We start from the raw sequence: 70,935 nt of genomic DNA, 5'->3' as shown, positions 1-70,935 counted from the left end.
TCACATGCATTCCATCCCTTCACATTCACACACATGCAATTACACACACCATTCACCCCTTTTCCAACATTGTGCCGTGCATCCTCTCACCAAGAAATCAAACAAGCCACATGCATTACACCCCACATGTCCCTTTAATCATTCAACCACATTCCCATTCACACACACTTCACACAAACAACATTCACATGCTTTCACAAGCTTTAACCAACAAACAAATCTGCCATCATTCACAAAACACATTCTCCCTTTTCTTTGCCGTGGGTTTCCCTTGCCTTTCCATTTCAGATTGCATTCCATTCACTCCCACCCTTTAATCACATGCACTCCCATTCTTTAATTCAACCACATTCCAATTCATCACATGCATTTCCAACACTTCCCATTTTGGTGCCGTGCCTTCCCTTCCACTTTCCAGCCACATTCTTCCACCCCCTTTAATCATTTAACCCACCTACATTCCACCTAATCCACATGCCTTCCCAACAATATAATTGAGCCAACACATGCACTCCCATTTCTATTCCCATTCACTCTTTGCCGTGCCTTTCAAAGCAATTCCAGCATCTTCACATGCTTTCCAGCTTTCCACCTTGCATTTCTAGATTATTCCTTCATCATTGCATCCATTCCTTATGCATTCTTCATCATTGCACCACAAATCACTCAACCCACACTCAATGCCGTGCAAACACACCCCAATTCCAGCACATACACATGCCAACACATGCAATTCCAGCACCCACAACCCTTTGCCGTGCAAATCACCACACAATTCCAGCTTTCCAAATCAGCCACATCCACATGCATTCACTCATAATCATTCACTCACCTTGCAGCCACATTTCCACCCACCTCCTAGCTGTCATGTTCCCTCCACTCCTCCTATAAATACCCTTGCATTCATTTCACTCCCCATTCCATCTCTCAATTTCTCACACCACAACTAACACAAACACTTCCCCTTAGAATCCAAAACCGTGAGTCCCCCTTCCACTTCTCCTCCATTGCTTCCATTTCCACCACTCCCCAAACCATCCACACCATCAAACTATCCTTAGACCTTATGCTACAACGAAGAGGAAGAGAAGAGGGCCTAAACGTTCATACAATTCAAGTTTAAGTTGTTGGAATGCTTAGGCGTTTCTTTGATTTCAATGTTTAATTTCAATTCTCTTTGTTTTGTACGTATGAGGAACTAAACCCCCCTTGGTTAGGGGGGGATTCGAAATATATGTTTATGTTTGCAATATGATTTGAGTACTTCGAATTACGTTTCATAAGTTGTGAATTCAATTTGTTTAACTGTTTAATTGATAACCTATTTATGTATGTTTATTGAGAGTTGACGCTTAATTTTCATGCATGAATTTGACGCTAGAATATAAGTGAGTTTCACGTAATAGTTATGAACTTATATTCACAAGTAGTGGAGGTTTCTTATAAACAATCGCGTTAAACAAATTCTTGGCATAAGTTTCATGCAATCATAGTAACGAATGCCTCGTCAACACTTATAAGTTTTCATGATGCTTAATGATTCTTGCTTGTATCTCTATTATGCAATTCATGTAGGGAACTTGTGAGGAATGCTTTGGGTTGTCGTATGCAATCATCCAATTCATTAACTTAAGGAAAACTTGACGGTTAATTTAAGCGGACCTAATTAACCTGGGGTGTTGAGAATTCATGTCGTATTGAAAAGCAATTAGAAATCATTTTGTATGCAAGTATAACATGTGTGGAGATGAACCCCTTAGCTAGCTTCCCATCCATTAAATTCCATCACATTCATATTTACATTCTGCTTTAATTTACAATCTGTGCATTTAGTTTAATTTCGTCCAAAACTCAATCCCCCTTTACTTTATTAGTTAGAAATCAATTTAGTTTGTGTTTTTAAAGCATTTTGAGTCTTTGGTTTGTCTTAGTGTTTTAAAGTTTAGTTTTGCATTCTTTGAGTCTAGTATAGTGTTTTATATTGTGTTTTTACGTTTTTGAGTCAAATCCAAGTGATTAACAATCCCTCCTAATCCCCGGTCCAGAATGATCCCTACTTATACTTATACTACAATTGTCAAAAAGAGGGTTTAATTTGTGTGCGTATAATTCTCGCATCACAAAGATCTAGCAGTTCCAACCTGGAGAACTTGTTATGAGAAAAGCCTTCATCACTGCCCGCATAGAAGGCTTTTATCTCATCTAGGAAGGTCAGTACAAGATCAGCAAAGTAGGCGACAAGGGTAGTTACACCCTTACCACTATGAATGACAAAGTTATCAAAAAACAGTTTTAACGCCTAAAATCTAAGAAAGTACCATGCATGACCTTCCACTACACCCTGAGCACTGCTCAGACCGAATCGAAGACTCAAGTAGCTCGACGAGCACTACCTTGCAAGTTGAGGACTATCCAGTTGTTCTTCAATTTCTACCTTATAATAAAGTTTCATTCGTTTTGCTCATTTTTCAATGAGGAATTCAAAAGTTATTCACAAGTTAGCTTGATTGTATGCCTACAACAACTGATCACTCATGCTTCTTATTGAAGATCGTGCCATTTCTAGGATTTATTGCAGGAATTGCACCCCCTTGGGGCCAACCATGCTTTTTCCCTAGGAAAGGGTAAACTAGCACTTTAAATATCCATACGTGAATGGGTCGGGCTGCCCTAGTGTAACTGGGCTCACAATGGCTTGTGTCGGCATACCTAAATTAGCCATAATGGTTTGTTTCAAGACTTAGCTTACTTAAGGATCTTTGGCCTTTGGCCTAATCCATGGGGACCTAGGACTCAGAGACAGAGGAAGCACGCAACGCAGTTCGTCCGTTGGATGGCTATGCATGAAGATGGACCCTAGTTACGCATCCTTAATTTGACCAGTCTAACATTTATAGTTGAGCTTCCTGTAAGTGAGCATCCAGCAATCTTTGTGTTACGTAATAATGTTCCCACTACCTATAGAGGGACATCCTGGTTAAGTGTCCTTGATGTGACCAACTAGCATTTACATCTGAGCATCTTCAGCCTGACACATAGACGATTTCTAAGTGGATATGGAACCTAGCTCCAGCTGCACGTAGGGGTTAAATGCAGTTAAGCATCCTTGATGTGACTAGTCAGTAATCGCGGTTGAGCATCTTGTATGTAACCAACTTGCGATCTCTGTGTATCCTAGAACCCTAAAACATTCTGCCAGTTCACTGAGTAGTCTATGGATTCCGGAAGATTGCCTACAGCTTACTCTTTGACTAGTTAGCCGCCCAAACTCATACAACCGCACATTATTATGAGAGGTTAACAGTTAGTGAGCACGTATAAAGCTCTATCTGTTGTCACATGCTACGCAGCCTACACGTTTTATCCCTACCAAGTGCACAGCAGCCCATTGGGTTAACACTGATTCCTAAAGTGTTATGCTACGCAACCAATGAAATTGGTTATATAAAGTGCAAAGTGTTCTTTCAAACCATTGCTCACAAAATTCCATATTTTTATTGCTAAAAATTAGCGAATTTCGTGTCCCAGTAATCTTTATTATGTTGTGATGCAGACCATGTAGCTCAAAGGATTGAAGAATCAGTGCCCCAAAAAGCCAAAGCTAACATCTAAGTGGTCACATGGACTCATCTTCTTCTACAAGTGAGACATCTGGCTAACGACCCAATGGCTAACAGCTTTGCAAAGGTTCTATACCAAACATGTGCCCATATAGGCCACGCATGCCCATTTGATTATCAAAAAGTAGTGCGCCTGCGGATGATTTAATGGTCAAAAGTTTAGTGAATCACTGATATGAAACGTACAACTATAGTGGTTACACGGACTCGTTTGCTTGAAAAGCAACGTTTCCGGTTGCCGGCCTTATAAGTTAAAAGTTTCAAAAGACACCTCAAGCAAGTGAAATTCACCCAACTCCCACAAAGCTAGCGTATAAAATGATGAAGTAGGCATGCTTGCCCTATCTGAAGCAACCTGCCCAGCCACTCGTCCTATGACTAAATGCTTATTGAGGTAAAGGAACAAAAATGGAGTAAAGCAAAGAAAATAGTTTATTAAATTACTAGCTAATTGATAAACAAGCCCGAAGGCTAACAAAGTTTAAGCAAAAGAAAGCAAAAAAGGAAAAGAAAGAAAATTCCTAAGTTTAAGCAACAAGACTACTCATCGGCAAACTCACACCTTCAACAACCGCATCGTTTTGAGCAGTGCACCTTTCAACACTTCATCTTCAACAGTCATAGCCTGGGCAACGCCATCCATAGCTACCTCAGTCTGGGCGTCATCCTTATCAAATATCTTGCCAAGAGCGGCCTTGAAAAAGAAAGTAAGCAGATCCTCTAGAGAAATGAAGAAAGTCTTGAAGTCTTTCCTAGCAAATTCATAGTCAAACGGCCTACCAAAGAGAGAATGTACATAGCCTAACTTGTAGAAGTCAGCTTAACCCTGAGCAAGCGAAACCTCGAGACCAGCCTACTCGCCCTTCAGTTATTCGTTTTCTTCAAGCAGACTAGCACGAACATGCTGCAGCTTATCCACTTCCTTCTTTAAGCCCTCATTGATCTTCAACACACCTTAAAGCTCTAACTCCTTGGGTTTAATCCTATTGACGATCTTTTGAACGTGGATTACCTTATAATAAACAGCGATTAACTTTTCATGCTTTACATAGCAGGCAGACTGAAGCTCAAAAATGGCACCCTTGAGACTTTGAATCTGAGGTACTTAATGGTCAATCTTTTTCTTTGTAGCATCATACTTCTTCTGGATCGCGTCAAGCTTAGCCTTCAAGTCATCAATCTCCTAGCGAACGGTCTCAAGCTGTAGAGAATGGGGGCAGAAACATTAAAACCCTTCAAAATGGCAAGTTTAGACCGCAACTCTTTGATCTGCTCAGCAGTTGAATGAGCTTCAGTTACCATGAGCAACTTCATCTCTCTAGTAGCCTTGGCTTCATCTTAATTAACATGCATAGACTCGGCTGCCAAGATCATAGTTTTTTGCATCGTAGTGAGTGTAAACACGAAAATTTCGTAATGAATGAAATAAGAACACATGTACAAAGTATATTTGTATTGATGAATTTGTATGTTACAATCTCTGTTTACAACTTTCTTCTGATTCAGTCTTCAAATTTGGGTCGCGATGACTTGATCTTGGATGAACAATTGAACGATTGCTTCAAGTTTTGAGCTTGAAACGATGTTTAGATGGTTTTCACCTCAAGGTTGTGGCAAAGGTGATGTTGATATAAGACTTTGTTGACTCAAAGGTCTTGGCGACTTGATCTTGAATCGAACATCATTACAAGTTTTGGGCTTGCAACAAAGTCTTGAATCAATCAGCACAAGTGCTTGTTGATTCTTCAAGGGAGTACTTTGGCTTTGGTTGAAAGAAAGCTCCGACTTTGGTTGTGCATTCTTCAAAGAGAGCTTTGACACCGTATTAGTCTTCAAAGATTTGACAGAGATTCTCCTTTTGTGAGAATTTCGGCCTTTCAATGTAGAAATTGTCGACCTTATGCTTGTCTTGGGACCTTGTATTTATAGACTTTCGAAGCCATGCCTTTGGGTGGATTTGGCTTTGATTTGTGTCTTGATTCGTCCATGGGAGAATTTAGGCATGTTTTGTGTCTTAATTTCAGCCACTTTCCCTTGCTTGGACGAATTATAGGGCTTTCTTGCCTATTTTGTAAGCAATCTTCAATTCTTGGTTGTTTGGTGAAGATGCTTTAACTTTCTTTCCGGTTTTGGGAGCAATTTTGGCTCCTTGCCGATTTTAAGAGATAGTTTCTCCCTTTTGCCAAATTTTGGGAAGGTTTTGTACTTCCTTTGCTTGATTTGTGTCATATGTCATTGATGACTTGTCCATTTGTGATGAGTCATATGCCATGTGGAGCTTTGTATGCATTATTTGCATGCAATGAAATTTACATGTCTACAAATGCCCTCACCTCAAGGTGTGTTGTGGGCATGTGCTTGTCACATGTAGGAAACATGTTTTGAAGTCCTACAATGTGAATGTTCTAACTCAAGGATCGTCGAGACTTGATCTTGAATTAGTTTGCTTCTTCAAGGGCCGTAGAGGTGTATTTCTTGAATTGACATGATGAATTTTGTCAAGGACCGTTGAGGCGTATTTCTTGAACGAAACATTTCTTCAAGGGTTGTTGAGGCTTGGTCTTGAATTGAACAAATTGTTTCTTCAAGGGCCGTAGAGGCTTGATCTTGAATGAAATGAAAATTTCTTTTTCAAGGGCTGTAAAGGCTTGATCTTGAAAGAAATGAATTTTTTTCTTCATGGGCCGTAAAGGCTTGATCTTGAATGAAATGAAAATTTTTTTCAAGGGCTGTTGATCTTGAGAGAAATGAAATTTTTCTTCAAGGGTCGTAGAGGCTTGATCTTGAGTGAAAATGAAATTTTTTTCTTCATGGGCCATAGACGCTTGATCTTGAAAGAAGTTTTTGGAAATGGATAAATAGGCACATACTTATTGTGCGTATTGATTTTCCATAATTTTTTTTGACAAAATACATTTGGTGTATTTGGCAAAAATGCTTTTTCCTTCCTTAGGTAGGAATCTCCTTCAATTTTGGTAATGAGGGTGGTTTCCTTCCTTCAAGGTTTTGGAAAGATTTAATGCTTGTCCTTGGGTGAGTAGGATTTGCATTATTTTTTCCTTTCCCTTTTTCTTTTCCATGACAAAGAGGGTATTTTCCCTTTTGGTTTGGGAAACACGTCATCTGACTTGCATGCCAAGTGATGCGAAAATTAACTTCACACACAAATTAACCCTCTTTTGACAATTGTAGTAAAGATGCAAGTAGGGATCGTTCTAGACCGGGGATTAGGAGGGATTACTAAATCACTTGGACACTGACTCAAAAACGTAAAACAAACGTTAAAAACACTAAACTAGACTCAAAGAATGCAAAACTAAACAATAAAACACTAAAACAAACCAAAAGAGTCAAAGAATACAAAACACTTATAAACACAAATTAAGACACTTTCTAACTAAATTAGACACTAAGGTAAAGGGGGATTGAGGTTTTGACGAAAATAAATTAAATGCACAGATTGTAATTTAAAGGCAGAATTTAAATATGAATGTGATGAAATATGGAATGAATGCTAGCTAGAAGGTTCTTCTCCACACATGTCACACTTGCATACACTTTGATTTTCAGTTGGTCTTTCAATAAATTATAAATACTCAACGCCCCAAGTTAACTGTGAATTGCACTAATTAACCATCAGTTTTTCCACAAGTTATTAAGTTGGATGATTGCATACGACAACCCAAAACATTCCCTACAAGTTCCCTACATGAATTGCATAATAGAGATACAAGCAAGAATCATTAAGTTCTATGAAAAACATAAGCATTGATGAAGCATTCGTTACTATGAATTGCATGAAACTTATGCTAAGAATTCATTCAACGCGATCGTTTTCAAGCGACCTTCACTACTTGTGATTATAAGATTGTAACTATTAGGTGAAACTCCCTCATAATCTAGCATCATATTCATGCATGAAAACTAAGCGTGCACTCTCAATCAACATACACAAATAAGTTATCAATCAATTAGATGAACGAATTGAATCCACAACTTATGAAATTCCAACCAAAAGTAATCAATTCATATTGCAAGCATAAACATGGTTTCGAATCACCCCCTAGCTAACTAGGGGGATTTAGCCTCTCATGGTCACAAAAAGAGAATTACAAATGAGTTTAAACATAAAGCATAAAGGATTGATTACACCTAGAACGCCCAACGAATCCACTTGAATTTCTGCACGTCTGAGTTCCTCTTTCCTCTTCTCTTTATTGCGGCATAGATGGTCTAGGGAATTTCTGGAGGTTTTTCTGATTTGGGAATGGATTTAGGGAGGTTGGGTGGTGCGGCAAGGGTGTGTGGAGGTGTGTGGAGGTGTGGAATGGAAGGAGAATGGATGGTGGTGCTGCGGCAGGTTGGGAAAATCTGGTGTGAAGTTGCGGCTGGAATCATTTTTTAGTTTATTAGGGTGAATGATAAATGGGGGGGGCCACGGCTTGAATGGAAATTAGGGTTATGTGGCTGAATGTGTATGCACGGTTTTGGGGAGTGAATTAGGTTGAATGGCTTATGGGGAGGAATGGGAATGAATGGGAAAGTGACGGCTAGAGAGGGAATTAGGGTAGAATGGGTGCGGCTTGGTTTAATTTAAGAAAGAAATAGGTTAAAATTCAGAAATAAAAGGGAAAGTGGCTGCAGGGTTAAAGGCTAGGGTTTAGAAGCATGGAATGGGCCTAAAATGCCCCCCCTTGCACGGCAAGGGAAGAGAATTGGGCTAAAGCCCACGGCAAAGGATGTTAAGGGCCCTAGGGCCTTCGTTTTGTGTCCTAAAACGCCTACAAGGACTTCAAAGTGGCTAGAAAATACGGACGTTTAAGATTAGGAAAGGTTACCAAAACGGGAACCTTAGGGTTAACTTTCCTAAAATAGGAAACCTTGTTTGAGTAGGATTCCTCGTTTTGGTAAGAATTCATCGTTGGAGTTGGAATTCGTCGTTTCTTCACGTCTTCAACTCATTCATTCCTCTCTCGCTCCAAAAAGGCACCAATTTGCATCTTCTTGCACACTTTGGCCTTATAATCTGAAAATACACAAAAGTGGCCTTAAACACTAAAATAGATAAGTAAACACAACATAAATGCACGAGAACAAGCTAATTAAGTCGCATGAATATGCTCCTATCACCAAGTTTGAGGTCGATTTCTATTTAGACAATTCTGTACAAATATGGGAAACGTAGTTTTATCTCTTATCTTTTTAGGCATATATTGCACACCACTAGGAAAAATCGGGAAAGCCTTCAACTCGTTAAATTCCCAAAGTTGTGCAATTCTAATGGGAAAACAACATCTGTGGGATTAACTTTGAAAGCTGGAACATTTTGTTGAGGACGTTCATCGAGGATGTGACTGTACTTGAAGTTTTTGAAGTTTCAAGTTGCCTACGTACCTTCGGTTGAGAAGGGATCAAGTCATGATGTAGTTCAAATGAGTGATTGGATTTTTTATGGTGATTTTGATTTTTACACAGTTTATGCTCTTGGGGGCCAAGAATGTTTGGTGTCGCCTTTTAAGCTCGTAAAAACAAATAGCATTGGGTGTCGCCTTTTAAGCTCGTGCAAACAAAGAGCATTGTGTTATATGCAGTTTAGGCTCCTGCAGGCGAGAAGCATTGTGATGTGTGTAGTTTAGGCTCGTTCAGTCGAAAAGCATTGTGCCGAGTGCAGTTTAGGCTCGTGCAGGCGAGAAGCATTGGGTGTCACCTTTTAAGGTCGTGCAAACAAGGAGCATTGTACCATGTACAGTTTAGGCTCATGCTGGTGATGAGCTTTATGCGGTGTGCAATTTAAGCTCATGCAGGTGAGAAGCATTGTGCCATATGCAGTTTAGGCTCGTGCAGCCAAGAAGCATTGTGTCGTGTGCATTTTAGGCTCATGTAAACGAGAAGCTTTGTTTGTTTGGTTTAGGGGTAGTAACACTTCAAGAATCTGCCAATGATGGGGCCGATCTTTAAGTCGTCTTCCACCATGATTAAGTATGAGCCATTGGTGTAGAACTTTTGTACCACGTAAGGTCCGTCCCACTTTGATATGAACTTACTTTTTGTCTTGTTAGTTGTGATGATTGGACTTTGTAATGCTAAGACAAGATCTCCAGTTTGGAAAGACCTTGGGCGGACCTTCTTGTTGAATGCCTTGGATAACCGTGCTTGGTAGCATTCCAAGTGTTGTTGAGCTTTAAGCTTTCTTTCGTTGAGTGCTTCCAACTCTTAAAGTCATAGCTTCGCATTTTCCTCTTTTGTTAAGCCTTCTTGTCTAACCATCTTTAGTGAGGGGATTTGACTTTCGAGTGGCAGAACAGCTTCCACGCCATATACGAGAGAATAAGGCATAACTTGGGTATAAGTTCTATGTGTCGTCTTATAAGCCCAAAATGCTTCACTTATTCTTTCATGCCAGTCTCTCTTTGTTCTGCCAATCACCTTCTTCAGGAGGTTGCACAACATTTTGTTGAATACTTCTATAAGATCGTTGGCCAGAGCGTGATACATGGAAAACTTATACTGCTTGAATTTGTATTTCTCGTAGAGCTCGTGTTACATCACACATCGCCCAGGGGAGTGGATCATGTAAGCCTTATATGTATATTCCCATCCCTACCTAGCACGAGGCCTTTTGGGAGCTCACTAGCTTCGGGTTCCGTAGGAACTTCAAAGTTAGCGAGAAAAAGGCCAGAGCATCCCTAGGATGGGTGACCTACTTGATAGGCGCATATTCATGCGACTTAATTAGCTTGTTCTCGTGCATTTATGTTGTGTTTACTTAGTTGTTTTAGTGTTTAAGGCCACTTTTGTGTATTTTCAGATTATAAGGTCAAAGTGTGCAAGAAGATGCAAATTGGAGTCTTTTGGAGCGAAAGAGGAATGAATGAGTTGAAGACTTGAAGAAACGACGAATTCCTACGCCAACGATGAATTCTTACCAAAACGAAGAATCCTACTCAAACAAGGCTTCCTATTTTAGGAAAGTTGACCCTAAGTTTCCCGTTTTGGTAACCTTTCCTAATTCTAAACGTCCATATTTTCTAGCCACTTTATAGGCCTCGTATGCACTTTAGGACACAAAACCAAGGCCCTAGCCCTATTTCCCTTCCTAGCCGCACCTTTATATTTATGTTTTAATTTCCTATTTTCGTAAGCCTTTGATTTAATTTTAAATAAGCTAGGGTTAGTTTTCTGAAACCCTACACATTTTTTACAACCTAGCCGCACCTAATATTCACCCTAATTCTTCCCCCCTAAGCCGCAAGCCAACTTCCCTAAATTCTCCCATAAAACCGTGCATCCATTTACAACCCTAATACACATTAAGCCATATATAATATTCAGCCACCATTTTTCTTATTTTATTCTTCTTAGCCGATTATTCATTCAATCCTTTTTCTCCATTTTTTTTTATTAAGCCGTCATACACATTTCCTTGCCATAACCCGTGGATACCATAACCTAAACATTGCAGCCATCTCCCATTTTATAAATTCCAGCCGCAATTCCCATTTACTTTTGACTCCATTCTCCCATTATTCCAATCAGCCGCAAAAGCCATAATTCCATAACCCTTCCATTCCACCAAAATCCGTGTATTCCATCACCAAATAAAAACCTAGCCGAAAATCCCATTATTCCCCATTCATTCTTCAGCCGTGACATTCCTTTCTCCCCAAAAACATTCCAGCCGCAACACCATAATTCCAGATTCTCTCCATTTGCCGTGCCATCCCCCTTCCATTCAAAACTTGCCGTGCCATCTCCACACCATTCCACACCATTCCACACCATTCTACACCTTCCACCACCATTGCCGCACCATTAAACCACCATAAAACCATCCCTAAATGCATCCCCAAATCAGAAAAACCTCTAGAAATTCCCTAGACCATCTCTGCCGCAATAAAGAGAAGAGGAAAGAGGAGCTTCGACGCGCACCAATTCACGTGGATTCGTTGGGCGTTCTAGGTGTAATCAATCCTTTGTGCTTTATGTTTAAATTCATTTGTAATTCTCTTTTTGTGAACATGAGAGGCTAAATCCCCCTAGTTAGCTAGGGGGTGATTCGAAACCATGTTTATGCTTGCAATATGAATTGATTATATTTGGTTGGAATTTCATGAATGTTGGATTCAATTCATTTAACTGTTTGATTGATAACTTGTTTGTGTATGTTTATTGAGAGTGCACGCTTAATGTTCATGCATAAATTTGACGCTAGAATATAAGTGAGTTTCACCTAATAGTTATGAACTTATATTCACAAGTAGTGGAGGTTGCTTATAAACAATCGCGTTAATTGAATTCCTGGCAAAAGTATCATGCTTTTCATAGTTACAAATGCCTTGTCGATGCTTATAATTTCCAAAGAACGTAATGATTCTAACTTGTATCTTTATCATGCTGTTCATATAGAGAACTTGTTAGGAATAATTTGTTTGCGATGCATATTCATCCAATTCAATGATTCTAGGGAAATTTGAAGGTTAATTTAAGCGGACCTAATTAACTTGGAGTGTCGAGTTCCATAATTCATCAAAAGACCAACTGAAAATCATTTTGTATGCAAGTGTAACATGTGTGGAGAAGAACCTTCTAGCTAGCATTCATTCCATATTTCATCACATTCATATTTAAATTCTGCCTTTAAATTACAATCGTTGCATTTAGTTTATTTTCGTAAAAACCACAATCCCCCTTTACCTTAGTGTCTAATTTAGTTAGAAAGTGTCTTAATTTGTGTTTATAAGTGTTTTGTATTCTTTGAGTCTTTTGATTTGTTTGAGTGTTTTTATTGTTAATTTTGCATTCTTTGAGTCTAGTTTAGTGTTTCAAACTTTATTTTACGTTTTTGAGTCAGTTTCCAAGTGATTTTGCAATCCCTCCTAATCCCCGGTTAAGAACGATCCCTACTTATTTATATACTACAATTGTCACAAGAGGGTTTTAATTTGTGTGCTTACTTAGTTTGCATCAAATTTTTGGCGCCGTTGCCGGGGATTAGCAACTTTGCTAATCCCTTGGTTCTTTTCTTTTTGGTTTAGTTGTTTCCGTTTTAGTTTCTAATTTAGTGTTGTTTTCTTTGTTTGTTGTTACTTTTGATATTTGATTTAGTTCTCTTTCTTTGATTTTAGGTACTAGAGAAGTAAGATATGGATTTTGATAGCATTCAAGCTCAATTGGCAAATCTTACTTCTCAATTGTCGCCGTATGCCGAAAGGACCACAATGCAGAGTGTCCCTACATTTGGTGCTTCATATAGGCAAGGATTTCAAGCCAATCAATGTCCACAAAGAGATTGGAGGGATCATTCGAACTCTATGTGGTGGGAAGCTCAACAAGTTCAACGTGAAGCATATTGGCAACCATATGAGGAGCTCTATTCAAGACCTATGCAGCCATCACAACTTCATATGCAATATGCTCAATTAAATTCAAGTTCATCAATAGATTATAATCAAATTCTTAATGAATTAAATTCTTTGGTGCAGGGGTCACAAAATCAAGCCAAGGAGGCTCAACAAGAAGCATATTGGCAACCATATGAGGAGTTCTATACGACACCTATCCAGCCACCACAACCTCCCCCACAACAATTCCAATCAAGTTCAAGTATGTCCATGGATAATGATAAAAATTTTCAATTACTAACCTCTTTGACGCAGGACGAACAAAATCAAGATAAGAAGTTGGGTAAATTGGAGGAGCAAATTGGGCAGATTATGGATTTCATGAAACAAATTCAAGAGCAAAGTGAACTCTCCAACTCAACTATTGAAAATTCGAAGGAAGATTTTGAAATCCATAATGCTATCACTTTGGGAAGTGCTATGGAGGTTGGAGATGACCTAAAAATGTCCAAATATAGCCTCGAAGTGGATGAGGAGCTGCTAATTGAGGAGGAGGAAGAAGACATGCACACGGCAAGGGTAGAACAACCCTTGCCACAGCCCCCTAAGCCCTCGAAACCACCCACCACAAGTAAGGACGTCCCAATTCCATGTTATTCTGATGTTATTCCACCCAAAGTCCCTTTTTCCTAGCAGGTTTTTGATTCCCAACCAAGAAGAGAGTAAAAAGGACATTGTGGAAGCCTTCCCAAAGGTGCAAAATGCTATTCCAATTCTTGGTGCAACACAACAAGTTTTAGATGGTGTTGAATTCTTCAAAGGACTTTGTACACCAAGAAGAATGATTCAAGAGAAGTTAGTGGCTGGAGAAGATGTAGAAGGCATCAAAGAGGACATATTTGAAACCACAAAATCCAAAGAAGTAGAATTTGATGACATTGGACAAGTCATAACCATCACATGCAATTTGGCCAAGTCCAATATCCCTGAAACTTTCAAAGGAGTGGTGTTTGTCATTGAGTTCTTGTCGGACAAAACAAGTAAGTCATCTTCTCCAAATTCCATTACATTTTATACTAACTGGCTGATTTTGATGAATCAGGCACCTACACTAGAATTCAAACCAATGCCGGTTCACTTCAAGTATCACCTTCCATTCAAGGATCAATTCCATGCCGTGGGACCTAGGGAAGTTTGAATGGAGGTCTCGTCCGGCTGGAAGACGTTAAAGCAAACGCTTCTTGGGAGGCAACCCATGCAATCAACAAAGGAAGAACTTGGGAATCGCTCCACACTCAGATTTGCGTCCCTAAACCCTTCCCTTTGTTGCTTACTTTATGTTTTGTGTAATGTTTTTAATTGTGTTTAAAACATTGAGGACAATGTTTAGTTTAAGTGTGGGGGGGTAACATTCTGTTTTGAGACTTTGTGCATGAAATTCGTAAGGTTTTACCACCTAGCATGTCTAAACTTGTTCTTTGCTGTTTTAAGTGTTTTTTAAGCTATTTTAGAGTGTTTTAGAGTGTGTTGTTTTAAAAATCCGAAAATACCATAAAAATTTGAAAAATTGTTTTGAAAAACCCAAAAAGAGTTGTTTTTGTGTGTTTGTTTGTGTCGTAGGGTACCTTCCAACACAATGATGAGGATTTGGTTTTTAATTGCATGATGGTTAAAGAAAGTTACAAACATGGATGGACGTTTGATTTACTCTCTGGTTTATGCTTGGTTGTAGTTATAGTTCACGAATTCACATGTAATCACAAAGGAAAAAATTAGTTTTTGTAACATGCTTGAAGGAAGGAACTTAAACAAACGCTACATCCCTGTGAGACTTGAGCCTAAACGTTATTTGGAGAGTTAAAATCTGTACATTAATGTTTTCTAAAGTCGTTGCATGATCTCATTATTCTTTGCTTGGTTACTACTTAGAAGGCGTTTCATCACTTAGTTCCACATGCTAGAACTCATGCCCATTTCATTCAAAGCATGTTATTGATTTGCATAACACATTTTCAAGATAAAGTTGTGTAGTGACCACCACAAAAGCCAAATAGCCGTGCGCCCTTCACTCATTTTGTGTTTAAGTTTAACCCCCTTTGAGCCTTGTGTAGCCTACTTTCTTTGTTAACCCACATTATCCTCACCTAGCCTAGATTAGGACCATCCGTACCCTTGTTCTTGAAGCATAGTAAGCAATGAATTCCTTTTGATTAATGTGTTGCAGAAAATAAGTGTGGGGGAAGGATTATGGATGTGAGTTTATGTGCCATAGGCACGGTTAAAAAAAAAAAAAAAAAAAAAAAAAAAAAAAAAAAAGAAAAGAAAAGAAAAAAAAAATTGAAAAGTATTGGTTGTTGAAGTAAGGGCCCAAAACAATGAATTAGGCCCTAAGAGTTGTTTGAATCTTCCCTATTTGTTTAAAAGTTGATTTCTGCATTCTAAGGGAATTCTAGGTCTTAATTTCTTTACTTTACTCACTATTGCTTAAAGAACTTTTGTTTATCCCTACCTTTCCTTGTTAGCCAATACCCCAAGCCCCGTTACAACCCTTGACCTCTATCTTGAGTGTTGTGCATTTCAATTGTGGAGTTTGAATTTGGTATGAGCATATGGTGTCACTGGTTCTCGCATTTAAGTAGTAGCATTCCATTCATGAGATCATATCTAAACACATTTAATTATTCCAGAAATTGCGTTCTTTGTTATAACATATGTGAGTACTAGTCTTTCATGTTTACATCAATCTTCTCACATATAACTAGTGTAGGGTGTGTAGTCAGAAAATTTGAGTGAAAATTGAGTGCATAACGAGTGAGGAATTGAGGGAATTCTCTAAGGCATGTTACTACATTCAAAATGTGTTTTATTTGACTAAATGCGAACTAGTGAATGGTGACTATGATTAAGTATGTGCTCGAGGGGAAGGAAGACTAAAAGCTATGTGAGTAATGATCTTTGATATGTCATGTTTCATTGGAAATCCCTGAGGCAAACGTTGGAAGGTTTAAATTATGTTTTGTTTGTTTTGTTTCGTATTGTTTACTTTAGTTGTTTTGTTTTGCTCGAGGACTAGCAAAAGTTAAGTGTGGGGGAATTTGATAGGCGCATATTCATGCGACTTAATTAGCTTGTTCTCGTGCATTTATGTTGTGTTTACTTAGTTGTTTTAGTGTTTAAGGCCACTTTTGTGTATTTTCAGATTATAAGGTCAAAGTGTGCAAGAAGATGCAAATTGGAGTCTTTTGGAGCGAAAGAGGAATGAATGAGTTGAAGACTTGAAGAAACGACGAATTCCTACACCAACGATGAATTCTTACCAAAACGAAGAATCCTACTCAAACAAGGCTTCCTATTTTAGGAAAGTTGACCCTAAGTTTCCCGTTTTGGTAACCTTTCCTAATTCTAAACGTCCATATTTTCTAGCCACTTTATAGGCCTCGTATGCACTTTAGGACACAAAACCAAGGCCCTAGCCCTATTTCCCTTCCTAGCCGCACCTTTATATTTATGTTTTAATTTCCTATTTTCGTAAGCCTTTGATTTAATTTTAAATAAGCTAGGGTTAGTTTTCTGAAACCCTACACATTTTTTACAACCTAGCCGCACCTAATATTCACCCTAATTCTTCCCCCCTAAGCCGCAAGCCAACTTCCCTAAATTCTCCCATAAAACCGTGCATCCATTTACAACCCTAATACACATTAAGCCATATATAATATTCAGCCACCATTTTTCTTATTTTATTCTTCTTAGCCGATTATTCATTCAATCCTTTTTCTCCATTTTTTTTATTAAGCCGTCATACACATTTCCTTGCCATAACCCGTGGATACCATAACCTAAACATTGCAGCCATCTCCCATTTTATAAATTCCAGCCGCAATTCCCATTTACTTTTGACTCCATTCTCCCATTATTCCAATCAGCCGCAAAAGCCATAATTCCATAACCCTTCCATTCCACCAAAATCCGTGTATTCCATCACCAAATAAAAACCTAGCCGAAAATCCCATTATTCCCCATTCATTCTTCAGCCGTGACATTCCTTTCTCCCCAAAAACATTCCAGCCGCAACACCATAATTCCAGATTCTCTCCATTTGCCGTGCCATCCCCCTTCCATTCAAAACTTGTCGTGCCATCTCCACACCATTCCACACCATTCCACACCATTCTACACCTTCCACCACCATTGCCGCACCATTAAACCACCATAAAACCATCCCTAAATCCATCCCCAAATCAGAAAAACCTCTAGAAATTCCCTAGACCATCTCTGCCGCAATAAAGAGAAGAGGAAAGAAGAGCTTCGACGCGCACCAATTCACGTGGATTCGTTGGGCGTTCTAGGTGTAATCAATCCTTTGTGCTTTATGTTTAAATTCATTTGTAATTCTCTTTTTGTGAACATGAGAGGCTAAATCCCCCTAGTTAGCTAGGGGGTGATTCGAAACCATGTTTATGCTTGCAATATGAATTGATTATATTTGGTTGGAATTTCATGAATGTTGGATTCAATTCATTTAACTGTTTGATTGATAACTTGTTTGTGTATGTTTATTGAGAGTGCACGCTTAATGTTCATGCATAAATTTGACGCTAGAATATAAGTGAGTTTCACCTAATAGTTATGAACTTATATTCACAAGTAGTGGAGGTTGCTTATAAACAATCGCGTTAATTGAATTCCTGGCAAAAGTATCATGCTTTTCATAGTTACAAATGCCTTGTCGATGCTTATAATTTCCAAAGAACGTAATGATTCTAACTTGTATCTTTATCATGCTGTTCATATAGAGAACTTGTTAGGAATAATTTGTTTGCGATGCATATTCATCCAATTCAATGATTCTAGGGAAATTTGAAGGTTAATTTAAGCGGACCTAATTAACTTGGAGTGTCGAGTTCCATAATTCATCGAAAGACCAACTGAAAATCATTTTGTATGCAAGTGTAACATGTGTGGAGAAGAACCTTCTAGCTAGCATTCATTCCATATTTCATCACATTCATATTTAAATTCTGCCTTTAAATTACAATCGTTGCATTTAGTTTATTTTCGTAAAAACCACAATCCCCCTTTACCTTAGTGTCTAATTTAGTTAGAAAGTGTCTTAATTTGTGTTTATAAGTGTTTTGTATTCTTTGAGTCTTTTGATTTGTTTGAGTGTTTTTATTGTTAATTTTGCATTCTTTGAGTCTAGTTTAGTGTTTCAAACTTTATTTTACGTTTTTGAGTCAGTTTCCAAGTGATTTTGCAATCCCTCCTAATCCCCGGTTAAGAACGATCCCTACTTATTTATATACTACAATTGTCACAAGAGGGTTTTAATTTGTGTGCTTACTTAGTTTGCATCACTACTGGGAAGTTCTGCTTGCGTGAGTTCCCAGAAACAAAACCGTGAGGGTGAGGTCGGGCCCCAAAGCGGACAATATCGTGCTACGGTGGAGTCAAGCCCAGGATGTGGTGGGGGCCCGAGCCGAGATGTGACAATTTGGTATCAGAGCCAATCCCTAACCGCATCGCCCAGGGGAGTGGATCCTGTAAGCTTTATATATATATTCCATCTCTACCTAGCACGAGGCCTTTTAAGAACTCACTGGTTTTACAGGTCATCGAAACTCTGAAGTTAAGCGAGTTCAGGCGAGAGCATTCCCAGGATGGGTGACACATTGGGAAGTTCTCGTGTGAGTTCCCAGAAACAAAACCGTGAGGGTGTGGTAAGGGCTCAAAGCAAACAATATCGTGTTACGGTGGAGTCGAGTCCAGGATAGGCCTAGGCTGGGATGTGACAATTTGGTATCAGAGCCAATCCTTGGGCGGAAATGTGCTGATAAGGACATCGAACCCCTAAGGGGGTTGGATTGTTACATCACACATCACCCAGGGGAGTGGATCCTGTAAGCCTTATATGTATATTCTCATCTCTATCTAGCATGAGGCCTTTTAGGAACTCACTGGCTTCGGAGTTCATTGGAACTCTGAAGTTAAGCGAGTTCAGGCGAAAGCAATCCCAGGATGGGTGACCCACTGGGAAGTTCTCGTGTGAGTTCCCAGAAACAAAATCGTGAAGGTGTGGTAGAGGCCCAAAACGGACAATATCGTGCTACAGTGGAGTCGAGCTTAGGATGTGGTAGGGGCCCGGGCCAGGATGTTTTTCTGTTGGAGAACTGTTTTTCTGTTGTCGGTGATGATGTAGTGAGGTACACCATATCGATGGATGATATACTCCTTGATGCAACAAACAACAGTTTCCTTCTTGACTTCCCAGCCCATTTGGAAAAGTAATCAGTTATGGCTTGGATGTAAGCTTCTTTAGCAGATGATTTTGGTGAGATTGGTCCCTCAACGTCCAATCCCCATGCATTAAATGGCCATGAAGTAACCGTAGGGTGTAATGGCTCAGACGGTTGATGTATGAAGTTAGCATGGAATTGGTAGGTTTGGTACCTTTTGGTGTATTCCAGGCAACCCTTCACCATGCTTGGCTAGTAGTAGCCCATTATTTTGAGCTGGAAGTGTAACTTTGGTCCAGACTGTTACATTCCACATACACCTAAGTGTGTTTTCTCCTTGGCTTGATTGGCTTCTTCCTCACCTAGGCATCTTAGAAGTACTCCTTCAAAAGAGTGTCGGTAGATTTTTTTTCTTTGTAATAAAGGAAGCGAGGTGCTCGTCGACATATTTCAGAGCGGTGTCTAGGATCATCTGAAAGCTTTCCATGCTCCAAGTAATCGATCAGTGGCTGTCTTCACTCTTCAGTGTCGATTAGAAGTACTGAGATGACGTTTGTATCATTCAATATCATTTCAGTGACGAGTGAGATCACCTATCTTTGGCAAACTGGCAAGTCTGCAAATCCTTAGAGGAAACTTTTTTTTTTTCTTTCTTTCAGCGAAAAGAAATGAGAAATGGTTAGAGAGTCATGCTAATAACGTATTATAAATAGGCAAAAGTTAGAGAGATAGCCTTTATTAGTGACAGGAGCGAAACAGGTGTAAAATATTACACTGTAACTAAACACACAAGGGAATGATAAATAAAAGAGGGAGGGTAGATAATAATGTCATTGATCTTTCTTGTTCTTTTTTTGTATTTTGATAGTACACAGAGCGCTCTATTTATAGAGCAACTCCAGCTCACACCTTTTGAAAATACGATCTCCTTCATTTCCAAAGTCCACATTAGTGTGTGGGTATTGAAAATTTGTGTGGGCATTCATTAATCTGCCAAATATTTTCAACACTGCCAATGTTTTCAACAAATTATATAAAGGAAAAAGTAACAAATAAAAAGAAGTTCGTAGAATATCGACAAAGAAGAACGTGGAAGCTTCTAGAAATAGAACTACCAAGTGAGGTTAGGGTTTTTCTTCTTACGAGAAATAGAAATACAACTCTAAAAGGTAAACCTCCTGCAGTAGTCTCCCACCGCCACCCTTCCTTATATAACCACAAACATATCGTTCGTATAACAAGAAGAAGAAAAGAAGAGAAGACGAAGAATCTGGATTGTCTTGTTTTGCGTATAATACAATATTTATTGCTGGTGCATATCAACGCTTAACACAAAGTTGACATATCAAGTATGGAGCCTCCAATGTGTGCAAGCGGCTGTGGGTTCTATGGCTCTGTGGAAAACAAGAACCTGTGCTCCAAATGCTATGAATGTTAAAGATTACAAGAATCAAGGATGAAGATTTGGTCACATAGCAGCTATATAGGAAAGTATCATTGTAATATTTAGTTTCTGTTCTTATAAGTCAACTTATTCTTACCTATTTTAGCATGCACTCATGTATATAAGTGTGCGTTGTAAACCTCATTAAGAAATAAACATAGAAAACCTAATTGGTTTTTCTACATGGTACCGGAGCACTAATCTTGGGACCAAAGAAAATAACAAACCCTAGCCGCCTATCATGGCAGAGAACGATGACAAACTCAAGCCCTCTGGTTCAATGGAGGGAACCACGTTTGACGTTAATCATTCTTATTACCTGCATCATTCCGATCAGCCGGGAATGATGCTCGTTTCTCAGCCGCTCACTCCAGACAACTACAACACTTGGAGCAGGGCGATGATCGGTGCATTAAAAGCCAAAAACAAACTTAGTTTTGTTGATGGAACCTTCAAGAAACCAGAACAAAAGGTTGCTGCAGCAGACTTGCATTAGTGGGTTCGATGTAACAGCCTGGTTAAAACATGGTTGGTAAATTCAATATCACCAGGACTTCAATCAAGCGTCATTTACTATGACCTCGCATACCAAGTTTGGGAAGACTTGAAAGAACGGTTTTCTCAAACAAACAATATGCAGTTATACCATATTGAAAGTGCAATTCATGATTGTGTTCAAGGAGCAATAACCGTAAGTTCCTACTTCACCAAACTCAAGGTGTTGTGGGATGAGAGAGATGCTGCGATTAGCCTACCCGATTGCGACTACAACACTTTGCAACATGTGTTGGCATTCCAGCAAAATCAAAAGGCAATTAAATTTCTTATGGGACTTAATGAAACATTCAGTGCAACAAAGGATCAAATTCTGTTGATGGATCCACTTCCTCCCGTCAACAAAGTATACTCCCTTGTGCTACGACATGAGAAGCAGCACAACACCACCACAGGAAAATCGCCAGTTCAGGAAGCTGCTGCCTTTGCTGCAAGAGGACCAGATTCTAGCAAGAAGGGTGCTGATATGAAATGTACTCGTTGCAACAAAGATAATCACACCTCTGAAGATTGTCGTGCCCATTTAAAGTGTGATTATTGTGGATGGAAGGGTCATACGATAGATTATTGTCGAAGGCTTAAAAGGACAGATCCGGAGCAACAAAGAAGTCATTCTAAACAGCAGCGACCGAGAGGAAATAACATTTCAAGCAACCTTGAAAGGCAAGATTTGGGAAATTCTTTCCCTTTTACACCTGACCAATGCAAGCAGATCTTGACCATGCTCAATGGCAATAAAGCCAAGGCAAACAACATTGGTAAAATTTCCTCTCTAAATGATCTCTCAGGTAAAGCTTTCCTTTCACTTCTCATGATCAGAAGTCATCATGGATCTTGGATAACGGTGCCACAGACCACATAATTTCCTCACACACTTTGCTGACATCTTTTGTGCCTGTTAACAATAAAACCGTAAAACTACCAGATGGTTCTTATGCTACTGTGACACATATAGGAACCATGCAGTTTTCCCCAGATTTTATCTTACATGATGTCCTTTGTGTCCCCACGTTCCAACTCAACCTCATCTCTATCAGTAAACTTGCCTATCAGTCCTCATGCATCACCATTTTTCTAAGTTACTTTTGTGTGATTCAGGACCTTCGTTCAGGGAAGATGATTGGGACGGGGACTGAGCGAGAAGGCCTATACTTCTTGGATGACACCAACGGGAGACCCACTTTGTCCACTTGTCATGTTGTTACGAAAGCTTCATCCCAACTCTGGCATCAACGCCTAGGGCATCTCTCTGACAAAGCCCTTCATCATACTTCACTTCCTAAAAATATTATTGGTTCTTTTGTTTCGAATAATTGTCTTGTGTGTCCTTTAGCCAAACAAACAAGATCTCAGTTTTCATTAAGTTCCATTTCAACTAGTAAACCTTTTGAACTATTACATATGGATATTTGGGGGGGGGTTTCGTGTTGCTTCACTCACTGGAGCACATTATTTCCTCACCATTGTTGATGACTACACTCGTTCCACTTGGATTTACTTAATGAAACACAAATCTGACACACGACATTATTTGACAAGTTTTATCAATCTCGTTGAAAACCAGTTTTCTCACAAAGTGAAGACCATTAGGAGTGACAATGGTCCCAAATTTAATCTTGCTGCATTCTACTCGACCAAGGGTATTATCCATCAAACCACTTGTGTTGCCACTCCACAACAAAATGGCGTGGTTGAACGTAAACATTGTCACCTCCTCAACGTTGCCCGGGCATTACTTATTCAAGCAAACTTACCTACCAATTTCTGGGGAGAAGCCATACTCACTGCAGTTTATCTCATCAATCGTATGCCCACCATCGTCTTGTATGGTAAAACACCTCACGACCTTTTGTTCCATAAACCACCTAAATACTCACATTTGAAAGTTTTTGGATGTTTATGTTTTGCATCCACGCACCCATATCATCCGTCCAAATTTGATGCGAGGTCTACCCCATGCATATTTCTTGGTTACCCCTATGGCAAGAAAGGGTACAAAGTCTATGATCTTAACACACGTCAAATTTTTGTCTCACGTGATGTACTTTTTTGTGAACATACCTTTCCCTATACTCCTTCTTCCACACCACACTCTGATACCAACCCTCAACCAACCTTACCCTATCTATCTCACATGGATAATCTCTCTTTTGATCCGCCCAGTACCACACCTCCCCCTCCCATCGTCGACGACACTTCTTCTCCCAGAGACACCATTCCCGACCCTCTTGTACCCACACCTGCTACCATACCTCCACCTCCAAACCCCATTCCTTCTCCAGTTGACATACAACCAACCCTACCACCCCAACTCTCCCGACGTTCATCTTTCCGCATCACTCGGCCACCTTCTTACCTTCAACAATTTCATGTTGGTGTCCCACTGCCTTCTCGTCCTCACCAATCATCGGCCTCTACCGTTGGCTCACATAAAGGTAGTACCTCTCACTCTCTTTCTCACTCTTTAACTTATGCTCGCTTGTCTCCCACTCACTATGCCTTCACCACATCTCTTTCCCTTGTCAAAGAGCCCCACACTTACCTGCAGGCTATCCAGGATCCCAAATGGTGCCAAGCCATGCGCGATGAGGTTACTGCTCTTGAAGCCAACCACACCTGGACCCTTCAACCACTTCCTTCTGGGAAGAAACCCATCGGCTGCAAATGGGTCTACAAAGTCAAACTCAATCCTGATGGCTTAGTGGAACGCTACAAAGCACGCTTGGTTGCCAAAGGTTATACACAGGTCGAAGGCCTCGATTACATCGAGACATTTGCTCCTGTTGCTAAATTAGTCACAGTTCGATTATTGCTTGCTGTTGCTGCTGCCAAAGGTTGGCATTTGTATCAACTTGACGTCAATAATGCTTTCCTCCATGGCGATTTACTTGAGGATGTTTACATGCGACTTCCACCAGGATACGGACGAAAGGGGGAGACACGAGTATGCAAACTTCAGAAGTCTTTCTATGGGCTTAAATAGGCCTCGAGACAATGGTTCCTTAAGCTTTCTTCTGCACTCAAGGCCGCAGGTTATCGCCAATCCAATGCGGATTATTCTTTGTTCGTCCGATCCAAAGGTACCAGCCTTACTACTATTCTAGTGTATGTGGATGATGTGATATTGGCAGGCAACGATTTACCATTTATTGAGAAGACAAAGGAGTTCTTGGCTAACAAATTCAAACTCAAAGACCTAGGAAAATTGAAGTATTTTCTGGGCATCGAAGTTGCAAGGTCATCTCAAGGTATCTCATTATCACAACGAAAGTATGCCTTAGATATGTTGGAGGATACTGGCTTTCTTGGAGCAAGGCCGGCACGGTTTCCCATGGATCAAAACTTGACACTCACACAAACAGATGGAGAGTTACTGGAAGACCCATCCGCATATAGAAGACTTGTTGGACGTCTAATTTATTTGACAATAACACGGCCAGATCTTGTTTACTCTGTCCACATTTTAAGTCAATTCATGGACAAGCCTAGACTGCCGCATTTAGATGCAGCGCACCAAGTTTTGAGGTACATAAAAGGGTCACCAGGGCAAGGCATCATGCTTCACTCAACAAGCTCACTTCAGTTGAAAGCATATTGTGACGCAGATTGGGCAAAATGCAAAGACACAAGAAGGTCAGTTTCGGGGTATTGCATCATGCTTGGAGATTCACTCATATCTTGGAAAACAAAGAAACAAACCACAGTAGCGAGATCAACAGCGGAGGCAGAATATAGAGCCATAGCATCTACATGTTGCGAGATAACTTGGTTGAAGTATGTGTTTAGTGATTTATGTGTCGATCATTCACAGCCAGTTATTTTGTTTTGTGATAACCAAGCTGCACTTCATATTGCATCCAACCCTGTGTTCCATGAAAGGACAAAACATATCGAAATCGATTGTCATTTGGTTCGAGAAAAGATACAAGAAGGAGTTGTCCAAACTGCTCATGTACGAACTCTACAACAATTGGCAGACTTATTCACCAAGGCACTGAGTACCTCCCAGTTTGAAAGTCTTCTTAGCAAGTTGAGTGTAATCAACATACACTCCAACTTGAGGGGGAGTGTTAAAGATTGCAAGAATCAAGGATGAAGATTTGGTCACATAGCAGCTGTATAGGAAAGTATCATTGTAATATTTAGTTTCTGTTCTTGTAAGTCAACTTATTCTTACCTATTTTAGCATGCACTCATGTATATAAGTGTGCGTTGTAAACCTCATTAAGAAATAAACATAGAAAACCTAATTGGTTTTTCTACAATGAAGATCATCTAAATCAAGAAAATATGAACACTGCAGCATCAGCCGACGTGACCTCGAAGGAAAAACTTAATCTGGGTTCCTTCGTTAGCGGAATTTCTCCTCGCCTTTTTTTCAAACTTCATCAGTTACTTCACTAGTTTCTAATGATCATAATATGGGAACAATGATATCGAATCAAGTGTCGGTGTGACAGACAAAAATAGGTGCCAAAGCTACAACGAAAAGGTTGGAGTGTTGGGATTTCAGTGCCGCTAGTGGTGGTGTGTTTTGTGGGATGCACAGACCCAGAAGAACATTCATGCATTTTGGATCTCAAGCAGGCTGGGAGAGATGTTTTAGCCAAGAAAATCCACTATGCAAGGGTGACAAGTTAGAATAGAGTTTTAGGGAAGATGAAGTTGTACTAGAGATTGACTATTGTCTCTTTGCATGTTATAGTTTAGCTTTATTAGGTTTCAAGACTACTTGTTTTTGTTAATTAACTTTATTTTAATCATTTGTAAACCAACTTATGAGGTTGTTCATGATCGGATTATTAAATTAAGTTCGATTTACGTGCTTATTTCTTATTAGTGACACATCATCTAGTTTGAAAATTTGGTTGAAAAATTTGGTCTTCCTAAAATTATGCAATACCAATATGTAGCGTATCTACTAGCCATTGGAAGAAAATCAAAGAACAATCCTTCACCATTGATCACCACCTTTAATCTTGGGGTTGGCAACAATTCTTCTTTACCTATTCTCTCGTTTCGCCCATGTTTACCCTGTCTTCTATAATTGTCTCCATCTCTTGGTTATGGGTGTCACTCTTTTGCTAGTGAAGAGAGTATTCTTGGTTGTGATCCTTCTCTTGCTCTCTTGTGGAGAGGCTTTATAGCGGCTATAAGAGAGAAAGAGAGAGACGTAAAAAGGGAGAGAGAAGACAGAGAGAGAAAAGAGAGTGAGAGAGCCTGTAAAAAGGGACAGAGAAGATAGAGAGATGAATGTGATGGGTGAAAGATGAGAGATGTATGATGGTGATGGGTAAAAGAGGAGAGAGATAATACAAATATGTTGCGTCTACCATTTTGTTACAAATATAATAGCTGTCTTTTGGTGCTTTCATACATGTGATAGCCACATAAGGATTTACTATAGTTGTTTGTTGAGCAAATTCACTCTAGAACATTTTCTTGATTACTGGAGTATTATACCTAATTGGCACCTTTGTACTTTTATTTTATACAATAATATGTTTACACTAAAAGTGAGGAATAAAATAGTATCAAACTTGCCATTTATAGGATTCGAACTTAAAATATTTTACTTGCAAGTGAAGAAAATGCAATCTTAAAATGGCAGCCAAACTGTGTTATAATAATAATAGGTTTAAAACAAAGGCCATAAATGGAGCATGAAGTAAAAGGAAAACAAGCTATCGGTATTGTGACCATAGGTTTTTTTTTTCACATAGTTGTAGCCATTTTTTCTTTGGAACGTGATTTTTATACTCTTTTTAGCTTCTTTCAAACCTTTTTTTTTTTTTTTTTTGAACAAACAATAATACGGTTCAAATTCATCTTTGGCAACAATCAAACCTAAGACTTCTCACTTACAAGTGAAGAGAATTACAACTAGACTGTAGTACTGAGTGACACAAACACCTTTTTTTATTTTTAACTATTAAATTGAATAAATTAAATGAAATCAATGCACATGATAAAATGGGTTGTGCGCTCTCACTTTTATTTTATTTATATCAACGATATTTCACTTTCTATTTTTATAAAAACACAATAGACAATGCATAACAATTTAGATATCACACTCACCATTCAAGCAAGTCAAACTTTGACAACCCACCTAACCAGTATGTAAGAATTAATACCACTAGATTGTAGTGCCAGTGGAAACAATATTCTACTTTAGACTAATATAAATTGTGAAGAAGGGGATTGTAGTGCCAGTGGAAACAATATTCTACTTTAGACTAATATTCTACTTTCCTCATCTTCACTATAAAAGTTGTCAACTTTACAAAGGTGACAAGCTAGAATGCAGGAGTTAGAGAGAGACTGAAGTTGTACTAAAGAATGGGATGGTTGAATTTGTTTGTATGTTTAGGTATTTTGTTTGATTTTGAAAAGGATAATGCTAGGGAGACCAAATTTTTAAACCAAATTTGTAAACAAATGATGTGGTTGTTGATAATTGGATTATTACTTAAGCATTGATTAACATGCTTACTTCCTATTGATGACACATCATTTAATTTGCAAATTTGGCCTAAATTTTGGTCTCCCTAGAATTAACCTTTCGGAAATAGATATTTACGTTCTTTCAGTTCATACCAATACATTTGATCATACGAAGAATTCAAGTGATGGTCTCTTACAAAGAAATAGAAACAATTGACATATCATTGTTACACAAACGACCAGCACAACCACGATCGACCGATGCAATTGTTACAAATGTAAGACTAAACTTATCAAAAATAAGAGTGAAGAGATCATGCTCATGAACCACAAATTTATACAAGTACTAAAATCACAATTCGATAAACATAATGACAAACTAACCCGTAAAAAGCAGTAGAAGAAGAAGCCAAATCAAACTTCAAACAGTGTACCTTTTCCTTTCTTGCAAAACCAAAAGTACTCAAAATAACAATAGATCTTAGTTCAATATTGAGCGTATATTTTATCAGAGCAGTGGCTTATGTTTTTATACTAAACATAGATTGCCCTATTACAATCCTACAAGGAATACAAGATTGCATTCCTTATATCAGTATGAGTCCTATAAACGAGCAAACACAAGAGTCCTCAATATACCAATATGATTGGATTAACTCTTGTTAACATGATTTAGACTTCTTTATAATATCAATTTTCCCAAGACTTGTAAGAATCATACTCATACTCTTACATTCTCCCACTTGAGTATGATTCATCACAATCAAAAATCATCTCAAATTATTATAAAGGTGATCGCATAAGTCATTCATCAACACACTTACATATACCAAAACAATGAATTTATAATTGCCTCTGCAACACAAAATACAGATTTAACTTACAAATCACAATGTCCAGTTCATGTTCATAGCAATGTATCTAAGCTCAAAAGTAAACCAAGACGTCTACTCTCACTCATATAGCCCAAAATTTATATCAAAAATACCAAACATTCTTGACAGTAGGCTGTTAACTTAAAATTATTCATAATTGTATGAATAGCACAGTTATGATCCAATCAACAGCTTCATCATATTCATAGAAGTGATCACCAAATCTTTTGGATAACAAAAGTTTAACCTCACATACAACTTACCTATGCATTTTAAAGTATTGAACTTAAGAATCATTTCTGTTACATCACAGAATTAACTCAAAAGTCACAACATACTTATTTTGCACTTTGTAATTATGTGAACCAATATAGCAAAACCAAACCAATTTGCTCCCACTTATCGAGGCCATACTTAACACAACCAAGTTAAGTAAAAGATGTGGTATAGCAACTATATTAACTAAAAAATCATTCCAATACAATGAATGACGAATCAAAATTCATATGGAAACCAAATTCGTTTCCTTTTGAATGCTAACCGATATATAGGATCCTTCTCATTACTTAAACAAATTAAGTAACACAAATAATTCAACCAAATGAATTATAATGGCCGGCCTAACTCTTAGCCTTATGCTTACATTCTAACATATGATTCTCCCACTTAAGCATAAGCAGAATGTACTACACAACCAATAAAGAAACCAGAGATATGAACCAATTGGTTCCCGATTCCTCACCAATTGCATAATCTCAGTTTAGTCATATACACCTAAACCATTATGCAAATTGTCTATGTATCAAAAGATAGTCACAATCCATTCGGAAAAACTTATCTCACATAAACCCAAAATTACCAATTTCAACGACGATCAAAATCAGAATAGCAAGCACAATATTTTTGCATTCAATTTGATCCTAACTAGTTCAATATCCATCGAGCAAGATCAACCAAATTTTGATAATGTCTAGATATATATCACAACAATATGTCTTGATTAAAACGAGATAATCAAGACCACTATATCTTCTAGACAACTCAAAGTTCATCTTCCTCCCTATTTGTGATTTCAACCAAAACATAATAGCGGAAGCATGCATCATAAATGAAATCACAAATATACATATACAATAAGCATGCATCTTAAACTCCATAATTTTCACAATACAAGAAGCACAGGCTTTCTTATGAATTCAAAATTAAATCAATATGCATTCGGCAATGTCAATTTGTGTTGTACAAAAATATAGACAACAGCTCACATAAGCTAATTTGTTTATCATCCCTATATATAGATGGCACAAGCTAAGTCTCAAAATTTATAACTTGACCTATATAATCATACAAGTAAAATATTAAGGCTAAGATCAATATATATCACCACAAAATCTAATTTGGGTCAACTAATGAAAATAATATCACTACAAAATAAAACCCAAAATACACCATTGTATACAGATCCGCCATATATGCACCATAACGATTCCAGCCAAAAACATATTTCACATACATATGTTCATTCATCTGTTCATATATTTTCTTGTATGCATGCATCAATATGCAAAGAAACTTATGCAAGTTCTGTTTGATATAGAGATAAAACCGCATGCCCATAATTACAATGTCTATGCACAAATCGATAAAGCAATATGTCACATACTTAAAACTGTAATAATACCGTAAGCCTCAAATTCCATCCCAAACTAATGTTAGCATAAAACCCAAAAACCAATTGACGTATTCACAGTAATTGATATTCGAAAAATTTATGGATGCTCACATATTTATCTTTGCTTTATTACAAGAAAATTAAGCAATGCAAAACTCTTATTGATCTTGTAATTAATCAAATGCCAAAGTTGTATGCCGAATCAAACATGGAGATATCATGAGAATTTTATTTTTTTTAAACAATTAATGCACAAATGCTATCTCCATATGCATACAGATTTCATTCATATATGCTATTATATATAAATCACAAAGCAATTGGTATCCACTTTATATATGCATTTGTATTTGTTGCTTTATAATACCTGCCGACTGGCATATGATATGTAGTCAAATCCATTCCAACCTAAACTTGATATAAATCAAACCAATTGAAAATCAAAAATTGACAATAAGATGTGCATGTGCCACTCCCCGCAATTTATATCAAGATTCATACATGAAACAATGCATAACCATAGACTCTTTAATAAAAGAGAATATATAGACCTACACTATTTTATTTATGCAACAAAAGATGATTCCATAAATCACAAGTTGGCATCTATAGGGATTTTGAGTTTAATCATGCCTTCACAATATATATAAATAAACAAGCATACTCGAAATAGCAAAAGCCCTAATTCATTATGCTCCAACTCATCACACTATAATCATGCATATGGAGAACATTTAATCATGCATGAAACAGTGAACTGAGTTACCCGGATGTATCACTGGACCTATATTCGTCAACCCAACTGAGATTCCTCGACTCCGCATCAACAAAACAAACTATCCATCAATGCTTGAGAACTATCTATGCGGATTGCCATCATTCTAGATTCACGTGGATCCCCCGCTATTGCAGATTATCGAAGTATATCTCCATTGTTATAAGTTCGCCGAACCAATATCATCATCAAAGTTATCGGCCAGAATCCCGTCAACACAAATTCTCATAAATAAATAAAAGACAAATTATGAACGTTAATATCTCTTGCACAAACAAACAACTTAATAATGTCTCCAAATCAAGATTTCATCTTCCTTTTATCGTACTTATATTTGGTCTGTACAAGGCATATTTTATATGCACATCTTTAGTATCACATTCATTAATTCAAACCGATTAGACCCACGAAAAGCCACGGATAATTGACAACAACAATAGCTCATGTGCTCACATTCCATAACCACCTTATGAATCCTTGATTAATATTATAAAAATTGATTATCATGGAACCAAATTCACAGAAGAAAAATTAATAGCCGTACAAAATTAATAGATCAATTCTATCAAATTGAATTCAACACTTAGCCATCATTCGTTTGGCAACAACTGCAAAAATTACAAAACTGTAACGTGGCAAAAATGATATGTTTACAACAAACTTAATTCAAGCCCTATAGATTTTCTCACAAACTAAGCTTGACCCATGCTAAATTACCATCACGTCTTTCGCTCTTTAAATTTAATACTTTCAATTTGAATTCAAGAACAAAATCTTAGGCTCTGATACCACATGTAAGATTAAACTTATCAAAAATAAAAGTTAAGAGATTATGCTCATGAACCACAAATTTATACAAGTACTAAAATCACAATTCGATAAACATAATGACAAACTAACCCGTAAAAAGCAGTAGAAGAAGAAGCCAAATCAGACTTCAAACAATGCACCTTCTCCTCTCTTGCAAAACCAAAAGTTCTCAAACTAACAATAGATCTTAGTTCAATATTGAGTGTATATTTTGTCAGAGCAGTGGCTTATGTTTTTATACTAAACATAGATTGCCCTATTACAATCCTACAAGGAATACAAGATTGCATTCCTTATATTAGTATGAGTCCTATAAATGAGCAAACACAAGAGTCCTCAATATACCAATATGATTGGATTAACTCTTGTCAACATGATTTAGACTTCTTTATAATATCAATTATCCCAATACTTGTAAGAATTATACTCATACTCTTACGACAGAAGCAACCAATGTTTCAAGTTTGATTTTATTTTGGTATGATAACACAAATGCCAGTATAGATAAAGCAATAAATATCAACCTGCTGCTAGTAATATGGCGGTGAAGTTCAAGACTTAATGCACAGCATCAGGTTGCCTTTCTGGTAATGAAGCTTCGAATTCTGGTAAAATCTTGTGTGATTCATGCAGCCTACTTAAAGTGGGGAACTTGGACTGTACCAAAAAAAATAATGTTGCAAACGTTATGGACCCAAATAAGTATAATGTTGGCTGATACTGAAGAAAGTGGTGCGAAACGATTCTTTTAGAGGGGGGAAATAACTATAGAAACAGTTAAGAGTTGCCCCAAAAGTTGTGTTTCTAACAGACATATACGCACATATACAACGAACAAAGAGCGGAGTGAAACTACTGGTACTCAAATGTACAAAATATAAAGCTGGCAAATAAATAAGTGGAAAGATTTTACCATGTTAATATTAAACCTTGTGGTAGCTACAACTATCTGTGGGGCTAAGAACACGTCAGCCTGCAATTAAACCCCTTTAATTGGTTAGTTATACTCTAAAGAGGTCAAATGGGTGATAAAACGAGTTCCATTGGGCGACAAAACGATTTTGTGAAGAGAAAAAAAAAGGAAAAGAAAGCTCTATTCCATGTACATAGACATCCAAGCATCGTGGAGATATCAAATTGACACTATTGATGTCATCCAACAAAGTCTTGGGTTAGAAGCAGTTTGCTGGTTCAGATTTGTTCAAACTAAAAGAATTAAGATAAGATTGCAGTTAAAGAAATGTAAATAAGAATCACTGAGTGTTCAGATTAGAGACCATATACACGACATCTCCTGTGGCGTATCTGCTATCAAAATCGTTTCAGCAACGCCTCGAGGGCTACATATGAGAAAAGAAATAACGAGTGTGAGCATCAATAACTAGCAATCTTTGGTAGTTGCACCCAACGGGCTATTAATGAAGGAAGTTGGAAGTCCCACAAAAACTAATTAGAAATATGGGGAGTAGCACAACTCCTTATAAGCACATTGTACCCAAATAACAGAACAATTAGAGGCACAAGTAAACCTTTAAAAACTGGAAACAGATGATCCATTTCCCAACAAACTACACTAACCAGCAATATTGCAAAGGAGTCTGAAACCACTGTATCCCCATCGACCAACACCGGAACAAAATGAAGATGATTCAAACACTTGAACTCTGCAACTCAATCATTAAAAATAGGCTTAATTTATTGAACCTTGGAAACATAGGCAGCATTTTTAAAGGGGTTATATCTGGCATGTTACATTGCCTGGCTGTGAATTTGTACCGCACATTCGATAAGTATCCAGTACCCACCAAAGTAAGGATTTATACTAACAATTTGACAACATTAACGTGCCGGATTGTTTGGCAAGAGAATGTGGCTTGTAATGAGCATAATATCGCTTCAAACTCACCTGGAATGAACTGCTCTCCAGCTGGTAGGTTCACCGGTTTGTCCTCGCACGGGAGTCCTACATATTCAATTGAACTAACAAGAAGTCAAAACCAAGTAAAATCCAACTCTACATAAATTGCACCAAACATTTGGTAATTGATTCATGAATGTTGTTTTACTGCAGTGGCGGAAAGCAATCATACCTATGCAACTTGTTACGGGTTCAATACCCACGGATTCCTCTCCAGCCTACAACTAACTATCTATAGCGCTACCTAAAAAAAAATTGAATTATTAATTCAACCAAAATTTTACACAAAATTGAAATCGAGTGACATTTTTTTTGAATAAACGATAGTATCAACACTAAGAGTTGGGATGGGAGGTGGGCTAAACCTTACAATAGATTTACCATAATAATATGGTAACTTCGCCTTTCGTGAGAATTAAACCTAAGACCCTTCATTTACAAGTGAAAAAGAATATCACTAAATCGTAATACTAAGTGGCAAAATCGAGTGACATTTAAATTCGAATGAATCATAAAACATTCAGGAGCAAAATAAAATGCAAAAATTACACTAAAAGTAATCTTTTCTAAAAAAAATGCAAAGATGACGGCAAGGAAAGAGTGGTTATAAATTCAGGTCCTACGGCTGAGCGTGATAAATTTTAGGACTTGAGTGTTTAATTTCTAGTTTAGTTTTGAAATATGAAGGAAAGAAGGGAAAAAACTTGATGCTTTCTTCAAGAGAAACTTTTGCAAATATTGATGATTGCGGCTGCTCTGATCATTGCACAGCATATAGCCAACATTCCCTTACATTCCCTTAGGCACTGAATCCAATCTTAACCATACATAGTAGGTCATCAATACGTCTCTAATACAAGGACATACGAGACCTACAAAAGTAAATGGATCTAGACCTTACACTTGTCATATAAGACAATACAATGACAGCCAAGGAAATTTGAAAACAACTTAACTATCAACAGAGCCACCGCAAATAGCAACTCGGTAATCCTGCAGATCGATCGTGAGAAGCTCCTCCGGTCGAACTCGGATTTGGTGACGTTCTGCTGACCTTGATCTCGTCCGAGTAACCGGAGATTCGATCATCTGGCGGCTCTGAATCTTGGACTGCTTGCTCTATGTGAACGTTTTTACGAATGCATGCATGTTCTGCATGTTAATAGAATTATTAATAAATATATAAATCAATTAATAAAATCTGATTAATTTGTCAGAAAGATTCAATGTTCATCAACTTACGATTTTACGAAGGATTTTTTTATACAAGATATAGTTTACATTAAATTACGGTAAGAGATATTCGAACTTTTGTACGTTAATAGAAATTACCAAAATCGATGTAGCCTTTAGAAAGAGTCAATGCCATTGAGAAGAAGAAGAATATGACGGCAATTTTTACGAAAGCCATGGATTCGATGATCAAAAACTTAAAAAATCTGAACTGAGCGAAAGAAAGGGTAGATGAAGGATGGTTAAACAATGTTGTGTGTGTGTGTGTATAGGTGAAGGATGTGAGTCTCTAGCCTATAGAGTTTTCCCCATGACTCTAAGGGAAACAAAACTCAAACTTTCCTACAAATTTAGGCGAAAGAAACGATTCTCTAAGGTTGAAATTTTCTTTAAGTTCCAATTTTCCCTTCTTTAAAGAAAAGAGGAAAGTTATGATTAATGAGTTGCGATTCCATTGGGTTTATAAATTAAAGAAGGAAAACGATTTTCACTCTTTATTTATAGTCTTCAAATTCAATAAATTAAAAGAGAATCAAGGAACAAAAATAAACGAGATATGCAGAACAAGAAAAGGGTATGAAACTTAATAGGCAGCCAAACTTTGTATTGCAAGTTATTTTACAGATCAATCCCTTTGTCTTAAACAAAATTAGGGATTTAGGGTTTATGTTCATTTATGTATTTCTTATCAAATATCTCAAATACAGCACAAGACACCAATTACATCACTCAATCATTGCTTCCAATTTTGCCTCTGATTTGACCAGAAAACTTTTAGCTTCGTCATCCGTAACTTCACTATTTTGTGAAACATGTAGAAACAAAGATCAAATTAGTGGCTGCCAAAGTAACGAAAACGATACAAAAACTGTTAATGACTTGAAACCATGCACTGCGAAAACTGGAAAGAGCACAGGAATTTGTAACCTGTCTATAGCTTCTCTCTTGGAAATCAACGTGAGCTCCTTGGATGCAAGAAATCCACAGAAACTGCCAAGGGCTTTCTCCTCGCAGAATTTACATAGATTGCGCAGGAAATCGTTGAACTCTTTTGGTTCCTGCAGAGGACAAACTTTCGGAAGTTAAATATGCAATTGTTAGGTATAAACCACAGTTGTCAAACCTGTAAAACAAAACTAACTAGACAATTGGCGTAAATTTGAAACAACATTAGTTTCAATTGGCCTTTAAATATAAAGTGAAAGAACTCTGCGAAGGTTTGCCCCTATGTACTGACATCCATTGTGAAATATGTGTCTGACTAGTGACTCCTTGAGCATTAGGAGCCATTCCTCCTTACAAGCTGAGGTGGGGTAAATCACAATTTAACATGTCTTCCTTTACATTTCTTTATAATTTACCATTCTACTCAGAAGTAGACATGCACCAATCTGTGACTCGTTATTGTCAATAAGACAGGTATGAAGAGATGTAACCACGTACTATTTTCTTTTAGGGGAAGAGGAAAGTCCTTTTCCACAAGAAAAAGGTTAAGAGGGAAATCATGGCAGCAAAGATAAGACGAGCTCCACTTTGTATGAGAGAGAAAGGGGCATACCTGCTCTAGGATACAACCCTTGCGGAGGACAATTAAACATTCCAGTGCCTTTGAATAATTATCCCCTTCAAAAGAGTCCTCTACTAAGTCGTGTATTTTGTTTTTCATATCCTTAATTGCTTTACCAACCCATTTTGGGCTATCTCTACGACTGATCATAGCTTCAAAATCCTGGACAGGATTAGCGTCCCCAATTTTCTCAACCTTACTAGGTCCATCGGTAATGCTAAGATGATCCTCTACCTCCTTTGACCCAGATGGTTTATCTCGCAAAAATCGCCTACTTGATTTCTTCAGCTGAAAACCAGTTACACATAAAACTTGATTTCTGTGGTAGGATTGCCAAAAATATATAAACTGACTGGATGATAATGAGTAATGACCTTTGGGTTCTCTTTGAGCTCAAAACGGCTATGAAAGACATCAATAATAGACTTGTTTTGAGAAACAAGCTCTTTATCAGGTTCAGTAATCGTCCTAAGAGTTTCATCAAGTGGAGGTACAACTGCATCTGGTTGCCTTGACTTCAACTCAAGGTGACGATAAAAGCGCTGAAAAAAAAGGGCAAAATCTGCAATGGTTTTCATCTGAAAAACCATAATGTATAACAAGGGAAATAACACCAGGAAGCCCGAAATCAGTGTGAAGAAGAGTCATGCAAGGGACTAATCAAGCAAAATAGTAGTCATGACTCTATTGGTCATAGTTTCCAGCCGTTGTGGCCGGTGCTCGTTTGTGTGCGCGAGACACATTATCATCTTTAAACAATTTCTCTTTTAGAAATCATACTGTATAGCCCCTAAAGCTCTTCAAAAATTTCCACAAAGGGAAAGGAGCACCTGAAATGGACAAAATTGCATTACTAAGTACCTCAAGGACAGGATTTGGGGTTAAGCTAGGCAGGAGAGCCTCCTCTTTGCCAGGTGGTGCAAGGTCAAGCATCTTGACAAGGTCATCTGCAGCCTCTTGCTGTTGTTCACTTGGCTGCCACGATTCTGGGAAGTTACTGAAAGATGGGAATTGAAACTCCCTAACATCCTCAGCAAAAGGGAGTACATTGAAGTAAAATGAATCAGGCTGCCCATAAATACAATTAACCATTCAGAATTAATAGGAAACCATGAAACGAAAAGGTATTTTAAGCAGTCTGAAAATGGATACTGAGACTTGAGACTCACGATATTGTCATTGTCCGAGACATTAGGTGTTAAGACCCCCACAACAACATTTCCTTGTCCTTGTCTCCAAACACAGCGCAGAATTGCCACCTTATTCATATCTTTCATAGCTCTTGCTAGGGCAGAAACAGCAAGAATGGCCCTTCTATTACCCGGCTCAGGGATGAAAATATTGACATCTTTCATGTAATAATGTCTTTTGATTTATGTTTATGCATAGGGCAGGAACCCCAAAAAAATGGAAAAGAAAATATCAAAAATATTGTCATTTCAATTGATATTCAAGGACAAATTAAAACAGATAAAAATTTACCGCATTATATTTTTAGCATCAGAAAATCCCAGAAGTTTCACACTCTTTTCTGGCTTGAACTTGACAGCATCCCATTCAGCAGATGATATGGGAATAACCTGAGGGCCATAACGATAACCTTTAATCCTCTGGTCAGGAGGCACAACTTTACTAGGATCTTCAACACTTTTATACTCAAAGTCCACCTTGACTTCATGTGTAGCAAATCTATCTGTTGGAGGCGCTTTCTCAGAATATTTCTTCAGAGTGGGAAACTTCTCTTCCGATGTTTTCTTGTAAACCCATACCTGTTTACCATTAAATGTGTAAACAATACACATAAAAAAATTCTCAAACATATTATAATTTCTTGGAAAAATAAATTCTAAACTTATAATACACTATCCTCCGGTCTATATGATATTAATTGAAAACCAACATACAAGAAATATATAATTGGTTAACTTAAGACACGCAAGAATCAACATCAAGCTTTAAGATGAGAAAAGTTACAATTGTATGTTCATTCAATTCTGTCATCCAGAACATATACTCAAAAAGTACCCATAGTCCCAATGTAACATGTGAAATGAGTCGCTGAAGCTCAACATTCAAATTTTGGTGCTGTCATTTTCATGTGCAATACAGGGTACCCAAGCACAGGCTTACGAGTACCAGCTAGTAGATTGACTCTCATGCCAATGGAACATAACATGCTCCACCACCAGAAACTAGGCCCTTGTGTAGATCAACATATAGGCCTACTTAGGTCTGACTGTTCTGCCGTAGACAGTGGTTCAACAATCCACTTCTAACTCATGCAATTACTTAGGTGTGAAGGTCACAAAACTTTATTGGCATGCACAATAGCAGTGTGACAATAATTCTGCACAACGGGATAAAAAGACTTCATTGAATTACTTTGATAAAACATAAAAGCTCTCACCTTAATCTTCATTTTGGGGCTAAGCTCAAGATCACCCCTGAATATTGTAACTGGAGATATCTTTCGAGTTCTAAGAGCACCTAGCAATGAAGTTGGACTCTCAACATGTACCAACTTTGCACATGTTTTCTTTGAAAATATACCCAATAGATTATCATTCTCATCCATTATGTTTTTATCAGCTTCCCCAGTAAGCTTTCCTCTCACAACTATACTTTCCATTCTCATACCATGTTTATTCATGTGACCGGCAATGGTGGTGACTTGTTCTTCTTTAGTACCCTCTTGTGGAAATTTAGTAGGAAATTGAGCATTTGTAATCAGACAAAGGCGTTTCTTTCCTTTGTATGTTTCTCCATATTTCTTAATTAGCATATCCAACCCAACAATTATGGCGTCAAGAACTATCCAGAAAGTCAAGGCACCAGGGACGTGAAAATGATCACATAATTAAGCACTTCCAAACTTTCCATCTCTCAGTAGGCCATTATACAGATTATGCAGTTATACTAAAAGGCATCTCCCTTTAGATTCGAATGAAAATGACAAGAAATTCATCAAACTAAAGAGAGAATGTATCCTGAAAATGTATGCTTTCTGACAGAATATAATTAGTGTGCGAGTATGTAAAAAGTTCAGCAAAACTCTTATTGAAAAAATTCAACTAGAGAAAAGAAATTGCAAATGGAAGGAATGTGAAAAAAAGATTATGAGAAAATTATAAATATTTTAAATCACAGCAGGACAAAAGTAGGAATAGAAAATTTTTCAGCAGAAGGTTCAGGCCAAGAAGAAATTGCAGCTAATAAAGTTTTCACACACTAAGGCTATTTCCAACAACCAAAAAAAACTAGAAGTTAAAAGGATACAATCACCCGCATGAGTTCCTCGTGGGAGTTGTTGAAGAGTTTCAACAAGATGCCCATCAACAACTTTGATATTTTGTAAAACCACTACATGCTCGTATCCACCCACTTCCGTTGTCAGTTCGTTTTCAGTGTCTGTGAGATGAAACAGCACCACTAATAAGTAATGCTACTAGAATAGTTACTGTAAAAGCTAAATTTAGAGCCAAATAACAACTAGAGATCACAGAAAAATTAAGCACAATGATGTAATTGCTGCAACTAATTATTAGAAAGCTAAAAGGGTACCTTCGGTTCCGAACAATACAACTCCTACTTCATCATATTTATTGTAAATCAACTGCCAAATACAGAAAATTCGATCAGCTTTGTAAAAGCACCATTACTCTAAATTTCTAAAACCAATAAAAATTAACCATTTACCTTCTTCTCTATTAGCATAGAGCAAACTTTTTCAATCTCCGGAAGAGCTTTGTGCATCGACGGGCTAACATCAATCAACAAAACCATAGCATCCTATCCCCAAATACATAAAAATAAAAACTGTTAGATTAAAATCTGACAAAAATTACCCAAATTTAAGCATCCTCAAAACCCTAATCCATATGCAGAAAATAACAACTTGGGTATCATATGAAACTGGAAAATTGAGTGTTTTTTCCGAGTTTTGGAGTATAAAAAAGGGACCAAATCAAATGGAACCCCAAGAAGAAGAAAAACGAAACGAAAAATGGAATGAGAAATTTGGAGAGTGGAAACAAAGCCAGTAGCTTTTTAGTTGGAGAATTTTTCAGAACGAAGAAGAATTGAGGAGGTTTTGTTACCTTGTTTCGAGCCATTGGAGGGGGATTTTGGTAAAGCTTGTCGCAGAAGTCGGGTTTTTATTTTTCAAATGGTAGAGGTGGTGTCTTTCTTCTTCCCGCTTTGGGTTTATAAAATGGCCAATTTACTTGATCGTCCCACAAATAATATGTTTATTATAATCAAACGCTTACTCTTTCGCGATCAACTAGGGCTAACTACATTTTGTACTCTGTAGATTTGCGGTGATTTTCAAAATCGGTCATCAAATTCTATTTTCTCACGTTGTACTATTCTAAAATTGTATTAATTTACATTTTTTTATCTTTTTGAACCTCTAAAAGCATCTACAAATATAGAGTCAAAAAATTCACATTAGCAATAACAATAAAAAAGCTAATATTTGTGTTTTCCAACCGAAATGTCAATTTTTATACGACATGATGTGGATTGACATCAAAGAGGGTTACTGTCAAATTTGAAAGCCACTTCAAATTTATTTTTAATGATTAATAAATGTTTTTCATCATTTTTTTAACATTTTTTGTTTTTAAAATACTTATTACAATTATGAATGGTAAATAATGTATAATAAATAATAGTTTATATTTCAGTGAAGAATAAAATTTAAAGAAAAGATTAAAGTGTCACATAAGCCTTCATATCTAAATTTTATATTTCAAACACCTTCTTGGAAATGGTCCAATCATTTTTTTTTTTTTTAAACAATCAATATTATCTAGGAAACTTTAACGAAAAGCTCCTGGTATTGTTCACTTTAACGAAAAACTACATTTTTACATTAAAAAATCAATCCTAGTACTATTCACTTTACCCTTTATTTTTGTCCTTATCGTTAAAACTCAAAGTTTTCTTTTCAAACATTTTTCATTAGTTTTCCTTATTATCTAACTAAGAGAGAGCGGTTGGGCTTAGTCTCTCAATAGACTAAGAATAATGTGGTTCAAATTCACCTTTGACACCTCATTTGGAGATTATCCAATCATCTATTAAATTGATAAGTTTTTTGCCAATGTAGTGCAAGTGTGGCTTACACGTTACCACGTGCATTAGGGTCCCAAGCTCACGAAGTTATCAATTTATTGAATATTATACAATGAATCATACCAAGGGTAGAGATTGATAAAATTTTAGTACCTTAAGATGCAATATGATAATACTGAAAATTCATGACCCATATTAAAAATCACATCAAACATGAAGAGTGTAAAATGTAGTTAACGCTATCAATTACAAGGATTTTTATCCTTGGATCAAAATTTAAGAGTTGTCTCTAAATTGTAAAATACATTATTTGAATCGAATTTAACCGACTAGTCTTTGATCTAGTGATATTTATTTATATTTTTTGAATGAGCAAGGAAGATATATAACAATGATGAGTTTGGTACTTAATTGTAGGGAGGCATGGTCTGAATTAAATTGGTTTTACGTCAAAAACTGCAATCAAGACTAAAATGGTCAAAGAAGCTCTAGTGCATCAGTACATACTCCTTTCAAGGACTACAATCTTGCGTCCTTGTCTGATTCATTCTCATAGTTCATCATGAATTAAAGCATGAAAAAGACATACGACACTCCCAGTGAGCTACTAAACATGTTTGTTTGCTAAGGATAAAAAAAAAAAAAGACTAAGGCTTCGTTCGGTATACATAATTAGATTGGAATAGAACGGAAACCATTTTTAAGGTATGTTGCAAGAACAAACTAGAAATTGAGACCAACTTAAGGATAGGAAAATGATTACTCAAAAAACTCATCCCTTCCACTCCTCTCAAAAAATGAGAGAATTAGAAGGAGAAATTATCTTATTCTAATTAAAAGCGAAGACTTGTCATTCTTATCTACCTTCAATATGTCTTGAATTAAGAACGTGATTTACAATCCAATCTTTTATACTAAATGAGCCCTAAGGAAACATGTTTGCATTATATGAAAGAAGAACATTACAAGAGAAACTGCAAGACTTACCTTACATCTCTCAAGGAAATACTTGAAAGTGCAAGTTTGTTCTTAATCAAATTTAAAAGTTAAATATTCTACTTACGTAACATATTTGAAAGTACAAGTTTGCAATTGTCTACTTACGTAACATATTTGAAAGTACCAAGTCTGCAATTGCTTGCTCACAATGGATAGTAGAAAGCAAAAGTGAAAAATTCTTATAGAGATGCGCCATGTGATGTTGAGACCCAAAAGCTAATATGACTTGTATTAGTGATTGACTTAATCACTATTAGTGGGTTAATTAAGTAATAAGTTACTATTTTCATTAATTTGTTAAGAAGGCCATCTGGCAGTTAATGGTTACTTGAGTTGTATAAGGGGTTGCTCACACTAAGGGGGTGGCCAACGGTTATTTTGAATTAAAAATATTATTACAAAAAAAAAAAAATATATCCTTGAAGCTCAGCTTCTTTTCCACCATAGCCATTCCTCCTTTGTTGCTACTTGTAGGTTTTGAGATAAAGATTTGGTAGTTAAATCCTAACATTGGTATTAGCCAATCGATCCTGGTTTCCCTCTTGCATGCCCCACCACACCAACAATTACTAACTCTCTGCCATGAATGCTCGTATGAGTCATGTTGAAGCCCTTATTTCCAAATTGCCTCAAACCATTCAGACAACCATTTCAGCTAACAATGCTTCCTCCTTGGCATCTTGGGATCTCCGACTTCAATCTTTTCTTGAACAATTTCGTCACAAGCAGTATTTTTTTGGTGATGGCGACCAAACTTCAGATCTAGTCGTGCAACCACTAAATCCCATTGCCCTACCACACATCCTCACTGATGATACTGACTATCACAACCTAGAAACGCCACGCCATGCTCGCCGTGATCATTACAATGGTGGTGGTTTCACTCCTCACCCTCAATGGCAGCAAAGGCTAGATTTCCTTCGCTTCAACGAAGGGGATGATTCATTAGCGTGGATCTATAAGGCTAAACAATATTTCTCATACTACTCCAGTCTTGAGCATTAGAAGGTGGTCACTATTTCCTTCCATTTTGACAATGAGGCCTTACAATGGTTCCGTTGGCGAAATTACTTGCAGACTACCCCTTCTTGGCCAGAGTTTACACAGGCATTTTGCCAAGAATTTGGCCCTACTGAATTTAAAGATAGTATAGAGGCCCTTTTCAAACTTCTCAATCAGTTATTCTAAATGACTCCATTGTTTTCATAAGCTTGCTACTAGATATGGTGATGTTGGTCCAGTTATGTTGAAAAGTTGTTTTCTAGGCGGTTTAAAACGAGAATTGAAATATGATGTTAAACTATTAAGACCTACTACTGTGCATGAGGCCATATCCATTGCTCTTCAATTAGATGCTAAATTGAATGATTTGAAGCCTCTTAATGGTAAGCATGTAGCCTTCCACAAACCACAGCTCCAATTATTGCCTCAGTTAACTGCACCTAGGCCTAAAGTCCTTCCTTACAAGAAGCTCACACCTGAAAAGGTTCAGAGAAAGAGAGAACGGGGAGAGTGTTGGTTTTGTGAAGATAAATGGGTTCGAGGTCACAAATATCCACATAAACAACTCCTTATGCTTGACATAGTGCAGGAAGATGTAAGTGAGAAAAATGAGCAACTTGATCTAGACCTTGAATTATTACAGATGGAGTAGTAAGGAATCACCTTGTGAGAATCTTGCTAGACTCTAGAGTGATCAACAATTTGAAGTGATAATAGCTAATGGAGGTAAAATCAAGGGCAGTTGTTGTCACAAGGAGGTACCCTTGTCACTTGGGGGCTATGATTATGTTACTAATGTGTTCTCTATACCCTTGGGAGGGTGTGACATTTTATTAGGAGTTCAATGCCTATCAACTGTGAGTCCAATGCTTGGGGACTTCCAATTGCTTACCTTGGAGTTAAAGAAAGGGTCCAATTTATATAAACTACATCACAGTGCTCCTCCTAAACCTCTGGTAAAGAATAAGGTTTACAACAGCTTGATAAGGAAATTTCTGATTCCAATTTGGGTATGTTGTATTCATTACCTGAATGTAATATGGAAGCCTCTAATCTAACTAACCATTAGTTATCAGAATTGTAAACAATATTGGGCAAGTTTGAAGACATTTTTTCTGATCTTACTACCTTGCTTCCAGCTCAAATTCATGGTCATCACATACCATTGCTCCTTGGTTCAAAACCACCCAATATCAGGCCTTATCACTATGGGCCTTCGTAGAAATCTAAGATTGAGAAAACAGCTTAAGACTTGCTTCAAGCTGGATTTATAAGACTAAGCCACAGTCCCTTTTCATTTCTAGTCGTCTTGATTAAAAAGAAAGATGGTACTTGGAGGATGTGTATAGGTGGTACTTAGAGGATGTGTATAGACTATAGAGAGCTAAGGGCCCGTTTGTTTGATAGGATTAAGGAGGACTGGACTGGACTGGACTATAGTCCTTTGTTTGGTCTGCTGCAGGATTTGGTTTAATGAGATTAGGTGGGATTCGCTCGGATTAAACACCTCCTTACGAGGTCTTAACCAGGATCCCCAAAATTGGGCGGACTCGTAAGCCCAGAGAAAATCGCGAGGGTGACTTCCTGCTCGTCCTCCTTGTCGTCGCTCATCGTCGTCTTCCCTCATCGTCGTCTTGCCCTCGCTCATCGTCGTCTTCCTCACCCCTCATCTCTGCGTCTTCCTCATCTGCATCTGCTCGCCCTCATCTGCTCCGAGTTGTCTGGTAAACTTCGAATCTTCGATTTATTTCGTCATTTGTTTTGCAGATCGTGATATTACTGAACTTTATTTGATTTTGTTGTTTTGGGTTTGAGAAATTTTGAATCCTAGACCTCTGCACTTGAACAAATTAGGGTTTTGATTTTTAGGTCAAATTGAGATTGATTAGAGCATCTGAACTTCACTAAAATTCACTGTCAATCTGCAACCTTGGTAGAAGTAGCCTGCTTAGCATGTTGGGTATGTTGATTATGATGTTGTTAGGATTCGAAAGTACATTGGCTTTTGTGGGTTTTATTTGGCTTAAGAAATGGTTATCGGCTTGGTAAATGGTTATCTGCAACCTTGGTAAATGGATGTCGGCTTAAGAAATCATATGTGGGTTTTATTTGGATTAAATCCTATTTTAGGAGTTTGCTGCTGCAAAAGCAGATGTAAGTGAGATGAAACATGAAACTGGGTTTGGCAGTTGAGAATTGAGCTGAGAAAATGGGGTAGTGTTTCACTTTATCATCCTTTTGTGTTCAATCTGATGTTGTTAGGATTCGGAAGTACATTGGCTTTTGTGTTTTGGTAGTTATAATGCTTTGATTTGTTCGCTTTAATTTTGGATTTCCATATGAATGTTCATCTGTTGAATGCAAATTATGTTACTTTTGGTAAATGGTTATCGGCTTAAGAAATCAAAGTGGCTTAAGGATCAACTTTGTTGTTATAAAATTGCCTTTGCTAGGTAACTCGTGTATACAACTTACAAGTACTCCTATATTAATTTGTTTAGTGAATATGATAAATTGTTGTATATTTACCAAAACCAGCAAAAAATGCCCAATTAGATTCAAAGAAATCCAGCCTTTTTTCAAGACGAACTTCAGAAAAATTCCATTTGTACCTAAAAGAGTTCAAAAGGAGCATTAGCACACACTTATCTAGGAAATTAGATTAAGCCAAAAAGGTATATGCACCACGTACTCGAAACAGTAATAGGCATACATCCAGGACAGAAGCAGAAAATTTACTGCCTTCCCCACATATGGTATATATCCAGTCACATATACCTGCAGAAGCCATCGATTCTGTCATCCAAAAAGTGGCACATAAGCCATGGAGCATATTGCAATTTGAATATAAACTCCTCTCTCTCTATCGTTCTCTAAGTCTAATAAGTATGAAAACTAAATCCTGTTCCTCCCTTTATGAATCCATACACCCAAATAAATAAAGAATAAAAGATATCTATACCTCTAGGAAGAAACAGGTCAAAAGAAGTACTGAATACACCTGCTCTCCTATACCAATCATGACCCTGCAGATTAAACAGATGCATACACAACTCATGAGATACATAAATATCTATTCAACAAGAAATGTCTGAAATAATAAATATATAAAACAATAACAATAATAAAAACCTTAAGCTGTATTTAAGAATAAGTTAATTACCCTTCTACGCCAGCAGGTCTTTCCAAACCAACATCATTTTGTCTGACAGGATCCAATGTGGTTGGCGTGGATCTCCCCATTGCAGAAAATCCATACTTAGCAATGTCATTGTACCTTTAGTTAAAATAAAATTGTAGATTTGGATAATCACATAGTAGAAATTGGAAAAAGAAAGACATCGGGAAGTGGAAATGTCAAGACATGCAGAACTTTAAACAAAATATCATATATTAAAAACTATTGTCACTCCAATCAGAACTTTAAACATTCTGCATTGCAAGAAATAGATGTATACCTTACCTGTGCTCAGTTCATACCTATGGTAATTAAAACAGAATCAAGTAAATAACGTAGGGGTAAAACAATTAAGCAAAAGGGGATAATTTGGTAGTACCAGAGGTTGCTTAGGATAATGCTGAATATGTACAGTGGGTAGAACCAAGTTACCTGCAAAGCAAAAATAAATAAATGAAAATTATGTATTCCGTGAATTGAGAAAGGAATTGAATCCCTTCAGTAATTCAGGCATCTATAGTGATAAAGAAATATTTTGTAAGATAACAAACAAACCAAGATTACATACCAGTACAATAATCAGAAACAAGAGAATTAAACATCCAATATTACATGACACATACACTTTCTTTAGCCATATCACGAAGATTACAAAACTTAATGAGGCAAAACATTACACAAAAAATGCATATTCATCCATTTTGCCACTAAGAAATATTCAATAGAATGCCATCCATGCACAAAGTGAGGATCTTAAATTGGCTGCATACTTACATAAAAGAGTTGTACGAGTCCATGCCGCAAGACGGAATAAAATTTCAATGTACCAACAAATGAGCAGAGCTCTTGAGAACTATATTCTGGGCATCTATCAGGTAATATCCAGTGTAGAGTTGGGATGATGACTGAGTTAAGGATAATTATACTGCAAAGATACAGAATAAGGAATTTGAATGTCAATACTAACGCATGCAGATTTAGAATGCACTTTGTCCAGCAAAACACTGAAAGCACTTTTATATGTAGCTTCTACGTTATGTGATGTCTATGTAGCGGTAATACTGGGAAATGGAAACTAAGATAACCAGATATAAGCATCTATAAGCATCTAAAAGCTATTATCGATTTTATATTACATATTCATCCATGATTCGTACAATATCAGTACTTGCACACATTCTTTCTTTCACATCGGAGTAAGTTAAGCTTTTGAGAACAGCATGTCATTGAAAACTCATGTTCAGGCAACGTTGCAAGGTGATGTCCAAACCAGGTTGAACTAAAATTTGTGGTCAGGAGCTGTATCTTTGTCCATTTGTTTTCACCTTTTAGGAAATGTATCTGATATTTTGAACATTTCTGAATCTATCAGTGGCTATGATTTATGCACTGTTGGAAGATATGTTTCTCTTAGTCTAGTTGTGCAACTTCCTTTACTGATATTTGGAAAATGTCTTGAGTTTGAATCTTCATCCCTAGTTTAAAACTGCTCGAATCTTCTGCTTCATATTATCTGACAGCTCTCATTCAGATTTGTTTGACATGTTTTGTTTGAACCTCTCATTTAGATTTTTCGTACATATTTTTTAAAACCCTCTTCTCTACACCCCGAGTTGTATTTTAAACTAAAACACTGCACGATTGATTAGTTCAAGTGCAACTTGTCATTTCCCTACCTATTTTTCCATGATTTCTGTTTTTCTAGGTATAAGTATACCTAGAAATTTTGTACTTGTTTCAGTTTGCTTTTGATATTTGCGGTAATGTTGTTTTATCAGCTGATATAGCATAGCTGGATTATATTATTTGGTTTGTTCTTTGTGCCAGATGGAAAGCATGCAGTAGCATAATGTCCTTAATATTTTTTTCCTTTTTTTTTTGTTTGGATAGATATGGATCGAAGGAAGCTTTTATTGATCTTATTGTTAGAGATGTCTCATTTAGAGACGATTTGCATTTGTACGATTCTTGTGTTGCTGATGCTAAAGGCAAAACAGAGACATGTTGAACGACGCACCTTGACTAACCGTTCACTTGTTAGACGAGAGATTAGTTTGTGTTATCTGAATGGTATAATAGGGAATACTGATGTTGAATGTGTCAACGAATTGAGAATGGATAGAAGGACTTTTGGCATATTATGTGACTTACTTCGTCAAGATGGGAGGGTAAAAACGGATGGTTTGGTCTCTGTAGAGGAGCAGGTGTGTATGACTTTACAAATACTAGCACATCATACTAAGATTCGTAGTGTTGGTGGTAGATTTTATAGGTCGGGAGAGACTATAAGTAGGTATTTCAATAGTGTATTGCAAGGAATTTTGCGATTACAAGGTATCCTACTAAAAGTCCCTCAACCTGTGCCTATTGATTCTACAGATCCTAGGTGGCGATGTTTTAAGGTATGTTGATAATTATTTTCATTTTCCCTAAGCTTTAACTCTTCATTCCCTTTGTATAAATTAACAAAAGCTTATTTTTTTTTTTTTTAGAATTGCTTGGGAGCATTAGATGGAACACACATTGATGTGCATGTACCTGAAATTGACAAACCAAGATACCGAACTAGAAAGGGTCGAGTCGCAACTAATGTATTAGGTGTATGTTCAGGAGATATGCAGTTCATATATGTGTTTCCGGGGTGGGAGGGTTCCGCATCAGACTCTAGAGTGCTACATGATGCAATTACTAGGCCTAATGGTTTTAAGGTACCAACGGGTAAGATTATTAGTTAGTCTCAACTTTGTAAGTTAGGTCTAGTTTTGTTTGTGAACTACAAAATACTAATATAAGGTCTTTTTTTTTATTAGGTTATTATTACCTTGTAGATGGTGGTTATACAAATGGTGAAGGATTCCTTGCACCCTATAGAGGAATACCTTATCATTTATTTGAATGGGAAGGACGAACACCTTCTAATAAGGAAGAATATTTTAACATGAAGCATTCTAAGGCAAGGAATGTAATTGAACGTTGTTTTGGCTTGCTAAAAGGAAGGTGGGGGATACTAAGGAGTCCATCTTTCTATCCGATAAGGACACAAGGTCGAATAATTACCGCTTGTTGCCTACTACACAATCTTATTAGGCAAGAGATGTCTGTAGATCCCATGGAGAATGTGCCAATAATAGAAGATGGACAAAATACAGAAGAAGGTGAATATGTTGGTAGTGTTGAAACATCTGACCAGTGGACTGCAAAGAGGAATGCCATGGCTCAGGAAATGTATAATGAGTGGAGAGCAATTAGGAACCAGCAACCGAACTAGCTATATGTGTTAATGATAAGATTTTATTTTAGTTTTCCTTTTTATCATGCATATGTTGGATATTATGCAAATTGATTGGATATTATGCAAATTGATTGGATATTATGCAAATTGATTCTTTGTATTGTATTTTAGTACATTCAAATATTTTTTGTTTAGGTATGGATAAGCACAATAATTTGAATGCTTCTCAAGAGCCAAAAGGAAGAAGGCGTAAATGGGAAGCATTTGAGGAAGAATTATTACTATCCGTTCTTGAGGATTTTGTTGCTCGGAAGCAACGATGTGACACAGGTGCTTTCAAACAAGGTACTTTGATTGAAATAGCGAAAGCTGTCAATGCTTTATGTCCTAATTCAAATATAAAGGCAACTCCACATATTGAGTCAAAGTTGAAGAAATGGAAAAAAACATATAGTTTGGTCTTTGACATGATAAACACAAGTGGATTTGCATGGAATGATGTCAAAAAGTGCGTTGAAGTTGACAGTGATGACGCATGGCTTTCTTATGTGCAGGTTCATATCCTATTTTATTTATACATTAGTTATATTCTTGCTGCTATATTTGTTATGCATGCTAAATTTTAGTTTTGCTATGTTCATATAATCTTAGAAAAATAAAGAAGCTGATGGATGGAGAAGCAAACCTTTTCCACTATACGATAGATTTGCATATATATTTGGAAAAGATCGGGCTACGGGTAATGTAGCCGAAACCCCTGCTGAAATGATGGAGGAACAAAGTCATGCTCAGGTTGGTGCAAGTGATATTGGAGGTGAAAATGTTGTATCTTCAATGAACCAACAAAGCCAACAAAGCACCCCATCTGAAAATAGCCAAAGAAAGAGGAAAAGAGCTATGGGAAATTCAAGTGATGGAACCGAGGCAATTATTAGTGGACTGAAAGAATTTTATGTTGAAAGTGGGAAGAGGATGCAAATGGTAACTGAAGCTTTAGTTCAAGGTACTGCAAATCATACTGACATAGCTAACGAACTTGAAGCAATGGGTCTTTCTCCTATGGATCAAATTGATGCATTGACTCTTATTTTGGAAAAACCACAAAATGTGGGAGTGTTCAGGGCAATCAATTCGGGACTCAAGAAAGTGTTCGTCCAAAGGCTTTTAAGCGACAAAGCAAGCGGATGAGTATATTATGTGGTGCCCTTAGACATGGATGTATTTTATTAATCGTACAATCTTAGGTTATGGCTTCTAACTTAGCTTTGCACTATGACGTATTTTGGCTAATGTTAACTAGGATTTTGTAAAGTATGGAGATCTACTTTGGAATGCTATACTATAGTTAACTGGCATTTTGTAAAATATCCTGGATGAAAATTTAGTGAATGATGTATTTGTCGGACTAAGAAATCCTTGGATCAAGTTATGTTGATATAAGTATTTGATGACTAATGACGTTTAATGTGTGATAAGAAGACAAATTAAATCAACTTTTAAGGGCAAGTTGTGGATTGATTACAATAACAATTCAAGAGATTAAACTCAGGGCAATGTGCCCAAATATTTGTAGTAATTTGTAAGATTGTTACTCCCATTTCAATTTCAATGCTGCTACACCTATGCCAACCCCAATTCCAATTCCAAACCCTCCAATTTTTAGGGCGTTGGACACATGTATTGGAGCTATTAAAATAGAACAATAATGTAATCCTAGTCTAAGCAAACACAAATATGGTGAATAATCCTGTTTTCATTATCCTGCTTCTTAGTCCGACACTGCACCAAACGCTTCACTAAGTTAGTCCAGCTTAGTCTAGTCTAAGCCAGTCCAACTTAGTCCCTGCAGCTAGTCCAGTCCGAGACAGTCTGGTGCAACAAACGCACCCTAAAGGTATTAGAAGAACACCATGCTACTCCCACTACTGGCATCAAGGGGTGCTCAAAATTTATCAGAGAGTGAAAAGAAGCTTTTATCGGCCTAGTATGAAACTTGATATCAAGAAATTTGTGTCTAAATGTGTTATCTGTCAACAAAACAAGTATGAGACTATAGCTCCACTTCAACCTCTCCTAATTCTTTAACAAATATGGACCAGTGTTAGTATGGACTTTATTTTGGGTTTACCAAATAGCAAGGGCAAAACAGTGATCATGGTGGTGATTGACAAGCTTTCTAAGTTTGCTCACTTTGTTGCCTTGTCTCAATCTTATAATGCAACTAGTGTGGCACAACTATTTGTTAACCATGTGTTTAAACTTCATGGAATGCCTACTAATATAGTCAGTGATTGAGACCCAGTGTTTCTCACTTTGTTTTGGAAAGAGTTCTTCAAATTGCAAGGTTTCAAGTTAAGCATGAACTCTGGATATCATCCCCAGAGTGATGGACAAACTGAGGTTCTAAACAGGTGCCTTGAAACTTACCTGCGACGTTTTACAAGTTATCAACTTAAGAAATGGGTCAATTAGCTCTCTTGGGCTGAATGGAGTTTTAATACCTCCTATCATACATTAGCTAAACTCACTCCCTTTGAAATTGTCTATGGCATTCCTCCTCCTCTAATTGTTACATATGAGTTGGGCACAACTAAGTTAGAGGTGGTCGGGCAAGCTTTATTGAAGAGAGACAAAATCTTGGCAGTCCTAAAATCTAACTTGGAGTGGGCACGAAATAGGATGAAATCTCAGGCTAACAAGCATCGAACTAAAACAGAGTTCTCAGGGCTGGTTTGGTATTGTTGTGCTTTGAAAAAAAAAAACTGTTTATGTTGTGCTGTGAGAATAAGGAGCTGTGAAATAAAGCTGCAGAGTGTTTGGTAAACTTTTTTGTAAAAGTGCTTTTGAAAAAAAAAAATCAGTATTATAGTGTCTGATAAACTTTTATGTGAAACAGATGTGAAAAAAGCTGGGTTTTGCAACTTTGTGTTTTTGACTTTTTTTCACCCAAAATTGTGAAAAAAAGCTGAAGCTCAATGTTTACCAAACATAAAAAAGCTGGTTTTGATAACCACTTTTTTCAGAATCACCTCAGTACCAAACTAGGGCTCAATGGTGTATATGGTTTATCTGAGGCTAATTCCTTACCAACTTTAGTCTTTGAATTCACATGTTTTCCATAAACTACATCCACAATTCTATGGTCCATTTGAGGTGTTGGAGACAATTGGAAAGGTGGCGTACAAATTGCGACTACCAATAGGCACCAAGATCCATCCAGTCTTTCATGTCAGCTGTTTGAAGAAGAAATTGGGTTTACAAATCATTCCCATTGCTACTTTGCCTGAGCAAGTTTTAGATTACTTGCATCGCAGGATGTACAAGAAGGGAGATGTTGCGGGAGTGCAGGTGTTGGTGCACTGGGAAGGGCTTACTCCAGATGACTCTACATGGGAGGATTATGATGACTTCACTGTCAAGTTTCCAGATTTTGTCTTTTAACCTTGAGGACAAGGTGGTTTTTGAAGCGAGGGGTAATGATATGACTTGTATTAGTGATTGACTTAATCATTATTAGTGGGTTAATTAAGTAATTAGTTAAGAAGGCCACCTGGCAGTTAATGGTTGTTTGAGTTGTATAAAGGGTTGCTCACGCTGAGTGTGTGACCAACGGTCATTTTGATTTAAAAATATTATTACAAAAAAAATATCCTTGAAGCTCAGCTTCTCTTCCACCATAGCCATTCCTCCGTTGTTGCTACTTGCAGGTTTTGAGATAAGGATTTGGTCGTTGAATCCTAATAAAAGCCTACAGCAATGCACACGGTCCAAACCAGAAGTCGGGCTGAAGAACTATCTAATTGAGAGAGAGAGAGAGAGAGAGAGAGAGAGAGAGAGAGAGAGAGAGAGAGAGAGAGAGAATTGACAGTGATAGGAGGAACCATCTTCAACTTGAGCTACATAGTTCAATCTTATCTATTTCCCCAGTTGAAGCTTTGGATCATGCAGTTTAAATTAATTTGTGTGTAATTTATTTGGGTTTGATGAGTGGGTGCAGTGGTAAAAAGCCTAAATACCTTGAAGGAGACCTTTAACTTACGGAGAAAAATATTACTAAATCATAATATCAAATGTCTGACCAATTACAGGAACTAGAATGGGGGTAGGAAAAAGCCGGTCAGCAGAGAAGCTGCTTTGGAGGTACTTCTCCAAGTGGTAAAAGCACTTCAAACATGTTTGCCAAGGATGCCAGCTTAAATCAGCAAAACTCAATTCTGAGAACACATTTTGCAGATTAAGTCAACCAAGCCGGACAAGTTCACGCCCGTGGATTATGGACAAGAGAGACGACTATGTTCTAGTGGAATACCAAAAGTGCCATTTTAGGGGTAGTTGTACCCCATAACCCGGAATTTAGAACAAAAACCCTCGATGCCATGATTGAAAAAACGAGTGTCGTAACATTATTGGCGTGTGCGGGTGAATGATTAATGTGGGATTTAGTATGGAACCAATCACCCAATCATCCAGACAAACGTGAGCATGAATGCGAGTGATCGATATCAATGTGGGATGGTGAAGACTGCCGAATTAGACGAGTGAGATTGCAAAATGGTCGCACATTGATATCCGAGTGTTCGTGCAGCTTGTGGATGGTGCTGAGTTTTGGATTGCACCGGGAAAAGACTCGATAGTGGAGTATCGATCCGCATCCCGGTTGGGGAGTTTCGATTTCAACTTCAAGAGAGAGAATCAAGGTGAGCACTGCAAACAATCTCAGTATTGCTGCTTCTACCTATGCATTCACAAAAACAACCTTCATTTGAACTGGCTTTTATGACAGGAATTGAGGCAATGGTTCGAGATGAAAGGAGGGGCGTCGAAAGACAGCTTTTGAGAGCCCGATGCCATTATATAATAAGATCGTACACAATCAAACATTCGATCAACGATCATGCAGATAGATCAACGGTGAAGCCCTCAGAAATGCAGATAAATCAACGTTGAATCTGAAATTTTCAGATTAGGCAACTGCAATCACGTCACGATTTTTGTAATTGAATACTGAAACAGAAATATTCTAAACACCCAAAAAAAGAGACATTCTAGTCTTAGTGTCCAAATACACCAAACAGTGAAGCATATGAATTGCCAATTTTTTATGGGCACGCATCAGTCCTTCCTCAGCTCCATATACTCGTACCGGGTGCCATCCGCATTCAGGACAACAATCTCCAAGCTGTCACCCTGTATGACATCCACGACACATTAAAATACTTGGTTCCATGAGCTTCATATAAAATGGACGGATATTTAAAAGACCGGAAACCTACAGTGTAAATATCTCTTTCGGTTGCAGATGCAAAACAAGTTTTGACCAAGTCGATTGCTTCTGCTTCAGACAGCGGTGTGACAGCATCCTGCAGTCATAAATTGTTCTACAATTTATTAAACAGTTTAATAACAATCAAATATGCAGAGTCATAACTTGTGGGACAGATTAATAACAAACAAATAACCAATAGAACGATGCAAACTAGTAATCAAAATCAACAAACCTGGGCAGGCAATAGGAGTGGGCTAGGAGACTTCAATTGGTTGTCCAGGAAAGGAATGATAAGTGTAGAACCAGAACCTTGGGAGCTATACCCAACCCTCTCGTAGGAACCAACAGCATCGTATGTGAAGACACAACCCTTACCTGCAAATTATTAATGAAAATGAGTTGTTAGCCAGAAAAGTCTCAACTAGCAGCCAAAGGTTTTAAACTCTAATATTTACCTTCGCTATCTAAACCACCCAAAACATTAAAAGCGTAGTAGGGGAAGAAACGCTTGTAGTAAAGGGTGTTGGAAAGCAATTGAGCCATTGCAGGGCAGCTCATTTGTTTGTTATGTTGATGCTGATAAGTCTGGGAAACAAGGAAACAAAGGATGTATCACCAGTTCTTGACATAACTCAATGTTTATTTCATGCCAACACAAATAGATATAGCCTACACATGGTCAAAAACATCCAACACCATCTGTTGCAACCAAAAAGAGTCCAGGAAAAACAAGGTATTGCAATAAGATTTTGAAGCCTCACCAAGTGCTTAGCTGCCAAATGCTTTTGCAAAGCTTTCACATCAGCTTGGAAACCCGAAGATGCCAATACAGCTTTGTCCGCTCTGCAAGTTTAAAAGACAAAACAATAAGACTTTATGCATCATCTAGTAAATGTGAACAGAAACCACATTTCAATCTACATAAATGAGTATTGACATTATGGCAAGATGACTACTAAGAGCTAATTTACTCTTCTATCTTCATATGATAGCCACTCTCTTGCTCTTCTATCTTCACCTTTGCTTCCCTCAGTGAGCTCCCGCACCTTATAACTGAGAATTTTTCTGGTATATCTGGAAGTTTTGTCATAAAAACTAGGAAAGGGAATTTTCCCTATGCCAGAAGTTGAACCAATTTTGCTTCATTTTTTTTTTTTATAATAAACTTTTATCATTATGCTTCATTATAATAAACCTTTATCATTATGCGCAGCTTCCCCAACTAATTTATCACCTTTGCAATCTGGGGCCTACAGATCACTCTATTTATACCAACTGTAATGCCATACTTCTTTCATATGGCTAGCTACCTTTTGTTCTCAGCCCCACCTCTGTCTTTTGCTGCATTGCCTTCAAATTCTTGTATCCTCAACACAGCTCCTCTTATCTCTTTAATTTTTACGTTCCAAATGATTTTTTAAGCATAACCCAACTTCTAAAATTAGTACAGTACGGATTGGCAGGGTTTTAGAAACCTCTGGGGTCTTCAGCATCAGCCTTTAGACCAGGGTTTTTGAAAATCTGGCCTGACAATAGGCTAGGCACTCAATCCTAGAATCTTCATTTCATCCTCATTTGTTTTCACCTTAATTTCGTACTTTCATGCTTCACTAAGCACTAAGAACATAGGCCCGTACTGAGCTACTGCCTTGACCTAGGATTCTTTTCCTCATATCGGGTTGAATATAGAAGCTTCACTTCATAAATCAATTTCTTTTCAGCATAATTTCATGTTTTTTTTATCCTTCAATAAGACCTTTTGGGTGCTTATTATCTCAGATATTTTATCATCTGCCACACTTTTTACATATTTCAGGAAGTGGGTCAAGCATAAGAACAAAAGCTATCACAAAACTGATTAGCAGTAAAACTGCAAGCATTTTGAACTTTCAACAAACACGCTGTTATAATGGCCACACTTCCAAGGCTATGAGCTAACTAAAGAGATAATTTTTGCTACCACTAAACTCTTAAGTGGCAAGCATTACCACCGTATTAACCACGGTTGGATGAATGTGACTTACTCTATGCCCTACACAAATCTCAAAACTCATACATATCAACAGTAGTCACTAGTCAATACAATAGTAATGGTGAGTAAAAATGCCCCCCTAACTATGTACAGAAACATAAAAAACACATACCCAAGTTGTAATCAAAATTAAACCTAACCATAAGCAAAATAAAATCAGATAAAACCCCAAAAACGCCAACAAAAAATCCTAAAAGCAGTAAAATCAGATAAAATTATACGCAGCAGAAGCCTGCTTTCAAAAGTCTAAGACTTTCGACTCTCCGAAATCAAGTGCATAAATATAAACATTTAAGAGAAAAAAAAAATACGAAGGAAATTTGTATAAAGGCGTAGCGTACAATTTGCAGATTTTGGAGTAGTCGCGGGTGAGAATACTGTAACCAGTCGACATCCGAGTATCGGCAGCAATCACACAGTAGTTGGCTCCGGCGATCGCAACGCAGGATCTGCAATCAGCACGAAAACACTAAAATTCCCCAAAAAGCAAATAAAAAATAGAGCGGAAAAACGATGACAACAGTTGTCGTAGGGAAGGAGAGAATACATACCCGCCATTGTTGTCGTAGGGGGACCAGTTAGCGTGCTGCTTGGTCATGGTGATCGGTCTGGTTGAGAGAGAGAGGGGGATTGAGAGAGGAGAGAGAGAGAGCAGGATTAGGGCTTGGAGCTAAGTGGAGGATGAGCTCTCCGGGTACAACACTTCGCTTTTCTTCGTTCAGATCTCTCGGTGTCGTTTGCTTCAAGAAATAAATCAAGTAGACGGTGTCGTTTTGGTTTAGTGGGGACCAGGACTAACGAGCATGGCCCACGTGGTTCTAATTACCTAAAATTACGTTTTGAACCCACTACTTAATGTAAAGTTTTTATTTTGACTGATCGACTTTTGTAGATAACGAGTTTGATACTAAATTAATTTTTTATATGGTTTATTTAAGAGCATATTTGGAAGTGTTTTCAAAATGACTAAAAAAACATGCAAGTGAATATTGAAAAAAAAAAACACTTAAAAAAACATGTTTATGTTGTAGCCTATTTTATCTAACAAGAAAAAAAGGGTCGGCAGAAAGGGTAGAGAGAGGAGAGATGTGTTTGTAGAATCCAATATTTTAAAAGGCCCACCTTAGGGCGTGCCTAGGTGTCCTCAGAGGCTGGGCGTGAGGGTTGTTGCCTCTGTTTTGAGGGAGTGGGCGGAAGGCGTCGCCGAAGCCGCCTAGGTGCACCTCAGGGGCTTTTTTGTTTTTTTTAACTACTCCCAAACCCAAATTTTGGGTATGTTTTAACTATCTCATACCTCTTCCTTGCACTATCATCTCTCTGCCTTTCTTCCCTAATTTTTATTTTTTTTATATAATGGATGTGTGTACTGTCTGCGTGCATTGTTATATATGTGCTCATTGTACTTTTCATCCTCTATTATATGTGTGTGTGTGTAATATAATATATGTATATATATGTGTGTATATATATTTATAATATATGTGTGTGCTCAGGGTGATTATTGATTACTAATCTTTTTTAATATAATAAATGTGTGTACACTCAGCATATATATTAAAAAAATTTAGGTTCCGTGAGGCTTCGCCTCACGCCTAGGCTGGGCTATCCCTCGGATGCCTCGCTCACACCTCACGCTTTTAATACATTGGTAGAATCGTAGGGGAATTATGTGTTAAGGATCTGTTATCCCCTCTACATAGTGCCTTTATTTATAGTAGTAATAGAAGTGAAGAAATCCTTCATCCCTAAGGAATACAAATTCATATAGGAAAGAATAATTAGAATCAAATCTAATTTAGGATTTACACAATTACACTTAAACTAGAAAAGTTCACAACACTTTCCCTTGAGTGTGTAAATACTCAAGGTAGATTCAATATCATGTAGAAGTTGAGGAAGTCGACTCGTCGACATTGATTTTGGGAACAACGCTTATTCTCAATAAGGTAAGAACTTGCACAAAGTAGTAAGTCTCACTAAAAAACCCTAAGGCTATGGCCAAAAACCAAGTAAGGACAAAATCTATAGTGTAAGGAAAAATGCGTGAGAAATGCAAAAGTCAAAAGAAATGTTTACGGGACGTCATTAGGGATATAACCAGCCCAATGTGGGTGCCTCGTTAAAACCTAGTTAGGTAGCAAAAACCCAGTGGGAAAAATGCTCCTAATCGTAGGGAAAAAGAGTACATTAAGATCGAGCAAGTATCTTCAGGATACTCACCTTGAGTTTGACACAATTCCAAAGAGAAATAGCAGTGTTACAACTTAGAAAGTTTACGGATATCAATTCCTTGAACAAGCTTTTGAAATGTCGCATTCGGTAGTGATTTGGTAAAGAGGTTGGCCAGATTGTCTTGTGAACGGATTTGCGTGACTTCAATCTTCTGATACTCATGTTGTTGATGTGAGAAGAAGAACTTCAGCGCAATGTACTTGGTGTTGTCTCCTTTGATGTAACCCTTCTTTAGATGTTCGATGCATAATGCGTTGCCTTCAAAGGTCGTTGTTGGAACATCTACGACGGGGTAAAGATCGCGAGAGCTTCAAATATGGCCCACAACTCTTCTCAACCAAAAGCATTCTCGAGTTGCTTCATGTAAATTTCAACATGGTTAGACGAAGTGGCAACTAAGGGATGTTTAGTTGACCTCCAAGAGATTGCAGTGCCTCCAACGATAAAGACATAACCCATTTGAGAACGCGCCTTGTGCGGATCAGAGAAGTATCTTACATCGGCATAACTAACAAGGTGAGAATCGACTTGAGAAGCAAGGGGTGTGGCATCACTCGAGGATCCATAGGGATAGAACAAGCCCAAATCCATAGTACCATTAAGGTAATCGAAGATGTCTTTCATGCCAGTCCATGTCTACGTGTTGGTGCATTATTGTATCTTGCCATAAAATTAACAAGAAAGGAGATGTCAAGTCTAATTCATTAAGCTAAGTACAACAAAGCGCATATCATACTTAGATAAAGAACTTCAGGCTCCAAAATCTCTTCATCATCCTCCTTCGGACAGAAAGGATCTCGTTTTGTATCTATCGATCAAACGACCATAAGAGTGCTCGAAGGTTTCGCTTTATCCTCGTTACGCCTTATAGGTGTATTTTGTTTGATGTACTAAGATTTCATCCGAATGGTGCTTTATCTCAAGACCAAGATAATATCGAATCTTTCGTATATCTTTCATCTCAAATTCCAACTTCAGGTGTGCGACAGTTCTCACGAGCTCTTCAGGAGTTCCGATAAGGTTCATGTTATCGACATATACCACAACTATTGCAAAACTAGAATGTGACTTCTTAATGAACACAGAAGGGCATAGTTCGTTGTTCACATATCCTTGACTAGTCAAATACTCACTCAGACGGTTATACCACATTCTTTCGGGTTGTTTCAAACCGTAAAGTGAACACCTCAGCCGAATTGAGAGCGTGTTTTGAGGTTTGGAAATATTTGATCTAATCAATGTAAGTCCTTTAGGAACTTTCATATAGATTTATGTATCAAGATCCCCATAGAGATACGCAGTTACTATATCCATCAGCTGCATACTAAGTTTTTTGGAAACTACCAAACTGATAAGGTAGCGAAAAGTAATCATATCCATAACGGGTGAATAAGTTTCTTCATAGTCAATCTGGGGGCATTGTGAGAAGCCTTGCGCAATAAGACAAGCTTTGTAATGCACAACTTCGTTCTTCTCATTACGCTTCCAAATGAAAACCCATTTGTAGCCAACGAGCTTCATATGTGGAGGAGTAGGAGCTACAAGTCCAATCACCTTATGTTTTGCAAGCGAATTGAGTTCGACTTAGATTGCTTTTTTCCAATTTGATCAATCGATTCTACGTCGACATTCATCAACTGAATAAGGTTCAATGTCATCGCTCAACATGATCTTAGTAGCTATTGCATATTCTAATGCATTGTCGATGATCATCTTATTTCTACACCACACATTATCTAAGCTAGCATAATAGACCGAAGTATCATGATTCTCGGAATAAGGATTCGTCTCTTCAAGGACACTTCCGTAATCTAAAATTTCCTCATGAGTTGGATAAAATGAGTAAGCAACAGTCGGATTCACAGTAGGCTCTTTAGAAGCTTGTGTCGTGGATTTTCTCTTTCGAGGGGTGTGAATCCTTTAAACCAATAGGTCTACCATGCTTTTGTGTATGGGAAGATGATTGGCTAGCCGCTAATGTATGTGGATCACCAAGATTGGCATCCCGTGCCTCCTGGAGGGAAGTCCATTGTACATTTGGTATATCCATCTTTGTAGGTGCATTCGTATCTAGAATATGTGATCTTGTCATGCGTGCTAGATTGGTGAAAGCATCTGACATGCTCTGAGCTATGCTCTAGAGATCTAATATGTGATGTACCTCAATTTCAGACTAAAAGGTACGAGGATCTAAATGAGACAAAGTGGGAGTCATCCACAATAATTCGCATCGTTTTTTAGGAACGTGACGGGAATTCTATCTCATAAAAGTGACAATCAGTAAAACAAGCGGTAAATAGATTGCCTGTCAAAGGTTCTAAGTAACAAATAATTGAACAAGAATCATATCCGACATAGATTCCCATCCTTCTTTGAGGCCCTATTTTTGTACGTGAGGACGACAAAATCAGTACATAGACCGCACAACCAAAAATGTATAGATGTAATATGTTGGCATTCGGTAACCAACTGAATGGCACTATATGGTTGGGTCGCAACAGGCCTCAGACGGACCAACATGGCTACGTGTAATATTGCATGGCCCCAAGTAGCGATCGGGAACTTAATACGTATGACTAATGATCAAGCAATCATTTGTAAGCATTTAATGAATGCCTCTGCCAGGCCGTTCTGGGTGTGAATATGGGGTATTGGATGTTCAACTTCAACCTCAACCGACATGCAATAGTCATCAAAAGTTTTAGATGTGAATTATCCAGCACTATCCAATCGAATAGATTTAATTGGATAATCAAGGTGGTGAGCCCTGAGCTTGATAACCTGAGCCAACAATTTAGAGAATGCAACGTTCCTTGTGGACAACAAAAACACATGTGACCAACGTATGAAAGCGTCAACCAAAACCATAAAATATCGAAATGGTTTGCATGTAATGATAGAAGCATATTTATGCAACTTTGTTAACCTATTTCCTTGCATTTACTCAGTTAGTTTCTATTTTTTAGAGTGCTTTAAGCCATTTTCGTGTGTTTGTAGGTTCAAATGGCAAAGTTGGCAAGAAAAGACAACTTGGAGCATTTTAGAGCAGTTTTGGGCTTGGAATGGATAACACATGCATGGAGGAAAGTGGATGGACATTTTTGAAGATCAAAAAAAGGCTAGGAATGTGCTTAACATCTGGAGAAATTAATTCAAGACTTGGAAGATAAGGAATCAGCTAAAAGGAAGGAACATTATCCAAACTACCTTATCTTATCCAAACCCTATCCAACCTTATCTTATCTTATTCTATCCTAATCTTTTCCTACCTTAATTCCAGCTGCAAAGAGGAATCAATTTCACATTAAATCATCTAAATATTTGGTTCTAGAAGCCCTATACTCTGCCCAAGATTATTGTCGCATATCTTATCCCTTGTCCTTCTAGAAACCTGTCACAATACCCCTTTTCTAGAAGCCTAAGTTTGTGCCGAATTACCCTAGTCCTTTTCCTTCTGGACTTGTTTCATGCCTTATCCTTGTCCTCCAAGGATTGGTGTTGTGAACCCTAACCTTATAAATACACCACATATACGCCGCACAAAAGGGAGAGCTTAGAGAGAAAATTAGAAAAATAACTTTGTGCCGCAACTTTGCAAGGAAGGAAGGAGAAGAAGAGCTTTGTGCCGTGACCTGCTATCCAAGACCATTGGAGTGCTGGAGCGTTTCTGGGTTCTTTCTATCCTTATATTTAGTTCAATGTTTAAATTAAATTGGTTTTGTTTAATTGCAAACATGTGGAACTAATTTCATTTTAGTTAGAGGTGAATTCAAAGCCATGAACATATATGTGATATGAATTGATTTCCTCCAATTATTGTTTCGTAAAACATATATGCGATTTACTTATTTGTTTGATTGATAACTTATTATTGTATGTTGATTAAGGATGCATACTTAGTTTGCATGCATAAATTTGATGTTAAAATATAAGGGAATTTCATCTAATAGTTATGAACTTATATTTATAAGTAATGGAAATCACTAGTCATGATTGTGTTAAGTGAATCCATGGCAGGAGTATCATGGAGTTCATAGTTACGAATGCCTTGTCAATGCTTATGATTTTCATAGAACTTAATGATCCTTGATATGTATCTCTACCATGCAGTTCATATAGGGAACTTGATAAGAATAATTTGTTGCATCGTTGAGTCCAATTCAATGAATTTAGGAAAATCTGAGAGTTAATTTGTGCAGTTCATAATTAATTTAAGGCATTTTCATTCATGGTTTATAGGAATAACAATTGGATATCGATTTGTATGCATATGTGTCGTGTGTAGAGAATGACCCTCTAGCTAGCCTTTCACCATTTGATTCACCAATTTCATGCAACCTTTAGTTTGTTTCTGCAACTACTTAGTTTTAGTTTAAATTCGTCAAAACAACCCCCCCTAATTTAGTATTCTTAGTCTTTTTAGTTTAATTTTTATCCAAACTTCTTTCTAGTGCTTGTTTTGAGTCAACTTAACTTAGTTGTGTTATTTGAGTCAATTTAGGTTGTTTTGAGTTGTTTGAGTCTAATTTTCTATTTTTGAGTTACATAAGTGTAGATTAGCATCTTTCCTAATTCCCGGCCTAAAACGATCCCTACTTTCACATACTACAACTATCAAAAAGAGGGTTTAATTTGTGTGTTAGTTTATATCACATCATGTAGAGTGAATTGGTCCACAAATGTCTCTTTGAATCCATTGTAGAAAAATGGAAGGATTCGAATGAATCTTGTCATAAAAAGGCTTAATAATAAGTCTTCCCATAGAACATGTTTGACATGCTATTCCTTGAATCGAACCTAAACTTCGGATTAGTGGATGCCCGTGTGATGATTTGAGGATACGGCACATCTCTATTCGTCTAAGATGTCCCAAACGATCATGCCAAAGTGTAATTTCATGTACGGTCCCAGAGGTAGGGCCTGCCACATGGTGGCTCTTTATGGGGTGCATGGTCGTAGTATACAGACCACTCGAGATACACATCATCTTCTGTAGAATACGCTTCTGGCCATATTCGTAGGAAGTTATGCATAGAAATTTAACTTCATTTTCTACGTGGGTTTCAGCGTGGTAATTGTTATTTCTAATGTCCTTAAAGCTCAACAATGTTTTTCTGGAACGTGGAGAATAAAGAGCCTCATCAATGGTCAAGATTGTACCATTGGACAACATTATATGTGCCTTACCATATCCTTCGATCAGGTTGGATGGGCTTGAAAGGGTTGTCTGAGGTGCATTCTTAGGTATAAAGTTAGTGAAATAGATGCGTTCACGTAAAACGGTATGCATGGTTGCATTATCTGCCAGACAACTAACTGCCCAAGTAGTTATACCTAGAATGAAAAATTAATTTGAATTGGTGACATGCATAAAAGTTCTAAAAACAAATATCCATTCAAAAAAAATTTTATGTATTCAAGGATGAAAATTAGTTAAAAACTTAATATCCAAAACAAATCACCAACAAATAATCCAAAACATAAAGGAAAATTGTTCAAAATTAACCAAAAAAACAAAAGGGGGGTTCGGCCATTACTTTGAAATTCAGCCCCATGGTCTTATTTCAACTAAAAAATAAGTTTATGTCTAAGATTATGATAGGAGCATATTTATGCGACTTTGTTAGCTTGTTTCTTTGTATTTAGTAAGTTAGTTTTTAATTATTAGAGTGTTTTAAGCCATTTTCGTGTGTTTATAGGTCTAAATGGCAAAGTTGGCAAGAAAGGGCATTTTGGAGCAATTTGGTACAGTTTTGGGCTTGCATATGGAGCACAAGGAATGGACATTTTTGGTCCTTAAAAGGTGCTAGGAATGTGCAAGGAACCAAGAAGAATTAATTAAGGCTTAGAATCAGCTGAAAATAAGGATACCTTATCCAGTCCTACCTTATCCAAACTAATCTTATCTTATCTTATCATAATCCTATATTACCTTATCTCCAACTGCAAGGGGCATTCCTTATCACATTAAATCACTTCACATCTGATTTAAGGAGTCCTAAAATCATGCAAACAACTAACCCTTTTCCTCCTATAAGTCTGCCGAGTCAATCCTTTTCCTTCCAGGATTTGGAGCCTTGTCTGCCCTATATATATGCATACATTGTGCCGTAGCATTGGGAGAGAAAGGTAGAGATTTTCAGAGAGTTTTTAGAGAGTTTTAAAGCTTGTGTCGTGCAAAGAAGGAAGAAGAGCTTTATGTTGCAATCTACCATCCAAAGGGAGTGCCGCAGCCTGCCATTGGAGTGCGGGAGCGTTTATGGGTTTATTCTATCCTTAGTTTTAGTTCAATGTTTATTTCAATTTGGTTTTCAATTATGATGGACATGTGGAACTAATTTCGTTTTATCTAGAGGTGAATTCAAAGCCATGAACAAATATGTGATATGAATTGATTACATCCAGTTATTGTTTCATAAATCGTGAATGCAATTTACTTAACTATTTGATTGATAACTTATTCTTGTGTGTTGATTAAGGGGGCCCACTTAGTTTGCATGCATGAATTTGATGCTAAAATGTAAGGGAGTTTCACCTAATAGTTATGAACTTATATTTACAAATAGCGGAGGTTGCTAGTCATGATTATGTTAAGTAAATTCCTAGCAGAAGTATCATGCAGTTCATAGTTACGAATGCCATGTCAATGCTTATGATTTTTACAAAACTTAATGATCTTTGATATGTATCTCTATTATACAGTTCATGTAGGGAACTTGATAAGAATAATTTGATTGCATCGCTGAGTCCAATTCAATGAATTTAGAAAAATCTGATGGTTAATTTGTGCAGTTCACGGTTAACTTGGGGCATTGTCATTTATGGTTTATAGGAAGAATAATTGGAAATCGATTTGTATGCATATGTATCATGTGTGGAGAAGAACCCTCTAGCTAGCCTTTCACCCTCTTAATTCACCTAATTTTGTACCCTTTAGTTTGTTTCTACAAGTTGTTTGTTTAAATTTTAAATTCGTCAAAACAACCCCCCATTTAGTATTCTGAGTCTTTTTAGTTTAATATTTGTCCAAATTTCCCTTTAGTTCCTGTTTCAAGTCAATTTAACTTAGTTTGTGTGTTTTAAATCAGTTTAGCTTATTTTGAGTAATTTAAGTTTAGTTTTCTGTTTTCGAGTCTAGTTTAGTGATTTAGAGTTCAATTTGTGTAGATTAGCAGCCCTCATGATCCCCAACCTAGAACGATCCCTACTTTCATATACTACAACTATCAAAAAGAGGGTTTAAGTTTGTGTGCTATTTTATATCACATCATATTATAATCTTCCATAGGTGTCATAGCCTCTTGAAAGTCAGAAACCTCCATCTTTGTACTCTTTGGATCGTCCATTTACACAAAGTTTGATTCAAACTTCTTACGACGAGAATGATATTTAGCTACAACTTTCTAGGGAGCTCGGCAAACACATGACCAATGGTTTTATGAACCACAGCGATATCACATGTTTACATCCATGGTTTCAGGTGCTTTACGCTTATTCTTGAAGTTTGGGGCCTTGGAAGCGAGGTTAGGGCGCTTTTGGGCTTTGTTTCCTCCCTTAGATGGGCCTTGACTCTATTAACCTTGGCGGGATGGCTTCTAGCCACCCCTACCACACCGTTTTTGGCGTTTTGGAAATTGGTTTGTGCTATAATGTGCTTCAGGCACAACAGTCGCCCCAGTAGGTCAAACTTGATGATTCTTCATCAACAACCGGTTCTACTTTTCAGCGAGAAGTAAAATAGAGATCAAATCCGAGAAATTAGTGAACTTCTGAGCTCTAGATTATTGTTGGAAGATAATATTAGTAGCAGAGAAGGTCGAATAGGTCTTCTCCAGAGGTGTTGTCAACTTAAACCTTCACTAAAAACGAGTATAAAACCCTAGATATCGTAGCAACATCTATTTGAGACAAAGAGAAAGGGGCTCCAAGGTTTACAAACTCGGAAATGGTGAAGATTCACCGGATTTTCCCCTTATTTTTGCACCGGCTTTCATGGTGTTACGTCTCGGTCTACACTTGCAGAGGAAGAAGATGACCGAGAGAGGTGATGAGGTATAAGGGAGATCAGAGACAGAAAAATGAAGGTTGGTGCATGGGTGAGCTGGGGGAATAAAGAAGGTTAGAGAGAGTGAAAGAGTTATTATGGATGCAAATTTCTTGCTCTTGTTCTTGGAAAAAATTGCACCTACACAACGTATAACACCTTAGGTCAAGGCCAAGAGCCTCACTCACCCATGATGAATTAGCGGGAGGGGGGGCCTTTGGCCGAAGAACCTCAAATGCCAAAGTTAGAATTTCAAAAGAAAAGTGTTTGGAGAATTTTGAGAATTTAGCAAGAGAATTAGAACTGGGTTTTGGAGAGAATGAGGGTATTTATATAGGGATGTGGCCGGCCACCTTGGGAGGAGATGGACCGGCCACTTGGATGGTTTTATGGGTGAAGTTTATGATTTGTGTTTCATTAGCTAATTAATATAATAAAAAAGGAATGATTTAGGGGTTACCTTATGGAGAAGATGTGATGAGGGATGGATGAAATAGGTTATAAATAAAATACTTATTTTGGGCACTTTTAACTTGATTGAGGGATGATTTCCCACTGCTTACGCGTAGAAGCTTCGGTGTGCCTCGAGGGTAATCTTGTTTTTTTTTTTACCCCTAGAATCCACGTATCGCCTCCATATTTTTCTCAATTATTTTTGGCTCCACAAATGCCCCCATACATGCTGGGCTATTCGCAAGAAAGGGCAACAGGTGTAGAGACCTCCAGCTTTAATGCAAATTCTCACTTAAACTTGGAATTAGCTTCTTCTAAGAAAGGGAAATAAATCGCCTACTTAAGTTTACCTTAAGTAGGGAATTGGTTTACCCTCTCGCACTGAAGAGCAATTAGTTTACCCTCTCACACTAGAGAACTTACCCATATGGGTGTCGGGGAATTGGTTTATCCTTTAACACTAGAGAACAATTAGTTTAACCTCTTACACTAGAAAGCAGACCCATATGGGTGTCGGGGAATTAGTTTACCATCTCGTACTGAAGAGCAAATAGTTTATCATCTTGCACTGGAGAGCAGACCCTTTTGGGTGTCAGGGAATTAGTTTACCCTCTTACACTAGAAATCAATTAGTTTACCCTCTCGTACTGTAGAGCAGACCCATATTGGTGTCAAGGAATTGGTTTACCCTCACACACTGAAGAGCAATTAGTTTACCTCTCACACTAGAGAGCAAACCATTTTGGGTGTCGGGGAATTAGTTTACCCTCTCGCATTGGAAAGCAGATCCATATGGGTGTCGGGGAATTGGTTTACCTCTTGCACTATAAAGCATGGAAGTCATTGTCATGAGTATAGCTGAAGAAAGCTTGACTGCTGGACAACTGAAATAATCATCAGCCTATGAGGTCTTGTTTGGCGATTTGCTTAAGACTTCGAACTGCTTGTGGAACTCACGTAAGGGTGTAAGGGCAGTGAGATGCTCCTAAAATTATTACGCCATCATTATGTGTTTTGTCATGTGCCCTTTTAAGGCTTAGTTGACACAAACCACAGGGCAAGATCTACATGGCTGGGTGTTATGGTGTAAGATTGGCACAATTATGAACCATGATGATAGATCAATGGCTGCTAGGAGCTGTGGAACAGGTAGGCATAGCTGTGAAAGTAAAGTTGGGGCTGTCTTGGGCTAAGTTGTGCGCAGTAGGAGGAATTGGACCACTAGGTCCGTGATGCTCGGCTACTAGTTATATGCTGCTTAAGGCCTGTCCCCGGTTCTTGGTAGTTGTGTTAGTGTGTCCTTCTGGTACTCGTTTGCCCCCGACGCATCATTAGGCTAAGCTGCTACCTTTGTTGAAACAGAAGTAATCTTTGTATTCGACAATCTATGTGGGATAGTCCTGTCTACTCGATCTTGTTAATGAAATGTGACATGTTTATGTTTGGTCATGTCTCATCAGAATGCCTTGTCGATAGCTTCATTGCGCTAAAAATCTTGCAATCGTTCAGTCAATAGCCTCTTTATTTCTTCCTGAATTTACCTTTGTTAGGGCTGGCGGAACTCTCAGCTGCCCCCAGTCTTGACCTGCTAGTCTAGGCTACTCTTCTATGTGATCAGCTCATCTATACCGCAAATGCGATGCACGTGGTATGTTCCTAGTAGGAAAGCGAATTTCTCGTAAACTACCGGTTGAACTTGAGTTGGATTGAGTGACCGCTTCTCTCCATCCATTGTGTTGTCTACTCTGATGTGAGGTGGAAGATGCTCTTTGCGGGGCTAGCGGCAAATGAACTCTTCGTCAGGAAGGTTACTCATGTTGATTATCGAAGTGTGGTCCCAAGCATGAGTGTATGCTTGTGCATGGGCCTAAATGAGAGTGCATGCTCCTTCTCGCGCTAAGAAGATAGCATACACTATCTTGGGGATCCAGTCGGGATTGTACACTGCTGGAATGCTCGGTTTGTGGCTGGTCGAATAACTACTTGCCGGGACGCTACTGGAGAGGTTTTTCGTCAACCCTTGTCCTACTTCGAGACACCTCGTTGGGGGCACGTTCCATCTCGGTGCGTTGCAAGAGTTGATTCACCAAAGTCGTCTGTTATGTGAAGGCGCTTGTCAACTATATGACTTGTTGAGATAAGTGTTGCTCTCCATTTAGGTTAGAAGAGCTTGGGCGGAATGCATCTCCTTGAGTAACGGAAGTGTATTAGACTCCAGGTGCAAGATTTGAGTTGGGAAATGTTAAATATGTGGAGAAATTAAGTGAAAATGCCCCTGGTTCAATCATTGGCCTAGAAATTTGGAGCCGAGACGGTTGAACCGGTCTTAGACTAACTTGGGCTGCTTGAGACACCATAGGAGTAGGCTAGGCCACGGGAGTAGGCTATGGCACGCGTGCATGTTGGGCCTGGGCTAGGCTTGAGAGCGCATTGGGCTAGCATTAACCTTGAGCCTGTGAGCGCTAGGCTATTTTTCTTGCCGCAGGTGCTTGGGCTTGCGCTGCTGAGGTAATGGCTTGGGCTGGCTCGCGCTGTGCCTAGCTTGGCTACCTTGCAACGTGGGCTACAGATTGGGTTGTGTGCCAAGTGGACGAAGCTTGGGCTTGCGCTATTTGAAGGAATATTTGTGAAAAACATGTTCATTTAAGCAACATCAATAGCATGTAATTAACAATTAAAGGCGGAATCATGCTTGTATGCACTTAAAACAAAACATTTACCCATGAAATTCAAAGCCTAGTAGATAGGTGAATCAAGACTCAACTCAAAACAAAGTGAGTTGAGAAATCAATACCTTTGTAGATTCCTCTTTGCATAAGCAAAGGCTAATCACCCAAAGAGAGGGCCTTCATTCCTTGCATCTTAGATCCATGGATTTGGATGGATGAAAAGGTTTCTCCAAGTTCCCAAAATTGAGAACCTCTA

At 37.7% G+C, this 70,935-nt stretch overlaps 6 protein-coding genes and 1 long non-coding RNA gene across 7 annotated transcripts; 3 read left to right on the top strand and 4 right to left on the bottom strand.

The window, feature by feature from the left end:
• The first annotated feature begins 20,882 nt into the window (after positions 1–20,882).
• LOC125469453 lies at positions 20,883–22,332 on the top strand. Its single transcript, XM_048566798.1, has 3 exons — positions 20,883–21,048; positions 21,193–21,984; positions 22,295–22,332. The coding sequence occupies exons 1-3, from the start codon at positions 20,883–20,885 to the stop codon at positions 22,330–22,332; spliced, it is 996 nt and encodes a 331-aa protein (XP_048422755.1).
• A 9,899-nt stretch (positions 22,333–32,231) lies between these two features.
• LOC125469435 lies at positions 32,232–33,118 on the bottom strand. The gene is made up of 3 exons (XR_007251742.1): positions 33,053–33,118; positions 32,689–32,748; positions 32,232–32,432 (listed from the first exon to the last, which is right to left on the bottom strand). It is a non-coding gene; the product is annotated as an uncharacterized LOC125469435 (long non-coding RNA).
• A 2,385-nt stretch (positions 33,119–35,503) lies between these two features.
• LOC125469520 (ATP-dependent DNA helicase 2 subunit KU80) lies at positions 35,504–40,762 on the bottom strand. Its single transcript, XM_048566922.1, has 12 exons — positions 40,591–40,762; positions 40,190–40,282; positions 40,055–40,106; positions 39,770–39,901; positions 38,901–39,304; positions 37,976–38,262; positions 37,663–37,858; positions 37,355–37,561; positions 36,868–37,035; positions 36,485–36,781; positions 35,854–35,984; positions 35,504–35,724 (listed from the first exon to the last, which is right to left on the bottom strand). The coding sequence occupies exons 1-12, from the start codon at positions 40,603–40,605 to the stop codon at positions 35,652–35,654; spliced, it is 2,055 nt and encodes a 684-aa protein (XP_048422879.1). The 5' UTR covers positions 40,606–40,762; the 3' UTR covers positions 35,504–35,651.
• Positions 40,763–46,055: 5,293 nt separating this feature from the next.
• LOC125469452 (protein EI24 homolog) lies at positions 46,056–47,849 on the bottom strand. Its single transcript, XM_048566796.1, has 7 exons — positions 47,837–47,849; positions 47,526–47,713; positions 47,131–47,183; positions 46,737–46,850; positions 46,536–46,599; positions 46,266–46,351; positions 46,056–46,185 (listed from the first exon to the last, which is right to left on the bottom strand). Exons 1-7 carry the CDS (start codon positions 47,847–47,849, stop codon positions 46,071–46,073), a joined length of 633 nt encoding a protein of 210 aa, XP_048422753.1. The 3' UTR covers positions 46,056–46,070.
• A 453-nt stretch (positions 47,850–48,302) lies between these two features.
• Positions 48,303–50,019, top strand: LOC103954191 (protein ALP1-like). The gene is made up of 3 exons (XM_048566795.1): positions 48,303–49,153; positions 49,244–49,469; positions 49,562–50,019. Exons 1-3 carry the CDS (start codon positions 48,644–48,646, stop codon positions 50,017–50,019), a joined length of 1,194 nt encoding a protein of 397 aa, XP_048422752.1. The 5' UTR covers positions 48,303–48,643.
• Positions 50,020–50,180: 161 nt separating this feature from the next.
• On the top strand, positions 50,181–51,171 carry LOC125469451. Its single transcript, XM_048566794.1, has 2 exons — positions 50,181–50,537; positions 50,635–51,171. Exons 1-2 carry the CDS (start codon positions 50,181–50,183, stop codon positions 51,169–51,171), a joined length of 894 nt encoding a protein of 297 aa, XP_048422751.1.
• Positions 51,172–54,920: 3,749 nt separating this feature from the next.
• On the bottom strand, positions 54,921–57,996 carry LOC103931792 (proteasome subunit beta type-1). The gene is made up of 7 exons (XM_009341322.3): positions 57,833–57,996; positions 57,623–57,730; positions 56,011–56,092; positions 55,705–55,834; positions 55,482–55,624; positions 55,257–55,343; positions 54,921–55,170 (listed from the first exon to the last, which is right to left on the bottom strand). Exons 1-7 carry the CDS (start codon positions 57,877–57,879, stop codon positions 55,096–55,098), a joined length of 672 nt encoding a protein of 223 aa, XP_009339597.2. The 5' UTR covers positions 57,880–57,996; the 3' UTR covers positions 54,921–55,095.
• Between the last annotated feature and the right edge of the window lie 12,939 nt (positions 57,997–70,935).

This window comes from the organism of the source record quoted next, unplaced genomic scaffold (genome assembly GCF_019419815.1).
Source record: "Pyrus x bretschneideri cultivar Hongxiangsu unplaced genomic scaffold, Pyrus_bretschneideri_v1 Contig43, whole genome shotgun sequence".
Taxonomy (NCBI): Eukaryota; Viridiplantae; Streptophyta; class Magnoliopsida; order Rosales; family Rosaceae; genus Pyrus; species Pyrus x bretschneideri.
The sequence above is the reverse complement of the archived record's forward strand: the minus strand, read 5'-3'. Positions and strand labels throughout refer to the sequence as shown.

What these genes read in the sequence shown, in the direction of transcription:
- LOC125469453 (XM_048566798.1), top strand. Translation starts at nt 20,883, where the DNA reads ATGGCAGAGAACGATGACAAACTCAAGCCCTCTGGTTCAATGGAGGGA. An exon ending in TTGGAGCAGGGCGATGATCG is followed by an intron (nt 21,049 to 21,192) that starts GTGCATTAAAAG and finishes CAATATCACCAG; the next exon opens with GACTTCAATCAAGCGTCATT. An exon ending in CTCTCTAAATGATCTCTCAG is followed by an intron (nt 21,985 to 22,294) that starts GTAAAGCTTTCC and finishes TGTGTGATTCAG; the next exon opens with GACCTTCGTTCAGGGAAGAT.
- LOC125469520 (XM_048566922.1), bottom strand. An exon ending in TGTATTGTTCGGAACCGAAG is followed by an intron (nt 39,902 to 40,054) that starts GTACCCTTTTAG and finishes TTCATCTCACAG; the next exon opens with ACACTGAAAACGAACTGACA. An exon ending in TCTCGGACAATGACAATATC is followed by an intron (nt 37,562 to 37,662) that starts GTGAGTCTCAAG and finishes ATTTATGGGCAG; the next exon opens with CCTGATTCATTTTACTTCAA.
- LOC125469452 (XM_048566796.1), bottom strand. An exon ending in GACTCGTACAACTCTTTTAT is followed by an intron (nt 47,184 to 47,525) that starts GTAAGTATGCAG and finishes TTTGCTTTGCAG; the next exon opens with GTAACTTGGTTCTACCCACT. An exon ending in TATGCCTATTACTGTTTCGA is followed by an intron (nt 46,186 to 46,265) that starts GTACGTGGTGCA and finishes GAACTCTTTTAG; the next exon opens with GTACAAATGGAATTTTTCTG.
- LOC103954191 (XM_048566795.1), top strand. Translation starts at nt 48,644, where the DNA reads ATGGATCGAAGGAAGCTTTTATTGATCTTATTGTTAGAGATGTCTCAT. An exon ending in CTAGGTGGCGATGTTTTAAG is followed by an intron (nt 49,154 to 49,243) that starts GTATGTTGATAA and finishes TTTTTTTTTTAG; the next exon opens with AATTGCTTGGGAGCATTAGA. An exon ending in TGGTTTTAAGGTACCAACGG is followed by an intron (nt 49,470 to 49,561) that starts GTAAGATTATTA and finishes TTTTTTTATTAG; the next exon opens with GTTATTATTACCTTGTAGAT.
- LOC125469451 (XM_048566794.1), top strand. Translation starts at nt 50,181, where the DNA reads ATGGATAAGCACAATAATTTGAATGCTTCTCAAGAGCCAAAAGGAAGA. An exon ending in CATGGCTTTCTTATGTGCAG is followed by an intron (nt 50,538 to 50,634) that starts GTTCATATCCTA and finishes ATATAATCTTAG; the next exon opens with AAAAATAAAGAAGCTGATGG.
- LOC103931792 (XM_009341322.3), bottom strand. Translation starts at nt 57,879, where the DNA reads ATGACCAAGCAGCACGCTAACTGGTCCCCCTACGACAACAATGGCGG. An exon ending in GGGTGGTTTAGATAGCGAAG is followed by an intron (nt 55,625 to 55,704) that starts GTAAATATTAGA and finishes AATAATTTGCAG; the next exon opens with GTAAGGGTTGTGTCTTCACA. An exon ending in CACTCCTATTGCCTGCCCAG is followed by an intron (nt 55,344 to 55,481) that starts GTTTGTTGATTT and finishes TTATGACTGCAG; the next exon opens with GATGCTGTCACACCGCTGTC.